The 72,089-nt window shown below is 39.9% G+C and overlaps 5 protein-coding genes across 6 annotated transcripts; all 5 read right to left on the reverse strand.

The window, feature by feature from the left end:
- Positions 1-1,710: 1,710 nt before the first annotated feature.
- On the reverse strand, positions 1,711-16,836 carry LOC117490976 (protein wntless homolog). Its single transcript, XM_034140775.1, has 12 exons — positions 16,713-16,836; positions 15,899-16,162; positions 15,689-15,813; positions 14,740-14,895; positions 14,497-14,633; positions 13,614-13,782; positions 13,428-13,525; positions 13,288-13,351; positions 11,533-11,676; positions 11,365-11,448; positions 11,118-11,283; positions 1,711-1,868 (listed from the first exon to the last, which is right to left on the reverse strand). Exons 1-12 carry the CDS (start codon positions 16,816-16,818, stop codon positions 1,768-1,770), a joined length of 1,614 nt encoding a protein of 537 aa, XP_033996666.1. The 5' UTR covers positions 16,819-16,836; the 3' UTR covers positions 1,711-1,767.
- A 154-nt stretch (positions 16,837-16,990) lies between these two features.
- On the reverse strand, positions 16,991-20,115 carry dr1 (down-regulator of transcription 1). Its single transcript, XM_034140776.1, has 3 exons — positions 19,240-20,115; positions 18,938-19,101; positions 16,991-18,210 (listed from the first exon to the last, which is right to left on the reverse strand). Exons 1-3 carry the CDS (start codon positions 19,457-19,459, stop codon positions 18,064-18,066), a joined length of 531 nt encoding a protein of 176 aa, XP_033996667.1. The 5' UTR covers positions 19,460-20,115; the 3' UTR covers positions 16,991-18,063.
- Positions 20,116-21,144: 1,029 nt separating this feature from the next.
- Positions 21,145-25,971, reverse strand: zgc:109982 (uncharacterized protein LOC553564 homolog). Its single transcript, XM_034140769.1, is given in 7 exon segments — positions 21,145-21,475; positions 21,573-21,756; positions 22,811-22,838; positions 22,841-22,876; positions 22,961-23,140; positions 23,242-23,377; positions 25,852-25,971. Coding segments are annotated over 7 exon segments (921 nt in total). The 3' UTR covers positions 21,145-21,238.
- A 432-nt stretch (positions 25,972-26,403) lies between these two features.
- On the reverse strand, positions 26,404-37,473 carry scinla (scinderin like a). 2 transcript variants are annotated; one of them, XM_034140771.1, is made up of 17 exons: positions 37,368-37,473; positions 35,492-35,684; positions 35,118-35,272; positions 34,421-34,582; positions 34,151-34,300; positions 33,945-34,028; positions 32,868-33,000; positions 32,574-32,662; positions 32,262-32,477; positions 30,725-30,858; positions 29,149-29,239; positions 28,364-28,534; positions 28,096-28,270; positions 27,891-28,006; positions 27,156-27,233; positions 26,991-27,051; positions 26,404-26,910 (listed from the first exon to the last, which is right to left on the reverse strand). In XM_034140771.1, exons 2-17 carry the CDS (start codon positions 35,670-35,672, stop codon positions 26,741-26,743), a joined length of 2,166 nt encoding a protein of 721 aa, XP_033996662.1. In that variant the 5' UTR covers positions 35,673-35,684; positions 37,368-37,473; the 3' UTR covers positions 26,404-26,740. The 2 variants fall into 2 exon arrangements, with proteins under 2 accessions (XP_033996662.1, XP_033996661.1); XM_034140770.1 differs by lacking the exon at positions 35,492-35,684 and having other exon boundaries at positions 37,368-37,455.
- Positions 37,474-53,231: 15,758 nt separating this feature from the next.
- si:ch73-389b16.1 lies at positions 53,232-54,308 on the reverse strand. Its single transcript, XM_034140715.1, has 2 exons — positions 54,180-54,308; positions 53,232-53,499 (listed from the first exon to the last, which is right to left on the reverse strand). Exons 1-2 carry the CDS (start codon positions 54,265-54,267, stop codon positions 53,282-53,284), a joined length of 306 nt encoding a protein of 101 aa, XP_033996606.1. The 5' UTR covers positions 54,268-54,308; the 3' UTR covers positions 53,232-53,281.
- Between the last annotated feature and the right edge of the window lie 17,781 nt (positions 54,309-72,089).

Genomic DNA, 72,089 nt, shown 5'->3' on the forward strand with positions numbered 1-72,089 from the left:
AGATATCATTTTTTTATAATAATGTTTCTTAATGCTCTTAATGTCTTTCATTTTTGTAAAGCACTTTGAATTGCCTTGTGTTGAAAGGTGCTTTATAAATAAACATGCCTTGCCTTGCCTTTTGTAAGCCCACCTGTCACATATGCTGCTTTAAACAGTGCATACAGATAACTCCGTATTTAAAGCTGAAATACTGTATCTTACATATCAAATCACACAGGCGACATGTACAAATTATGAAAATACATAATGTATTTTACACATATTGTACTTGCTTCTTTTTTACATAAGCAATTACTGTCCATCGCTAAAAGCTGATTGGTGTGATCTGTGTGCTGATAGGCTACTCACCTGCCCTTCGTTTCCGGCTGAGTTTATGTTTTTTCGAAGTCCAAACAGGAAAGTAGAACCCGGTTAAATAAATAATGTTCTCTAGCGGTGTGAAATCCAAAGTTTCTCGTCGGAGAAGAGGAGCATGGTCCTGGAGAGAAACACGGAGAGAGCAAGCTGTTGGGGGCGGGGCTCTGCTGCAGCCCGCTGCCGGAGCCCAGCCTGCAGTTCATCTGCACATTACACCCACCTGTTATTTTACTTCATGGGAAACACCTGGTAGGTATGGAAGCATTTGGGGGACTACATTAAAATCATAATGTAATCTGACAAAAGTAATTTCGTTTCTCGCTTACATGTGCATTAATTAGGTGAACATTTAAAATCAATCATGCAATCTGCATTTTGAAAAGTGGGAAAGTCCATAAATGAATTGCATTTTCATTTATTACAAGTTTGATTGTTGTCAACCATAAATTTGGACTTTGAAAACCTCAAATCCTTTTTCATTTTCATTTTGTCAGAAAATGCTCATGCTACTAGTGACAATTCAAATTGCATTGCCCAATTCATGTATTGTAATGTATTTTCAAAAAGCTAAGATAAGATAATATAAGATAAGATACCGATATCCAAAATCGGGAATTTATTTTGTTGCAGCAGCATGTAATACATGTATTGCAAATAATTAGAAATAAAAAAAGAGTATAAAATAAACAATTATACAATATAAACATCTCATAATAAAAGATAAAACAAAATGAAAAGAGTGAAAATATGTAAACTATCTGACACTAAAACACTATTGATGGGCTGAATTACAGCTAGCTAACACAATATAGAAGTTGGATAGTATTTACAATGACAATATTCAATGAAATATAGATGCTACCTTTAGATTGAATTCAGACTGCCAATGCTAAACTTCTTTTATTACAATTTTGTTAATATAAACTAAAGTGAATACAAGCCTCAATATTTTTCAATACTTATTTAGGAACAGTATGTTACCTATACAAATAAAACAAGTATCAATTAACGCTCTCTTAAGACAAATATCAATAGAAATACAAATTAATTTCCAAATACTTTTATTACCCAGACATGTTTAAGCATGTTGTAGTGTTCACAAAGACATTGTTGGGCCCTGAAGTCGTCATCATTTAAATGAGGTTGTATCTTTATTTATTTGTTATATATCTCTAGGAAGTGATATCTCATTCAACTAAAATGTTCACCCCAAGTTTATTTACCCTTAGCATAGTTCGGTTTTGCCCCCAGAGAACAAATGTAATCAGTATCCTGTTAAATCCTGTAAATAGAGTTACAGTGATCCAACCTACCACAGTTCAATCTCCACTTAGTGTACATGCTTCATCTGCTGAAATTGCACTGCTCATGCAAAATTATATTGAAATCAATTGAAGTTCCCTGCAGTTATTCCTGTGCCACCTTCCCTGTGATCCTGTATGTCTCTGTGGGCCCCGGCTCTCCACCGATCAGCTGGGTCTCCTGGCTCTCTGGCTTCTCCAGCAAATCTATATATAGTTAACATAATTAGAGACAAACATTTGAACGTCTGGCATGTCAACCCAGTCTCCTAAAAGTTGTAGGAAACTTCATTCTCGATGATGTTGCGAGGGAAACTCGTTTTTTTCTGGGAAAACAGTTGTCGTTGTAAACGTAAAAAAACATCCAAAAAAACAACAAACCGACTTTGTTACATTTAGTCAAAGATCATGTGTAGTATTAACCCTGCTGTTCGCGGTCAAATTTGAGCGGTCCTGTTTTAACTGCTATTACATTAACACAAAAACCATTAATCATCACCAAATTTCATTTAACACCCTTTCAAACTGTAAATATTGTATCAGACTACTGGTATACATGAAAAACTGCAGTAAATATACAAAGAATAGACACTGAACATGTATTGCGTGTGCCAGGTGTGATCCATGTGGGGGGATGGGCACATAAGAGCGGGAAATGTGTCAAATTGTTCTGTGTGTTTGTGTGTGCCAGGTGTGATTCACATGGGGGGATGGGCACATAAGGGGGGGGAACACATCTTGAGTATGTGTGTGTGTGCGTGTGTGTGTGCGTGTGTGTGTGTGTGTGTGTGTGTGTGTGTGTGTGTGTGTGTGTGTGTGTGTGTGTGTGTGTGTGTGTGTGTGTGTGTGTGTGTGTGTGTGTGTGTGTGTGTGTGTGTGGTGTGTGTGGTGTGTGTGTGTGCGTGGTGTGTGGTGTGTGTTTTATCTGAGCCGGATGGTTACTAATTCCTTTTCTTTACGGCGGTCATTTTTGACCGGGAACACCATGGGTGTTACAAAGTTGACTAAATCATCCAAAATTCAATGAAAGTGGTGATCAGCAATTTTACATGTTCAAATGTCTACTGTGAAGGATATCATAAAGCCTTAATGCAATCGAATGTAAAACTAAAAAGTTATGATTGATGAAAGTAGTCAATCGGTCAGATTTGACCCGAAGACAACAGGAGGGTTAAAATAAGTATGTTTATTTTGTGACTTCATTTGATGACGTAAGTCAGTGGTTCCCAACTTCTTTTGTCTCGTGTCCTTGAGCTGTTATTATTCACCTAAAATATATGTGTTAAACCCTCTGTAAGCGTTACAACTGCTCCTCAGATGAATATCACTTGTATAACTCACCCTTAATACAATTGCTTTTAAACTTGACATTTACACATTTTGTCAGTGAAAAAGAATAATATTAAGACTCACTTCTAGCAGTTTCAACATCTTTTGTTAAGACTAAAGCTTTAACCTGTTAAGCACCAAGCCTGTTTTTCATGTTTCAGGCTCGAAAATGACATGCCCAAAACAAATGACTACAACTTAACTTCTAGACCAAGGTACGTTTTAACCGCTTGTTTTTTAGTTCTAATTGAAACTAATAATAAAACAGAAACGGGTCATTTTTTTGTTTTTCAATTTTGCCCCAAAACCAAAAAAACGAAATTCAGCTCGTTTTTTCGTTTTTCTGTTCTTACTGTTAAAACAAGTATACCACTCAATGTTTCGTTTCCATAGGTGGGTGGGTCTCCAGTGCCTCCTTGCTTCTGATTGGCTAGTTTGCCATATGCTTGCGCTGTACTCTTCAAAATAAAGGTTCATACTCTTTGCCTAGACAGTGCAGTGCGTGTTTGCACGAATATACATTGAATATATGGCTACATGCAAAACATACAGAAGACAGTCTGTCCGTGTGTGGGTGCGTATGTGTGTGCGCGTCTGTCGGTCTGTTGGTCTGTCTGTCTGTCTCGCGATCTGTCTATCTGGCTGTCTGTCTTGCACTGTCATGAATCCCTATCTTATAAAGTATGAGTATCTCTCTGTTTGATGTTACTGACACTGCTGAATTGATGCGGCCGTATTTCCCGTTTGCGTGGTCAAGTCAGCATCGAGGTTTTTTTCTTCAAATCTATATTAAAATAGCTTGGAGGTTGAGGATTGATAAATACTATTTAGAGTACTTTTACTGTGTAGGCTACTCTGTCAAACTCCCCTCTTGAGTACAATAATGCATGTTTTCTGCTATCTTTGATGAGAGATAAAATGATGTTCTGCCATCAATTCTTAATGAGAGTGATACTGTTTGACTCAGTATACTAATTTAACTACACCAACAAGTACTTTTTCAGGTATTCTTTTTCAAATTCCCCTCCTTAGTACAAGAATGCATCTTAAATAAAAATGTGTCATTAGACTTATATTGTTATTGTTGGATTGTTGGAGTATTTTAAGAGGATATGGTAGACATGATATCAGCACTACTTCCAGTCAGTACTCCAGCAGCAGCTTGTACCCCTTGGGAAATCTTCAGAGAATATCCTGCATAGCTGGTCTATCCTTCAGCAAAGTGACACACCCTGTCACTCTTGTTGGCCTCTTATGATGATGCTGTCTTAACCTTTAGCAGCCAGCGCCACCATTTGGTAGAGCACATTTTGTGTTTTGATATCTTGTTGAAAAATAAATAAAAAAGTGTAACTCCATCTGAATCAGCCAGCTCTATCGTTTTGGTTGACATGTTATGCACAAAACAACCTCTAGATGTCACTGTGGTTCGAACAGAAAGCCCTTCAGCTAGCTTCCACTGAGAAAGTTGGCATGCTAAAAATCACTCCTGAAGAAATCACTATTTTTTGTCAACTTTTGTAAGGTAACCATATCATTTTTGACATATTTTAGTGTCAGAGCACTTACTGAACAGAATTATATAACTTGATGCACAAAACATTTTTGTAACAAGGGTGTAATTACTTTTTTGAAAATATGCTCAACCAACTGGTCGAATTGGCCTTTTATGGTAAACTAGCAATATGACTTTTTCAGAGTTTCAGAGATGTTTTCCAATAAAATATGGTAAATAAATAGCTAGATTCATGGTAATATTACTAAATCTAGTACTGCCTTATGAGTCTCAGAGTGAAAGAGCGATAATAATTTATATAGCACCTTTCATGCATGAAATGCAGCCCAAAGTTGCACACAGATGAGCAAGTTAGGCCAACACAGGATATAGACATTTGCTGTTAGGCCAGTTGTTTGTTGTTAGGCCAAACTTTTTATAATGAAAAACACTTTCCATGACTTTTTTCCATTTCTTTTTTGTTTTACAATAATAATTTATTATTTTTTATGAATATATCTGGTTGTATATATTGCTCATCTTCCATAAAAGAAAAAAATGTATTTGAGTTTGTGTTTTATTTGAGTTTGATGCATACAAATACTGTACTATATGATGATTGTTGACCAGCTCGACCAGTTGGTAGAGGCTCATAAAAACAAAACTGTGTGGTCAGTAAAAAAAATAAAAATGGTTTGTGGTTATTTGTCCTATTTGATAAAAAAATGCAAAGAAATAATTTGTCCATAGATTTCTTCTTGGTCTGGCAATTAAAGGGTTAAAATATGATTATTTCTCTGCCCCTAGTTCGTTCCTCGCAGATTCTTCAGTCTCATCAGCCTCATCTTTCCATCTGTCCCAGTCAACGCATCAGCCTCCAGCACACATTCAGTGTCTGACTCCATAGAGATATTGTCCTGATGCTGTACAAGGGTGATGCCCCATGATCAAAAAATGACCCCTGTAGAGTCTGAGTGCCACTGACCTCTACATGTCACTTGTTAGTTGCTTTTACCTTAAAGCGACTACACTCAATACTGTAGACAATCCTCACAGGAGCTATTTGGGGTGAAGCCCAGGGACACAACGACATGTTGACTGCAGTGGAGATTGAACCAGTCCCCCCTGATCCAAAGATCAACGCACGATCAGCCACAGCCTCCCTAGCCATATTATGTCTGTCATTAATAACCCCTTATAACAATTTTCTTTCCTTTCTTCGCTTTACTCTTCTCTTGACTGAATTAAAAAGTCCAGTCTTTAAGTAATATTTGAAGTCCTTTTCCTGCACCTTTTTAAGGCTATGTTTGCAATATGTATTCAAAGGTCACTTATTTAAATAAATCAATATCTGAGGTTAGCAAACAGATACTGCCTTTATCTAGAGAGCCAATGACACCCATGAAGAATTGCAAATCTTTTCATCTGCTGTATTAATAAAATTGCCATGTGTTTTCAAATTGAAAATAAGGCACTGTCAGCCCAGAACATTATCAGGGATGCAAACTTGTCAGGCGAAATTCGCCGTTTTGAATCCAAAATAGGTCGTTTGTGTGATTCATGTAGATCTGCAATAAAAATATTTTCGGGGTATGGGGGGGGGTCTGGGACCCGGAATAATCTGCGGCCGCGAGCTGTTATGTGCCATCATGACACGCATGGTGTTCTTTTTTTATATATTATAATGCAGCGCGAGCTGTGTGCTCGAGTCTTCCTGCCTGTCGGCTCTGCTCATGGATGTATAATAAGGCTCTGCCGCTCCGCTATGATGGTCTAGCTTAATTAGCTACATTACCTACGGGTGCGTTCGTTAATATTAACTGTGCGGTCCGGAGTCACTGTGGCACAGACTGGACCGCTGGTGAACCGCTGGTGAACAGCTGTTAGAACGGGCCGTTCAGGTGTTCAGAGCAGAGCTCCCTGTCGGAGCGGCAGAGCGTGATGTGCACTGAAAAGGTTTTCTGTCGCAATATTATCGTTGAGCTAGCTAACTAGCATACATTGTCACTATCTGCTAACGTTAGCTTCAGCCTTAGTTTTATAAACCGAGGTGGTATAAGTATAGATCTTGTACTTGAGTAAAAGTAGAAGCACTCAGATCTTGTACTTGAGTAAAAGTAGAAGTACCAGAGTGTAGGAACAATCCTGCAATCAAAATGTTCCTCAAATAAAAGTACAAAAGTATTATCATCAAAATATAGTTAAAATAGCTACAGTAAAAGTAGAAGTACTCAGATCTTGTACTTGAGTAAAAGTAGAAGTACTCAGGTCTTGTACTTGAGTAAAAGTAGAACTTAATGGATTGATCCATTTCAGAATAATATATATGCAGTGGCGACTGGTCATTAGGGGCAGGTGGGGCACAGCCCCACCTAGTGTCAGCAGAAAGTATTACAAATAATGATTACAAAAAATGCAAAAAATAAATAAAAACATATATAAAATATATTTTAAGATCATGTTTAATCATCTGATTCGTCTGTACATTGCTGTTTTAGTCTGTGTTCTTCTAATTAGTGTGTCTACAGTCACAGTGTGTGCCTATTGAGCTGTTTAGAGCCATGTGGGACAAAACCTGATCATGCCCCTCCCTCTCACTGTGAAGTGAACGGTGACTGTAAAAACTACACTGCGCATGCTCAGAGTATTTTCCTATTTAATGTGTGTGGCAAAAAAATAATGACCATAGGGGCACTGAACTGCCATCCCCACCATACGTCATCTCACATCATTCAGAGCTGATTGGCTGTAAGTAGTGTGCCGCGAAAAGTGTGGTGTGTGAAGAGGAGACGAGAGAGCTGCAGTGACGTGTCCTAAAACCAGGAAGTAAGCTGCGCATGGCTTCCCTCGACAAAAAAGCAATGAGATTTCTCCAGAGGATTTTAGAAAATAGCTCGAAATAAGATCTGTGGGAAACGTACCTGTTAGATAAATGCACGTTTTGTTCAGCCGGATAATATCCACATGTCTACCCTACTTTTATAAATTTGTAATCATAAATCTATCGATTAGATTTATGATAGACTTTTGAAACTACAAGAAGATAAGGAGGACTTTTACAAAAAAGTTATAGAAATTTTTGTCCAGAAGGATAGGCAAATGGACTTCATCTTCAAGTCAAGGTAAGACCGCAATTTTATTGAAAATGGGATCTTACTAAGAGAGAACAATTCAATATTTAAATGATAAAATTACATTTTTTGGGTATCCTTTTGTTGAACTGTCTGTTTAAAATGAATCGAAGAATCAGACAAAAAAAGCTTTTGAAAATAATATTATATTTTGGTTTAGGTCAAAATATAATATTTGTAAACCTGAAGAGTCAGTGCCAGTGCCTCACCAGCCATGAACCTCACTGCACGTCACTGCAGAAGCTTATATATAGACATCTACGTTTTTTGTGCCCCACCACTTTTGTACATATAAAAACGCCACTGTATATATGATATGTTTTATAATGATTGATCATTAAAGTGTTCTCAAAGCTGGTAAAGGTGCAGCTAGTTTGAATGACTTTGTATACTGCAGTGTAGCTTGTGAATTTACTCCAGGTGGAACTAAAGTCTGATTTAACACTTGATTATATTTCACATCATTCATCCAAATCTGTAAAGTAACTAAAGGTATTAAATACATGTAGTGTCAAAGTACACCATTTACCTCTGAACTGTAGAGGAGAAGAAGAACAAAGTAGCAAAACATTGAAATACATAAATAAAGTACAAGTATCTCAAAATTGTACCCAAGTATAGTACTTGTTGAGTTTATGAACTTAGTTACTTTACACCACTGGCTATACAGATAGAAAGACTAAGCCTTGCACAGAGGCATGAAAATACATTTTCAAAATGCTCAACAGTGCTGCCAAAATTATAAACTGACTGCTACACAATTAAAATAAATGCTTTTATACATTTCTATTAGATGTGACTCTTTGGCGTTTCTGTTATTATTAACACTGCTGCTTTAGTTGTTCTGACTGCTAACATCCTCTGTTATTCCTCATTTTAAAGCCGATATTCCGTGGGGTTGGGGGGCTCGGATCCTTGTCACCTTTTTCATACCTGATGAGTTTGCTTCCCTGATTATACAAAATATATATATATTTTAAAAGGGACCCGTAAGGCTTAATCAATGTTATATATATATAGATCTTTATATAATATCAATATTATAATAAACTTCAACCAAAGTCAATTTCAGGAGTGGTGTTTGACACAGTTTACGTTCAATTTCAACTATTCAACCTTTTTAAATAATGTACTTTCATTTAGAAAAGGTTTTTCTGAGAAAAATGTACTAACAAATTGAAAAATACAAGTTTAATAGGACAATGTGGATTTATTTTCTCTCACCTTGTAATTACACAATCAAATAATCTATAATACGGCTTTGGACTTCACTCACCAAACTTCTTTTTTTTTTAATGTTTTGCATTTGTACTATTTTGTAGTCATTTTGGACAAATATCTTTCGAACTAAAAATATCCTATGATTGCATATGGTGTGAATATGTATACCCTGCTCACTCCGTATTATTTTAGGTACAATTTATATTTTAAATGTAATGAAAAAGCCAACTCAATAGTGTGTTAAAAATAGACTTTAGGATATTGTAAAACAAAAAACTGATAATCTATTCTTAACCCTCCTTTATCTTCACATTTGCTTTACACCCTCTATCCTTGGTGGTCATTTTGACCCCAGGAGTTTAAAGCTCAAGAAAATGATCATATTCAAAATTGTTACCAAAATGTACGTTTCAAGTACTTTATGTCTCTTAGTTGACTATCTAAATATCCATTTAAATAAAACACTACTAGCCATTTTCATTACATTAGCAGCACTAAACTTACCCTGTTTTTCACGTGGGGAGCGGGACCAAGATAACTTTCCATTTTTGGAAAGTAATGTTTCTGCTTGTGTTTGACAGACAACAGGAGCATCTGCATGGGGTATTCAGGGTGGACAATTTGATAGAGGATTTCTCTGAAAGTACAAAATAAAAGTATTTTATAGTCTTTGCGCTAGTAGTCTAACTACTGAGTCCAAAATGATCAGTCTTCGAACTTAAAAGTATTTGTATTGCTCGTCACATATAGCAGCAAGACAGGCATTGTTGTACCGGGACTTTGACAGGAGAGTATCAAGAAGTACACAGTAAAAGTATTTCATAGTATTTCGGATAGTTGTAACTACAACTGATTCCAACTTCATCAGTCTTATGAAAAACGTATGGCCAAAAATAATGTTATCGCTCATCAAAGATAGTAGAAGCTTGTCATTTTTGCACTGTGTAAAGGCAAAGAGTTAGAACCTTTATTTTTGAAGAGTACAGCGCAAGCATAGGGCAAACTAGCCAATAATCAGAAGCAAGGAGGCACTGGAGACCCACCCACCTATGGAAACGAAACATTGAGTGGTATACTTGTTTTAACAGTAAGAACAGAAAAACGAAAAAACGAGCTGAATTTCCGTTTTTTGGTTTTGGGGCAAAATTGAAAAACAAAAAAACGACCCGTTTCTGTTTTATTATTAGTTTCAATTAGAACTAAAAAACAAACGGTTAAAACGTACCATGGTCCTTCTAAAAGGGTTATATGAATAATTTCTTTTATCAAAGCAAGGTTACATCTGTGAGTTGGATGTAGAAGTGTCAGAATCAATATAGATGTTTTTTATTTTAAAGAAAATTCAGATTTTACATAGTAAAAAACTGTAAATTATAGTGTCCGTCCAAAAATTCTTTTTTTACTTATAGTGAAAACTACCCTTGGATGATGGGTTAGTAGACTAAAAGCTTTAGGAATCCAAAGTACAACATATAATAAGTACCCTGTATCAAGATTGATGCAAAACAAGTGACGTTTGACCTTTTTAGAGAGGTTTAGCCAAAACCACTCCACCTCTGAGGTGATTTGGGTGAAAATGTTTTTTTTTTCATATCTCTGACCCCCCTTGGTCGATTTTGATGGTTGACACCTCTTTCTGACCGTTAGAGCCAATAGAATCGAAGGGGGAGGCCCCCACACACACTCGTTGTGAAAACAAACGGTGGGGGCTTCCCGCATGCAGGTTTGCACCAGAGTGAAGCGATCTCTCGCTCTGACATTTGGAAACGAAAAAGCAGTTTTATTGCTTATGGATTATAGATTATTATATGTGTTCCCCCCCCCCTTATGTGGCCAATCCCCCCCATGCGAATCACACCTGGCACACACAAATACACACACACAGAACAATTTGACACATTTCCCGCTCTTATGTGCCCATCCCCCCACATGGATCACACCTGGCACACGCAATACATGTTCAGTGTCTATTCTTTGTATATTTACTGCAGTTTTTCATGTATACCAGTAGTCTGATACAATATGTACAGTTTGAAAGGGTGTTAAATGAAATTTGGTGATGATTAATGGTTTTTGTGTTAATGTAATAGCAGTTAAAACAGGACCGGTCAAATTTGACCGCGAACACCAAAGTAAGGGGGGGGGGGGGGGGGGGTGGAAACGAACAACACTGTATTGACACACAGTTTTGTTTATAGGAAAGATAAATAAATGTCTGTGTTTTTATTAAAAATGTTTAATTGAGAACTGGATTTCTAATAAATAATAAATATTACACACCTGTTTGTTGAATGTCTCCTGAATTGTTTCTTTTGTGCTTGTGAGAGGGTGCATAGAGGAAGATGATGGTGAAAACATACAGGTTCCACATGCCGTAGACCCCTGTGAGGAAAGCACTGTGGACCTGCAGAGTGTAGGCCCCCCAGAGCCAGTGCCCATCACTGACCTGGTGAAACACAGAACATTTGGAATCATCGTTAACAGCCAAAACAATAGTTATATTGATCATTTGAGGAGCAGCACTTACTTGATTTAGGATGAAGAAGATAACCGTTATGGCTGCACATGCTAGAGTTACCAGCATCAAAAACTTGAACCTGAAGATCATACCCTGTAAAACCAGCAATAAATGGAAAAACAGCCAACACATGGTTTTATCTATTTGTTTTCAGATATGAAATTGAGCTGGACAGACCTTATATCGCAGTCTCCTAGCCTCGGGCATTGCAGGAAGTTGCTGTATCTTCCCGCCAATGTTCCTGAACACACAACGCACCATGCCACACAAAGAGAGGAAATACAGACAAACAGAAGTCCCTGCCACGAGGATGAAGGTTATCTGTGAGGACAGTCAAGGAAAAGCCTGGGTGACAGAGGGGAACACATTTAACCCACGTTTACCTCAAAGGCTTTTACATTTCAAAATATTTCATTATTTTGGCACAAATGATGGTGTAGGAGTCGGGAGGGCTGATAATTTATTCCGGCAAATTACTCAGACCTACTAATTAACCTAACAGAAGTTATTGAGTCTATGTAAGTTTACTGCTTGGCTCAGATCCACCAACGTCAGCAAGATCTCACCTCTACTAACTCCTGGAGAACCAGGTTCAATTAACTGCTGTTTCAATTCAGACGACCCGCTGAATCTGATCCCGAAGGATATTGATATCAGTAAATGAGGTGTGGCCCTATACTAAGTGTGAGTGTGGCAGTGTGCAATCTTACCTTTTAAGCAGGAGAGGAGAGTGCAGATGTCTTTTAAGTTGTCCCAATCCAAAAGGTGGGATCAGTTTATTTGAAGAAAAATGTGTCCACACTTTTACTGGGTTTCTACCTTCTCTCTTTTCAACAAGATAATCCTACAAAACATATCATGCTGTGATCATGTTCTAATATGCAACCCGAAATTCTACCTAAAGACACCTCCTCCATACCCATATTTGTGGAAACTGGGCATGGCCTCTGATGTACAGAACTGGACATGACCAGACATATGCTATGGCTATGGCATAAGACACACCTACTCTGCAGGACTTGCAAAATATTATTCTCGGCTATGACATAACCGGGGCCTCAGTGTATTTATCCTTAAGTCAGGAGCCCCCTCCCTGTGTACTGCTGTGAGGAAAGAGGGAAGAAACTGTCTCCTCTCTTATCAGTGACACCCATAAACCATTATAAGCCTTACACTCAATTAAACAAACCACTTGTGTTTTGTTTATACTGTAAATATAGAAAATCATAAAATATGAAGCATTTTCATTTTGGGTTATACAAGAATATAATTGATTATATTTGATTATAACTAACTTTCGTTTTAAGTATTCAACCTAATATGGAGATCTCAACAATGGCAAGGGGGTGAGTTTGTTTTTTCCTAATTTAGATAATTCAACCTCAGCTTCGATAATGAGTTTATTATAAAGAGTGCAGCAAAAATACAGACACTATGACCCTTAATGACAAAAACTGAAATAAAACCGATTAGAACCATACATTTAAAACTCAGTACAGAATTTAAATATGCAATTTATTATAATATAATATAATAATAATAATATAAAAGTTAAATTATTTCTACAGTATGATGAGTTCGATGTGCTAAATGTGATAAATCATAATTATCATTACGGTATGTGTTTTTTCCCACCTAAAAAAATGACAGTGAAACTATGTTAAGCTACTAGTATTAAAAGGATTTACATTTTGAAGAAATGAATGAATATTTGGTAGTTAGGGTCAGGATTGATGTTGGTTAGAAGATTTAACTCTGTGAAAGTGGAAAATAATTGTATAATATGGTGGTTTTGTGACGGTGACATTTTTTACGTTAAATGATCAGTCATATATCATCATTAATGATAAATCAGACTAACTTTATTAATGTGAGGCACAGCGGTTAAGATAGTTCTTATAAATATGTGAAGTATAAATAAGAGAAGGATACTGAAATATTCGTCCCGATTTCTGATGCCCAAACACTGTAGAAAGGGTTGTTCAAATGAACCCCCCTTTATATTAAAAAGCACATTAATATTGGAAGAAAGATAATACCAGAACACAAGAGATATTATCCAAATTCATCACCTTTCACTCAGGTCAAATACGAGGAGAATGGATGAGCCGAACATCACCAGCCCGACCTGCCACCAGTACGCCGACAGACGGTTCCTCTGACTCTGGTCCTGCAGAGATTGTCATGAAAGGAAATGTCATGCCTGGCAAGAAAGTATTGAAAACAAGTGCAGCAGAGAAGAAGAAGAAGGGGCTAACCATGAGGTGTTCACCACAGAAGATGATCCAGAAACAGAAGAGAGTGGCGTAGAAGACGCCCTGTTGAGCGTCTTCTAACAGCAGCATCCAGGTCCAATCACAGCCCAGAGACAGCCACTCCACCGGAACATTCAGGATCGTCATGGAGACGCCCAGAGCCAGAATCACCCTGTGCAAGGCAAATGTAATGACTTACATCTGCTCTTTACAACAAGTGACCTTCTGCTGCAGGCAGTGTTGACCTGCTTCTACCTGGCTGATCATGCACTTCAGACATGTTCCTTTCCCATGCTCTCAAAATGCCCCCCAGAACAAAACATACTACTAGACAGCATGTGATGGTTTACCTGTGGTTTTAAATCTGCACAGAGTGACTCAATAGCGTGGCCTGGCTTGCACTCAGAGTTTCAACATTAGAGCACTAGAGCCGTGTTATATCACCCTTTTTCAGTCTGCCATACAATATCTGAAGCGACAGGGGTGGTGTTCAATATAAAACATTTTTGTAACCAATTTACCAATACAATTTAAAATAATTCAATGAAACTCAACTAATTGCTATAATCTATGTGTGTTTTTTTTAATCATGTCTTTTTGGATTTCGTTTTTATATTATTGTAGACATGACTTTTGAAAGTATTTTTGGGGTATTTAATTATATTTTTCCTAGAGACATCTGCTATGATAATTTTACGTTTAACAACATCACTTCTCATAATGTTACTTTTTATTACATTTATTTTTAAGACAGTGTTTTATTTTTACCATAAGGTGTTACTGCGTTAATATTGAAGACGTTTGGGTTGACTGTCCATAATGTTACAATGTAACAGCAGTTAGTTTGATATAAATACATCTAGGCTACTTTGACATTGGCTCATACTTTTCCAGAAGGACTGGAGGTCTCGCCAGGAGGCCGATCCTGTGCCAGTACCAAACGGATGCCACAAATATCCAGGGAGTGAACACCGTCTTCATGCTGATCCACACTTTAGTAAAGCCTCCATTCTGGTGGATGCCCTGAGAGAAGAGGGACATCAAATGTTTGAATGCAACACATGTAAGATTCAAGATTTAACTCAAACTAAACACATAATGTCAGTTTAATTATAAGAACTAAACTCACCACGAGATTGATGTCTTTTATTTCTCCAATTCCAACATTTACTGTGTCATTTACCGGCAAGCGAAGGTTGATCAAGAAATATTTGTGGGCCACACTTCCCAGTTGCATGATTGGTATGGGGTCACAGTGATAAAAGCGTCCTTCGTTTTCATAAGTCTGCAAAACAATATATTCTTACAGGTCACCAGGCAAAAATAATGATTTGCTGGTATTTAAAGGTCTCCTATTATACTATTTTTAGGCATATATTATAGGTCTCAGATATATAAAAAACATGTCTATGAAGTGTTTTGCTCAAAATACCAAACAGATCACCCATTCTAGCCATGACTCATAGCCCTCTATTTCAGCCCTGTTGCTGCCATGATTAAACCCCATATCATGTTCCAAACCACATCAAGGATTATTTCTGAAACGTTATGGAGCTCAAATGCTTTTTCTCTTGCGGGTGAGTTCGAGTGAGTTCCTTTTATATCTGGCTTCTTTACAAATATTTTCTCCAGTACTGAGTGTTAGCAATGCCAATGCTAATGTAAACAAAGATCATATTACGTCCAAAACGTCACGCATTGTTTCTGATACAGCAACGTTTCTGATAGTGCCGTGTGTGTAAAGCCAGCCCACATTTCAGATATTACTTCATATCGGTGGATAATGGATCCGCTCCGTTGTTCCCCCGTTTTTAGAGATTTGGGTACGGAGGAAAAGAGAGAGGGTTGTATTTTCGGACACTTTGTGAGTCTACTGACACACCGGGGACACATATTTATGTATAAAAGACATCAAAAAGTGCATTTTGCATGATAGGAGACCTTTAATATTTGTAACCGTATCACTGATATGAAGAAATCTCTCAGTCGTTGGTCAACCAGAGAGCTTACTATTTTTGGCAGAGTACAAAGTGCATTTTGAATGATAGGAGACCTTTAATGCAGACGTTCAGGTTTACCTTAGGGACTGAAAACGTGCACCTGAGGGGCCTCTGCTCTACTGAGTGACGCGCTGTGGTCCACTCAGATTTCAGATCATCCCTGGGTGCCAGGCCAGCATCAATAGTGATGATGACGTCCTCTTCTATATAGGCAGACAGGGAGACGTCTTCATTCACCACAAGATATGATGGCATGAATCTGTACTATTTTCATTTCTGATAACTTACCAATCTGATTGATCATTTTGAATGCAATGTCAAACTGCAGAACAGCCAGCATGAACTGGAACCAGGGGCTCATCTGGGTGTTGGGGAGGGGTATGTGCACAGCGAAAACGATGTCGTTGGCATCCAGTGTTTTTGCCAGAGGCTCGTCGAAACTATTGACCTGCTGGCAACGGTTCGATCCCCACGGCATGAGCCAGCCATGCACCCTATGGCGATTTATACATTTAGTGGCCAAGTAGCGAATGGCACTGGTGGGACTGGGAGCTATGGGAAAGTGGAATAATATGTCAGAGACTTGCGGACATTTGGTGTTTATTGTACTCATTTAGTCAATTAGCTTTGTCTGTAACTTTCTTCTACTGTACTGTAAATTCACCAAAAGTGTTTAAATGTAACATCTTAGATAACTTGTGATACAAAAGAAAATAATGTAAGAATTTAACCGTGGAAATATCACAGTTGTGATAGCTCTTATTTTATTCCCATTTTGAATCCCACAATGTTATGAATTAAAGTGTGATATCCTGAATTCCCTCAATTGTACAACCGTTGACTAATTTGTCACCAAAACTAAACAAGAATTGTATTTTAAACATGATTTGTCATATATGTACGCAACTTACAGAGCTCAGTTTTCAACAGAGTAAATATTACGGTAATATCTAATAGTTTAAGATTTACATTTTTCCCCTTAAGTACAGACAAAATAAAGCTTTATTTTTTGTATTTTGCCAAAAAAGCCACTTGGGTAACTTTCCAGAAGTACAATTTCTTCTTTCAACATTTAAATAAACAAGCAATAAATCTCACTTACCAATTAATGCCCCAACCATGATGGAAAGAACTTGGAAACCAAGAATAACAAATCCCAAGAAAAACAATTTCTTAGTGCTCATGTTCTCTATTACTGCTCCTGACATTTGAAAGAGTATTTGGTCAAGTGAAGCACGTGCCTGCCGTCCCTGAAGGCTAAGAGCTGCTCTGCTGCTCGTCTACCTGCTCACACACACTGATCCTCTGTGGAGCCAGAGTGAGAGCAGAGAGGGGAGGGGGAGGTTTGATAAGGTTTCGCATGATTAGAACACAAAACAATTGTCTATAAAACGTGATTCCTTTATTGCTTAAAGAATACAACTTTGTAGGATAGGCGAGTGAATGTGTATCACATCAACGTCACTTGTCTTTACACTGAGGATTGACCACAGTCACAATGCAAATGTTTCATACTGCACCCGGAGAGATGGGAAATAACAAATTCAGCCTGGATATCAAAGCATCTTACAGAGTCATATGTTAATAATCCTTAACATTGTTTATACTGACCTGGAGCCAGCAGCGAGAATCACAGTAGCACCTACACCTTTAAAAAACACTACCTCCGGCTGTTAGTCTATCTTTGGTTCTATGAGACAAAAATATACCGTTTCTGAAAGGTGTAGCTATGTAGCAATACTGTGGGTGGTTCAAGGTAGAAAGTAAAGAAACATAACGTTATCTTAATGGCCTAAAAATTAACCAATGACAATTTCATTTCTCTATTTAACCAAAATAAATCCTATATTCACAACCCCTCAAATGAACCTCTTTTGAACCAATGTATCAACAAGGGGGTAAAGAAAACACTTTCTGCCAAGTGACCATCAAACCACATGATAGGAGAAATCCACTGCTCTGAAACCATTCAAAAGCAGTTCTCCTACACCACCAAAAGTGATTAAGTACAACTGATAACATAATCAAGCTATCTGGTGCAGTACCTGAAGGAGAGAAACACTTTTCTGCATTATCACCAAAAATCACTGACATATCCCAGGCAATGTCTGCCTTCTGTTTCCACAACACATCCAGAAATCTACAACGCACAACATAATATCCAGAAATAATTAAACAGAAGAAGGGAAAAAGTAGGGAAGATGAGACTGATTTAACACTTCATTCACAGCCTCTCAGTCCAAATCATCATGGTGTCTGAATGTGTGGCAATCTTGGAATCCCCCTTCATTTTTCTTTTCAGTGTTCATTCCAATGTGCATTATCCATGTTGCACTGATGTACAGCGGCGGTCTGACCCGCCTCACGTCTCTGCCGACGACAGCACTGGGGGGGATTTGGGTGCCGCCGCTGTCCCAGGAAGGAGTTCAGATGTGTAGAACGGCATCCTGGGTTCACATGTCTTCCTCATCGTCTTCATCCTGAGATGACCCGGCCTGCTGGGCGGCGCTGGCGGATGCAGCCGCCATCTGCGCCTGCTGGGCCGCCTGCTGCATCTGGAGCCACTCCTGCTGGGCGAGCTCCGCCTGCTGCTGCCGCGCCTGAGGAGCACAGAGAGGCATGAGACAAGAGGACACTGCTGAGTGATTAGGGGATAACAAAGAATCACAATAGCCGCTTTCACACCAAGTACTTTGCCGTACTTAGTGCCCAGCACTTAGTGCCCCCACGGAACTAAGTACAGATCGCGTTCACACCGGAATAAATTCCCTGAGGGAAGATTACGCAAATGAGCCGCTGACGTCACTTCGTCTTCTTCTGCTTTGGGTTTACTGGCAGGCCGCAAACAACTTCACGGCGTATACTGCCACCCGAAGTCCCCGGCCGGGAGTCCCCGGAGTTGGGGACTGGCTTCAGTAGAAGCTGCTGGGACTCCCAGCAGCTTCTACTGAAGCCTTCAGAGTAAATCGCCAGAACGCCGACACCTCCTCATCAGTCCACCGCTCCCATGTTTTCTTTTGTGTTGCCATAAGTTATTCTCTCTCCGTTGGTGTTCAGTTGTAAATATAGATAAGTGTCTCAATTATGTAAAGACAGCATATGACCACACCTCTTTTACATATGTTTGGCTTTTATCACATACTGTCTTATGCATTTCCTCTTGACTTACACACTAAGATAGTAATCTTACAATATACCACATGTTATCAATGTTACTGCAGGCATTGAAACATATTGCATTAAACCATACACTTATTTCCTACCCCAGATCTACATTGGACCATGCACAATAAAATGGAGATCCACAGCATGGATTTGGAATCCTACCTTGGCAAACAGTTCCTGCTGTTGTCTGAGCAGCTCTTCCTCCGGGATCCCCAGGTTCTCCAGTCGAGAGCTGGCCTTCCTCCTCTTCAGAGCCACAGTTTTACACTCCTGCAGGACGTCCTTCACCTCCGTGATGTATGATGCGAAACCAAGGCTCTCTAGGGCTGTGGTGTGAAAACGAGACGAAACCGAAATGATTACTCTGTGGTTTAAAATGCAAGACAGGGAGACACACACACACCCTCTTGTGTCCATCAATACAGTAGACAGATGTTGATGTGCAGAGACAGAGCAGGACTCACCATTGATAACATGCTCAGGAGAGATGGTCTTCTTGTCGGACTTGTTGCATATTTCATTGGCTTCTGAGGATATGAGGTGTATGAACTCGGTGCAGCAGTTAACCACCAGCTCCCTGGCGTCGTTAGCCACCCGGACGTTAGGGAGAACTTCCTTGATCATCTTGTTGATAGCTGCTCTGGGGATGGTGAGGTCGTCGTCGTTTCCAGAGGAAGAAGCCATCGTGGCAGGCGAAAATAAACACAAACCAGCGAAATTAAAGCTCTTGACTGAAAAGTAAAAACACTAGCAGTCAAATGCAGGTTTCCTTGAGTTTCTGGAGTGTAATGGCCTTGTCAAGGCAACGTCAACATGAATTGAAATGTCATCAAGAAAATAAATCGTTTCCTCAACGTTAGCCGGTTGGCTATCTTGCTAACTAAGCTAAAGAGCGAATTTAACGGGGTGCAGTTTCTGCACAGCTGTTACACGGAATGTGACAGATAATTAAAGGTCCAAGAAACGTTGAAACAAAAATAAAAGAACGCATAAAACGTTAATACTAGGGGAGAAAATGCCTAGCTAGTCTAGCTAGCTAGTAGCTGTGGTCCCTGTCGCAAGAAAGCCGCAACCCAGAAGACAAGCGAAAGCGGAGTCTGAGAGCATGGCTAATGCTAGGCTAACAATGAACTGCCCCGGCCAGGTCTAACTAAATAGTTGACTGGGTAGAGACAACTACTAAAATAAAGTGGCCATAAAACTGCAGGCTACTGTTCCATGCATCGATCTAGTGGGTCAAACATGTCAACCAATCGTAAAGCTTTCAGCAGTTAATTTAACATTTTGTATGCTGGGTAACGTTAGCTTTTTAACCGGATACAACGTCAATGCCGGATACTATTTCTTCTTCGTGAGTATTTGTTGGCGTCTGACAAACCATCCCGGAGGCAAGACTGCCACCGCCTGACGGGAGTGTGGAACAAGGGTTTGTGCAGGGAGATGTTATCTAGATTAGGCCTATTTTAGCTAAACCAGGCTGTTGATAATTTCACAGTTTATCTTGCCTGCTGTTTGCCCTTAGAGTCCTCACAGTAAAGTGTTGAGGTACTTTCCCTTCCTTATTAACAGAATAGTGTGTTTCTCTTGATGTTGTATTTAATGCAATGAAATAGTACTTGTTCTTGTGTTTGCTACAGTGTGTAAATATTTCTTGTTGGATGCTGGTCTATTTTATATAATGACAGTGAAATTTTAATCTCAATACTCCTGCCATACTGAATGTCTCAGCTTAATCCAAGTTTAATGGAATTTGTAGGTGCATAATTGTTTGTTTTGCCAGGTTTGTCCAGAACATCCCCCTGCATTCCAAATATTCCGAAAGGAAACATTACTATAGTAAAGCTATACTTTACTGTCACAATGGTAACTATAATCAGACCAGATAACATAGGAAATAAGTGCAATTAGACTATAGTGGCAATAGTCAAGGATAACTTAATTAGAAGCTTAACAGTCTTTACATTTGTCAATAAAAAAACGACAACTAATTTAATAACTCATGAAAAGCGGTACAGATACATTTGCTGGCCTTTTGATTGAAACAAATTGGAGACGTTGAAGAAAATAAATGAATAATTGTAGAACTCAAATGGCTGTGTGCATGTTTCGAAGTAAGCCAAAAGTAATCACTCAGTAATGGAATTTGTTAATTTCAATGTAATCTGACCCAACCCTGTTTATTTCCTTCTCTTCTGATGGCATTTGTATATTGCCAATTGCTAGATACTGACAAATGATCCATCACTGTTTTTTATATATATATATATATATATATATATTCCTCTCATAGAATGTAAAAACGTTCATGATTGGCTTTCATATTTTATTTGCTCAATATATTCATTGTTTAAGCATTTCACCACAAAGACAACTTGGAGCAAAAAAATAGGCTTCACATTTTATGCTGGAAAATACCTTAATGACTTTATCTCATAAAAAATAATAAAGATGAGACTGTATGGGTTAGTTGCTCTTATCAGTTTCCATGGCAAAGCTCTTTCGACTTCTCCAGCGCAGAAGTTTGAGGAAGTTCAGACTGGCATTGAAGACCTTCTCGTGTTCAAACACCATCTTGTAAAACGTGTCGATTGGGAGGTCACCATTGGGGTCAGCATATTTAAGTGTGGTCATGGGGGTGTAAAGTGTGTTTGTCTGATGATGGAAAGATGGATTCTCCATGGTGATGATCTTGAGAGTATGCTGGGAGGAAGAACACAGAGCAAACATTAAGCAGTCCACACAATGCAGGAATTAATCTCAGAAGCAACAAATGATTAGGTGAAGAATGCTAACGTACCTCTGCTACATCTTCAGCAGTCCGCCCGAGGCTTTCAAAGATTTGATTGTAGTTCTTTAGGTAGATGTTTGTGAACATATCAGCTGTAATTGTGTCAGCCTTGCTGAGGTCAGTCTTCATGCCTTCATCATAGACTTTACGCTCAAACTCTGTTATCACTGGACCTGTCTCTATTAGGGAAATACTGGGAAAAAGAAAAAGAAGAAATGTATGAACATAATCATACCCATCCCAGTAGTAATACTACAGAGGTAATATTACTTTTATTTGGGGATGCATTAATCAAACTTTTTCAGTCCTGAATCCGTAGATACTTCGGCTTAGTGCATTGGCCCACAACCGAGTAGCTTCCTGACCCGATAATAGTGGTAAACTGTATGCCTGGAAGTGACTGGGATAATTCATTTATGTCTAAAGCAACACCGGGCTTAACTTGAAGGGCACATATTCTGCTCATTTTCAGGTTCATATTAGTATTAGTGTCTCTACTGGGACATGTCTCCATGCTTTAATGTTCAAAAAGCTCTTTATATTTCTCATACTGCCTGTGTTGCAGCATCTCTTTTCATCCTCTGTCTGAAACCAGAGCCCTGAGAAACTCCCTCAACACAGGGATTTTAGCTTTTGCAGGCCATTTACATGCACACAAACCTATAGAACACACTACAGAAAGGAAAACCAATAGGGCCTCTTTAAACATTGGTTATCTAACTTTTTAAGATTAGGGTTAGGATTTTTAAATAACAATAAAATGTAAGTGCACCAGGTTGTTGTCTATTAAAGTGACTGTATCCAATTCCAAATCGGCCCATTTGTCAATAATACCCAATCCAGATATTTGCCTTGTATCGGCTCATCTCGATTTTTAATGTAATGTATTTATTTGAATCCACCCTGCACAGCTATTTTATAACCCTCACCCTTAAATATAAGCTTACTGAAGGGTCTGCTGTGTTAGGACTTGCCACACCGGGGTGTGCTGAGGTTTTTTGCAAAGACATACTTGGCATATTTCCTCTGATAAGACAATTGTTGGTCTGGTTGTGTAATATAAGTGTGCAGATATTTCAACATACTGTAGGAAGATGCTGGTTGGCAGGCATTTACATGTTAGTTCTGATCCTTATCCTATCTTCATAAGCACATTTTGGATTGAAGGAGAAACAAGCTGAACATAAAACGAGCAGAATATGCAGTCTGTGTCTTGCAGAAGCAGAGTCAAATAAGTAACATCTTACTTGAGATTGAACCTCAGGGCTTGTACTGGCTTTCACAAAAGCCTTCCACTGCATTGAATAACATTCCTAAAAACAGAGTAAGCCCAGTAAGAAGAGTGTTTTGTTGCTTAAACAAATGCTCTCATGATAAACAGATTTGACCATCCTCACCCTGAATTCCCATGACGCTGCTTATTAACACAATATGGCCTTTTTTCCTCCTCTTCATGTCGGGTAGGATTTCCTTCAGCAGCCGCACAAACCCAAAGAAGTTGGTGTCCATGACAGTCTTCATCTCATCGATGGACTGACACTCGATTGGTCCAATCAGACCCATCCCAGCATTACTGACTGTGACAGAAAACCAATGTGAGTACTGTATAATTGTTATGTTTAAAAAAAATATATGATGCAGTTGCAGAATTTCTATATTTTGTGACCAAAAGGTGCGCTTAGGACGTCCACTCTGCGCTGCGGCAGGCTGTCCACACAGGCTCTGATGGAGTCCCCGTCACACACGTCCAACTGTTTGATGGCCAGGGTCCGGCCCAGAGTCCGGCCTGCTGCCTCCACCATGAGGTTCCTCATGTATTACATTACAGTACAGTCACAGTAAAACATACAGTTATTGCAAGTTTAGAGAAAGCTGGTCTTAAATGTGGACATTTTACCCACAGTGGCGGAGCTGGGGGGTGGCTGGGGGTGGCCGTGGCCACTCCCAGCTGAATCCTGGCCACCCTATTGGTCACCCCAAACACCCTCACCACGGGGGCCCAAACAATTTTAGAACATTAAGAAAAAAATGTTTAAGTAACCTTTCATCATTCATCAAGAATTAACATTAATAGGACGTTATATCGATAATGTAATCACTAAACTTACAATTCATTTAACATATTTTCTTCCAAAAGTTAATTATCCAAAGCCTCTGTACACCCCCTTCTATTTACATGTAATGGTTTGGTCCTGCCTCCAAACGTGGTGCAGCACCCACTTTCTAGCAGAGAGTGAGAGCATGTGAGGAGCAGGGATGCTAGTACTTACGTGTGTAGTATACCATGTCTCAACGACTTACAAAGTCAGGCTTTCAAAAGAGAAAAGAAAGGAGAGAAAGACAAGAGAGAGGGACTAAAGGGCGACAGTAATATATATATATATCAAAACAAAAAGCTAACATCTAATTTCAATTACACATTTCAAATACAGTATTTTTCCACATATTTAAAGGGGACCTATCATGCAAAATGCACTTTTGTACGTCTTTTATACATGAATATGTGTCCCCGGTGTGTCAGGGAACTCACCAAGTGTCAGAAAACACAACCCTCTCTCTTTTCCTCCATACCCAAATCTCTAAAAACGGGGCTGCAACGGATCTGATACAGACTGATACAGACTTGAAAATTCTCTGACGTCAGGAACGAGGAGCTCCACCTATATGGCCAACTCTCCACCTATCAGGGGAATGAGAGGTTGCCGTGGCATGGTAACAGCATGGTAATCCCACTTCTGACAACAACCTTTTTTGGGTAGGCAGTGGCTCAGTCTGTAGGGACTTGGTCTTGGAACCGAAGGGTCGCCGGTTCACGTCCCGATCGTACCAAAAAAATGTGAGCTGGTAGCTGGAGAGGTGCCAGTTCACCTCCAAGGCCACTGCCGAGGTGCCCTTGAGCAAGGCACTTAACTCCTATCTGCATGTGGTTGTGTGTGTGCATGTATATCCTTTGTGTTTGTGCATGTATATCCTCCCCTGTGTGTGTAATGTGTGTAAACACAACAGAGTGGGGAAAGACATTTCCCTGTAAGGGATTAATAAAGTGTTTCTTCTTCTTCTTCTAACAGCATGGTAACATGACGCTCGTGCCTCGCCCCCCTCCTTTGCAGGGGGGCGTGGTCAGCTGCAGCTCATGCAAAGACAGGGCTGGAGGAGAGCAAAATAGAACTAAATGAGGCATGGCTAAAATGCATGATCTGTTTGGTATTTTGAAAAAAAAAACTTCACAGACATGTTTTATATAGGTACAATATATTATTCAAATATAGCATGATAGGTCCACTTTAAGTTATATTTATTTGGATTTATGCATTCGTGTTGAGAATGTTCCATTCAAAAATGTTATTATTAAAAAGGCATGTACACCATAAAAGATGGCTATTGAGATCTATTGTCAGGAAAGTTAGTCTTATATCAAATAGTGAATTCTACTGCAGCAGAATGTTGCACGTCTGCACAGTGTTGTATTTTCACAGCTCAGTGTCAGTAAATATTGTGCGGTTAGTACTGGACTACAAGATAGATGCAAGCCTGTACATGTAGAGTTATTTAAAGCATAAATGAGTCGGTTGGGTTCTGGAGGTGTGGTTACAGCAATTGTGCTTGGTTGGCGTGGCCTGGGCCTGGTGGTGGGGCCCAATGTGATATCTTTTCATGGGATTTCCCTGGCGGCGCCCCTGGTTGTGTGAGTGTATGGCCAGAGGGCAGGACCTATAAACACATTTACTACCCAATAGCATTGTGAGGCTGAACAAAAGGACCTTTTGACTATGTAAATGTAGTCTTTTAAAAAACCAAAACATTTACTGACTTTTTTTGGATAGCTTAAGGTAATGTTGTAAAATTACAACCGGGGGCCTTACAGGGTTAAGGGCTATTGTTTATTGTTATTTACTTAAGATGTTTATTCTTAACCAATCATTTAATTAAAAAACTCTTATTTAAATTATGTGTGTGTGTCTCTGTATTCCTGATGATACACTGAGCTCATAGGGCTGCTGATCACCATAAGCTAAACAGTCTGTATATTGCACTACATTTGTATAATGTAAGCTTCGTTGATACTTTGCCTGCGGGAATACGAAAAAAATAGTTAGATATACTGAATATTATTTGATCTATTCCACCACTTAACCCCAAACAATGTAGAGGTGTGTTGTACAGTAGGTGCCTTAAATAACCCCTTATTTTCTAGTGAGATGTATTTTTATGTTCATATACTGTAATAGTGATTTCAATGCCACCCCAAAATGATCACTGGTTCCATCCTGGCCACCCCACTGAAAATGTCCTGGCTCCGCCACTGTTTACCCATGAACCTTTTCTTCTCATCTTTCTCGATGCGGGCAGCCAAGGCGAGGCCGATCCCGGAGGAGCAACCTGTGATGAGCACCACCTTCTGGGTCATCGTGCCGGTCTGCAGCGAGGAGGAGGATGAAGGAAAACAAAAGACGGGAGGCACTTTTAAACACCGCGGCGCTCCTTAATCCACAGCTCTGCACTGCAAATCAGCAGAAACCCTGAGCACATTACCATGCTGATGCTAGGGAGGATTTAGACTCAACGGAACAACTTGAATGTGACAGTAGATCAACTGTAAGACTTGATAGAAAAAAGCATGTGTTCTTGATTTAATGAAGTAAATGCAGAAAATACATATTTTTCAAATCTTTATTAAAATTCAGAATTTCTTTGAAAGATACGCTGAAAATGGGAAATGTTACCTTTAAATGTACATTCTTTTTGTCACAAACAGAAATGCAATTGTGATTTTTCTCAGCTCATCTCAAATGTAAATGTAAAAGTGTAAAATGTCCATACGGCCACACGGAACCTGGGAGGAATAGTGCATGATGTTTTTTTAATGGATTGTAAACAGTATACATGATCTTAACAGATAGGACAGGATGAAAACAAGCTGCAACAAAAATGACAGAAATGTTCCTAGCAAAGGTTTGATTTAATATATCTTTGATGCAGTGAATGATATAGTAATCTATGCATCAGATATTAAAAGGTTATATCTTTATTGCAGTTAAAACGCCCCTCCAACCACGCAGAACATCCTTTCAAAGCTCACAGCACCTTAAAGGTTGATTATTCTTTCAAGTTTGACGATACATGCGAAGTAGTGAATCTTTGTAAGTATACTGCAGCTATTTCTTAGCTTTTTTCCACTATTGCTTTCTGAGACGTGCTTTAGTGCACTCCAGAGGATCTTTCTCCCACATCTTGGAGTCCCAGGCGAGGAACCAGCCGGTGAAGTAGAGTGGCTCCTCCCCCTGTTTGATGATGCTGATGGGGACTCCTTCTCGGCCAGAGGGATCCGCCTTCACATAGTCTTTAGCTGAAAGAAAAAAGGATTCATCTCTGTACAAATTCTCTTGTTTCCTTTCTATTTATCATCAAGAGCTCTGTTTGTCTTACCAATCGTGGGTGATCCCTTTTTCTCTGTTTCATTGGCTTGTTTTCCAACCCAAACAAAGATCTGGTGGGAGAAAGAACCAAAGAGATTTAGCCAAAAGATAACAAATACAAATGAGACCTGCGAGAAATGACACTGAATTTCTATCAAAAGGGAAGGCAGCATACCTGATTCCAGGTGTCCAGAATCATGACATCATCGGGTAGCATATCAATCTGTGAGTACTCACCGGGCACCTCCTCCGCCTAAATATTGAGAAGTGGGTGTTACAAAGTGGCAGTTTTTCATTGGTAGGAAAATATGTAAAAATAAAAGCACGCACGCGTGTATCTGCCCAAAGTCAATTCACTATCTCGCAATATTAATGAAAGTTAAACATTAGAGTTTCCGCCTGTGTGAGCCATAATGTTTGTTTAGCCATTGTTGATTATTTCAAATGTTATCTTTTTTTTTTACACCACACACCATTGTAATATGTCACTATCTGCAATTGTCACATGGGTGTGGTTTAAGGTATTGAGTCCACCGGAGTTGTGTGCCGGGCTTGTGTGATGCACAAAGAGTGTGATTTGGTTCAGTTTCTTTTAGTTGGTCTTGCTGTAATTGTTTGTTTCGTTTTCTTATTAAGTTGGATGGAACAAGAACCAAACTTAGCCTCTTAAGGGTCTTAATTCAATAGGGATTTTCTCGCTACACCGCCCATAATTTAGATTCTCGCCAAAATGCAATTGGCTTTTCTTTGGCCATGCTACACGTTTCATCCAAATATTATGAAAATCTGGTCAAAGTTTTCAGTTATCCTGCTGACATCAATCAAACAAATCAACAAAGTGACTTTCTTTGCAGAGGTAATAAATAACCTGTCCTTATTGAATGAAACAGAAGATCATTTAGTTGCTCACTATCAGCCTGCCAGTCTTGTTTGAACAGCCGAACAGTCTTGGATGCCTGACCATCTTCTGCAGGGACTTGGAGGTCTGGTACTGCTTCTTCCCACCCAGTGCGGACCAGAAACCATCTGACAACAAGAAGAAAACCACAGTTTTCCACAGGAAATATTTGACACATATACCCTGCAGAGATTAAAGCTCTTTCTTCAGCACTCACTCGGCTCGTTGGTCTCCTCAACCACAGTGGCAGTTCCTCCAAGCATGGTGGCAACATGCCGAGCTGCTCCCATCTCCTCCGGGGCCGCCCCCTTACCCTTCCACAGGAACAGGGAATCAGGCGTCTTCAGCACAAACACATCGTTGGTGTTCAGGGAGGAGGCAGTGGGCTCCACCTGGGTCAGAGAAACACAAAGAGAGGGAGGAAGGTGAGAATCCTTTCAGCCTTAGTTTAACATTTCACATTTAACGTGATGAAAGTAGCTGACCTCAACAGCCCGGGTGGCTTTGGTGGAGCTCAGGCGGATATGGAAGAGTCGCGTGCAGCCAGGCTTGCTCTCGCCACCTTCGCGGGACGTCCCACCCAGGTGGACCACTAGAGGCTTTTCCTTGAACATGCTCACAAGATGAGGGGGTTCCTGGCCCTGAGTGACACGAACCTGCCAAGACCCAGCAGCAGCTTAGCCTTAATAACTACTCATTTACTCAAGTTACTGAAGTACAACACGTAGGAACTTTACTTGAGTATTTTCATTTTGTGCTACTTTATGCTTTTACTCAACTACATTTTTTTGACAAATGTTATACTTTTTACTGTATTTATTTTCATATATTTAGTTGCTAGTTATTTTTCATATTTTTCTTAATAATACAAAATATAATTCAAATGATGCATTATCAAGTATTGCTATAGGTTAAGCAACCTTGACGTAAAAAAATTATTTAAGATAAACCTCACCCTTTCAAGTGCAACATTGAAGTGATGAACACATGAATGCACCAATAATTCTAATAAAAATATGAATATGTTAATTAAAAGGGCCGTTCTGCATAACGAGTACTGGTACTTTTGGAACTTGAAGTATATTTTGATGCTATTACTTTTTGATATTTTGAATTCAGGAATGCTTGTAAGTGAGTATTTTAACACTGCAGTATTGATTTTAGTGAAATAAATAACCTGAGCACTTCTTCCATCTCTGCTTGAATGACAGCAGCAAGTTATTAAATAAGATGATAAGACCATAGATCATTTTCACAGTGAAGATCTTACCTGGGTAGCTGCTCCACCCATGGAATCGTCCAGCTGGACAGTGAGAAAGGCTGAGGCAGCCAGTTCATCCCTAGAGCACTTCAGCCCTTGCCTAAAGACAGCAAAGCCACATATATAAGTTTATTCATAACTCATTCAAGCATTAAGTAAATCAATGCTGATATTCACCGTAAATGCATTTAGCATGTTGTATAGGGACAGGCTTACTCTTTGTTCCCTTTTACTCTCTTTATATGTATTTTTCTATTCTTACTCCATCATACTCTCCACATTATCTTGCTACCATTCATATGCCAGTCAGGCTGCTGCTTTGTGTAAATAGCCTACAACACTTACAAAAGATGGTTATGATAAAGGAATTTGAACTTCTAGAGTAAAAAATCTACTTGGATTCTTCTTGCATTGTTTCTTAAAGGTATAGGTTGGACAATATGTAACTGCACTGAAGACCTCAACTTTTCTCTTAATGTCATGAACATGAACAAAAATAGCTTTAAAGGCCCGGACACACCAAGCTGACACGAAAGAACTGACACAGTCTGTGTTTTGGCCATGTGTCGCACTGGAACACACCGCAAAGACTTCAGGCGACGGCCAAGAAGCACGTACGAACTGCGCATGCATGAGTGGCAATAACTCTCCTTACCAGCAGGCGGCGGTAGTGTGTATTCGTCATTCAAAAGAGGCAACAACCGGAAGACAGACTGCGTGATAACCGAGAGAAGAAGAACATACTGCGCGATATAAACAAACAACAAATCGAACCTGTGTCGAGAGCTGGAGTTAAATGAAATCTCAGATTTGCCTTCTTAATAGTTTGTTTGTGTTGGGGAAATATTTTCCAAGGTCCATAACTTTGACCCAGTGTATCAGTTCATACTGCCCTGACTGAGCACACACACCTGTAACCTTGGCTGCTGTGCTCTCAGTGTTTTGTCTCCATGTTCCTGCTTGTTGGCGCCAGCTGATAGAGGTGTTATGATTCTATCTTGTTATGCACAATGTTGATTATTCTCTCTGAACTAGCTAAATACATGGGTCTAGGGTAGAGTTCTTCAGAATTGACGTGGCAACTCTCCCGTGAAGTCAGACCCTCGTGACTCGTGACTTGTGATGTGAATTCTCCGGCCGAAACTCGTAATAAACCATCAGTGTTTGACATCAAAGCTCCAGCTCTATCCCATGTCTCCTTCCTGAGTCGGTGACTCCCACTGCATTGCTACACAGAAGTTTCCCCCACAGTTTGGGTCCCTCACTTCCGTTTCACTTCTCATGCACTGATTCGCTAGCTGAACAGCCAATCAGAGTGATTTATTTTGCCGACAGCCTTTGGCCGACGGCCGAAAAGGTGTCGGCACGGCTGAAAAGACACGACGGTGCGGGCACACCAATCTGAGTAGGGCGTGTCGACGCTCATCGTCGGCCTGACGCCGATCGACGGCCAAAATCGGCTTGGTGTGTCCGGGCCTTTAGACCTTTATTATGTTAGTGCTCACAAGGTGCACATTCCTGAATAAAGTTGGGTCAGTAGAGGTCTAACAGGTAAATCTGGCCACGCTGAAAAGGTTGCACTCACCACATGTAGATGTTATGCTTCTCTCTGCCTCCGTCTGTGTAGGAGTACAGCACCAGGTAACAGTCTCCTCCAAAGAACTGTCCATATTTGGATGGGTCCACAGGAATTTTATCGCCTCCTTCCACACGCCAAATCTGCACACACCCAACATCGTCACCTCTACATTGTGATATCTAAAGCTGTGTTTTTCAACATTTTTGGGCCACCGCACACCAACAACCAAATAAATTACTAAATGACAGTCTAGCCTAATACAGCATATATATAATGATCATTTAATGACAAGTCTCAATTTGGCTACGAGTTCAACAAGTAGCTAGCTTTGAGCGAGCTCTCTCTTTGTGTTTTTCTCATCAAAGTTACCTGTTTGGACCAATTAAGTGAAATTGGACATGATCTAAAGACATTAATGTAATCAGCTAGACAGGGGTCGGCAACCTTTTTGATATGAAGTGCCATTAAAAAAAAAAACGTTTATCAGCGTGCCGACGATCGTGAATTATCAACGGGGGGGGGGGGGGGGGGGGGGGGGGAGCCTCGCTGCGGGGAAGCAGTGTGTGGACCTGTCAGCGCAACTTACATTAGGGATGCTCCGATCGCCGATCCGATCGAGTGGGCGGGTCCTATGGGGATCTTCCATTTAAAGAAATGTTTAAAACTCAGTTAATGGGGCTCATTCACTGGCGCTTCCACAAACAACAACCAATATAATTATTACATTCAAATGAAGTAGCCTACATTATTCAAGTTTACATTAACTTTGGATAATAACACGGGAGAAATGAGCTGAAGCGCTCTCTTTTCCTCTCTACCCCTCTCTCTCTCTCCTGACAGCCTGTCAGTATCTCATGCAGCTCACTGATCCAGTAATGAGTGACAGTGAAGAATAAATATATTTATAACTAGTTCCAGAGGTAGATCAAATAGCTAAGTGTGTTAGGTCTAACTCTTGTGTGTTTTGCTCCGCTCACCGGTCGGTCACAGCGGGTGGAGCTGCAGGATTTCTGCTTCACACACGTTGCACCGCTATTTTATTGTCATTTTCGGACACCTTAAAATACTGCCAGACTGGTGAAGCGATTTTGGCGAGCTTGTTTTGCCGCACACAGAGAAAAGTGTCCTGTATTTTACGTCTCACGATCGGCCTTTTTAGAGAGCACCGATCGATCGGCAGAGAGTGAGTATCGGCCGATATCGATCGCCACGCAAAAACTGCGGCATTTTTACAGCTCCTTATGGGTAATGCAATTTGTGAAGTGCTTTCCTCTGTGGTGAAATTATCAGCACTGCATTACGGAGGAAAGTGGCAGAAAGTCGCCTGGAGTTAAAGAGAGCGGGGCTGCATTGCGTGCATGGCTTCCTTCTGCAGGTAACGGGGAGACGCGCTCTGGCGGCGGTCTCGTTCAGGATCCGAAAATACAATTTAAATATTTTGCACACTTATTTCACTTATTCCTAGTGTGCCACTGGTTACGGTGCCGCGTGCCAATGGTGGCACATGTGCCAGGGGTTGCCGACCCCTGAGCTAGAGAGATACCTTGACTGTCCCAGAGCCGTCGTCCACCATGCCGTGCTGGGCAGCCATGACTTTGTTGTCGTGAAGTTTGGAGGCGTCGAAGGGGATCTGCTCCACATTGGCAATGCTACCGATGGTGTAGGCCTTACTTGGGCCAGTGGTCTCATCCTTGTCCAACCAGTTGTGGAAGAACTGCTTGAAGAGGGTGCTCTCTCCCCCTGCTGGCATCACTATGATCTGTTCATGTTGGAAATGGACGTTGACCACATTCTTAAACAGGAAGAAAAGATAAGAAGGATAAAACTCTGGTGGGAGATCACATTGCAATATTACCTGAGTTTTTTGGGAGTAATTCTTGTCTTTGATGAATTTTGATGCAGCTTTCATTGATGCCTGGCGCTCATCTTTATTTGCATCAGGACCTGCAGTTTACAAGTACAACTGTTAGACTACAAACTCTGGTCAGATCTATTGATGAGTCATGTTTTCCCAGTTGGAACCACAGAAGGTTAATAACTGATTAATAACTGGTGGCTGTAAGTGAACTGAGCATGGATGAATACATTAAAAAGAGTTTAGCCAAAGAACAAATGGTTGCAAAAATGGATAGATGTCATGGTGGTATACCTTTCCAAACTAATAGTTGATTGTTTCGACCATTGTCCAAGATGTAGCATTCCCCGGGGGAGAGCATATCCTGTTTGAATGGGTTTTTATCTTCAACCAAGGTGGCCTTCATGCTGCCGGCTGCATCAGAAATCTAGAAAGTACGTGTGATTAAAACACCTTCATTTTGTTATCATAAGAATCTTTCTGATACTGTAACTTTTATCAAAAGTAATGAATGGAAAAGCTTAGTATTAACACATCTAACTATGAGGTGAGGCACCTCTGTCTGGATGTATGTACCCTCCCTATCTAGAGGTTTCATAGCAACAAAATAGCTCTGGCCCATAACTTTTATTTTTGTCTCAGTCACAGAAAGAAATCTCTTTTTCAATTTTCCTCTATTTTTGATTATGTCCAAATCAGTTTTTTTGCTAAATTTGGTAAAACATCTCTTGACCAAATCAGGATGTTTTATACAGTTTAGCTACAGCTTGACTTCAACGTTTCCAAATGGTGTTGGTGCGACTTATTATTAACAAAAAAAGACAATTCATGTTCTATATACGTTTTTGTGCATGTAAATGGTCTGCACGGGCTAAAATCCCTGTGTTCCCTACAGAGGGAGCCCCCCCCCCCCAGGGAGCCCCCCCTGCCTGAAATGCGTCCATTGTACTCCTTTGTTTACTTCAGCAACATAGTGACATCACTATGTAACACTCACGCTTCTGTTGGCTAGTGCTCAAACACATTGTACGTGATAGGCTAAGGGGCGGGGCATCTATAAGCGGTTGACCAATCACAACAGACTGGGCTCTGGTTTCAGACAGAGGGTGAAAAGAGGTGCTGCAGCACTTTTTGAACATTAAAGCATGGAGACATGTCCCAGTAGAGACACTACATACTGATATGAACCTGAATATGAGCATAATAGGGCCCCTTTAAGGCTAATGCAATAGCAATTAAAAGGGTATGTCTTTTTCTAAGCTAATGTTCTGGACTTTTGTTCCTCTAAATGTGTATCCTTTTGGTTGATGGCACTTTGTAAGTCGCTTTGGATAACAACAGCTGCTAAATGAAATGTAATGTCATTTTTACCATATAGAGAGACACCATGCTCTGGTTCTCCTTATCATTGATTTCATCACAGCTTGCTGGGAGGTCAGGTTTCGGTCCAAGAACCTACAGCATAAATAAACACACATTTACAAATTGCATTATTGCACTTACATCCTTCCTATCAGCCAAAGCCAGATATTGTCTTAATATAGCTGTTACATTATATAAGTAAAAAAAAAGCTCACTTGAATGACTGCTTCTGGCTCAGAGCCTTCATCAATCATTTCAATCTGAGCACGACAATGTAGCTCATTGTCTCGGATACCAATGGCCATCTCAGTGGTTTTCAGGCGCTCAAACATATTGCACTCACTGCCAGCCCAGTGGTAGATGCACTAGCATTTCACAGAGAGGAGCAGAGGAAAATGAGAGTTATGGTGGAACATTGTAACACCTGAAGCCTCTACTATTTCAGTCAAAGATTCATTGGGTATCCAGTGTGTCTTCTATCTCACCTCTTTCAACTGAATGATGAAGCAGTCTCCACGATTGAAGCTGCTCCACTTCATGGGTACCTCAGAAGCTTTGATTACACGACGACCTTTAACATGTAGCAGACGCTGGGTGTCTACGTCATTGGTCACGATATGGTTGAAGCCTGAAGCCACTCCACCTTTCTTTAATAGGAGCAAAGAAGAATAAAGCATTAGAACTACAACATAAAACTACAGCTGCACGGTATTTTGATTTACATTTTATTTTTTGAAATTCTGGGGAAAAACTCGGTGTCAATCGTCTGATCAAACTCTTTCCCTAACTGTCAAACTATACCTTAAAATATGTCTGGATCCTAACTCATTATTAGATTAGTATTGCAACTCAATATTTCCACATCTTTGATACTAAGTCACTTCTTCTGATGACATCTGCTGGTGTTTTGCATTAGAGGACATGTTTCGGCTCGCCTTGATTGCCAGTTCTAACTCCCTACGGAAAACTTGGGTGAAAACCAGAGGGAGCAGCCAGCCATGGCTCCAAACATTTACCAAAATAGAAATGTGACGAGTTCTACTTCTGATACAAACATGCAACACATCTTTAGCTGCCTTAGGTCATAGCCTTGGATTCATTCGTTTCTGTAGTCCGCTACAAATGAGTGAATTGATCTTTCTTGATTCCTAAAGGACACACTTTTCTTATGTCATGTTTCACCTTGTATGTGATGCCATACTTGAAGTAGCTCAGGAAGCTGTTTGACTCTTGGTTTTGAAACTCAGTGAACTGTATTGGTGCTCCACTCAGGAAGTTGTCCAGTTGTGTCATGAAGATGGCAGCAGCACCTCTCTCATCCTGGGAAGTTTCATCTCCTGTGAGAAAGGAGATACAATTTAAAACATATATTTTATTATTATGGCCTGCCCAGTTATTTACAGATGTATTGCCTAAGTTGAATTGTCTAACTAAGGGAGCTTAGGTAAATAAAGATATTTGGATTCTGATTAAATAAAAAAAGTGAAGGCCAGCAAATTAGGTGAATTCTACAAAAAGCTATTTTTCTTTGAGGTGTCAGCAGATAAGTCTCATACCAAACCACGAGTGCACGTTGTAAGAAGGAGCAGAGGTGGTGTGGAGCAGGATGTAAGAGTCTCCAGTGTAGAAGTTTCCATGGAGCTCAGGAGGGACAGGTGCCAAATCCATCTTCTCAATGCGCCACACCTGCAGGCCGGGCTTCTTCCCTGCGGTGTCGAACTCTTTGTGCTGCAGCATGGTGCTCAGGGCCTGAGCGGGCCACAAGGAATGTAACTAGGAGCTGATTGATTGTATCAGCTCATACAGGGCTGAAAAGATAATCTGATCTCCACTGGCAGACATTTGACCAAAAATGTAAGTATTTTTTTGCAAAACATTGTCCAGTTGTCTGCAAAAACAAGCAATTCAATGACTAGGCATTTAAATAATTTAGTTCTGATCTACTTAATGATGACTATGACGAAGAAAACTATTGAAAACAGGAAGATGATGTTCCTTCCTGTCCCTAAGGCACCCTCTCCTTGAGAAGGAAGACATTGTATCATTACTTTTTAGATATAAACAGGTCACTGTTTTCACCAATATCTTCAGAGGACAGAGTGTCCCCCCAATCAATCATTTTCACTGCATCCATAAAACGTTGTTGCCTGCAGCATGCGTTGCTCAGCCTGTAGTGCAGCTCCAGCAGGGTGCATTAAAGGGTGTGTTTTGTTTACTGTGAGTGGAGAAACAAAACACCTAATACCAGGGAGTATCCTCCTCACTGGTGTGTTGGTGTGTTGATATGAATGCTGAATAAACCCAGTGGAACCAGGGAGTGTCCTCTGCACCCACTGCCAAACTGCAAAGTGTCAGAGTGGTATTCTCGGAAAAAAAGCCACTCCAAAAAACTCAAACCATGTATATTATACTGTGCAGGAGGAACTTATCCCAGGGTTGAGTTAAATATTGGAAGAAATATAATTGATATTGAAAGAGAATATCAGTGGTGGGAAGTGCAACTCTCCTATTATGCTATTTTTAGGCATATATTATGGGTCTCAGATATATAAAAAACATGTCTATGATGTGTTTTGCTCAAAATACCAAACAGATCATGCATTTTAGACATCCCTCATATCTCTCCATTTCAGGCCTGGGTCTAGATTTGGGTATAGAGGAAAAGAGAGAGGGTTTTGTTTTCTGACACTTGTGTCCCTGGTGCAGTTCCCTGCACCGGGGACACATACTGTATGTATGTATAAAAGACATCAAAAAGTGCATTTTGCATGATAGGTCCCCTTTAAGTAAAAGTATAAATACTCTGTTACAAGTAGAAGTCCTGCATTAAACATTTTACTTAAGTGAAAGAATAAAAGTATTTAAGTACCAAATGTACCAAAAGTAAGTACATATTGTGCGTTTTGTCCAATTTTAGAATCATTTATATGAAATGACTTGATTTTTTTTCTTCTGATTAACTGTTAAAAGTGGAGCTACTTTTGATTACTTTATACTGCTGCTATATCTTAACCTATTATTATCATACTTTATTTATTCATTAGAAAAAAGTAAAAAGTAGAATATTTGCTTCTGAATTGCAGTAGAGTATAGTTATATAGGCGCAAACAAAATCTCTAATCTCTCCAGTAAAGTACAAGTACCACAAAATCGTACTTAGGAAGAATACTTGAGTAAATACACAATACACTACAATACACCAACAGAGAATAGAAACACAAAGCATGCACCAGTCATCATCATGAGTAGGCTACATTCAATATAATGGAAAAGTATTTGCTGCAGAAATCTTAAAGCAAAAGGCGAATTTCTTAATGGTAAAATAAAAAAATAAGAAAGTGGCCTTTAAATGCATACGTGCTATCTGCAAAGCTACAGAGAGTTAAAAGCATTCAATAGTTTTGCAGAAAAGTGCAGATTATTTCGCATTACCAGGTGAAGACAGAAGGGAGATGCTGGGTGGAGGCTGACGGAGCTGCTCTCAGGTCTGCGCGAGGCTGTGTGCGCACGCCTCTGTTTTATAGAGCCTGCAGACACATCCGCGTTGTGATGGGGGGGGGGGGGGGCGTGTCCCGACCTCACCCTGTCTGCACGACCTGCAACAATAACACCTTTATTTAACAGCATGGTAACAGCATGGTAACAGCATGGTAACATGACGCTCATGCCTCGCCCCCCTCCTTTGCAGGAGGGCGTGGTCAGCTGCAGCTCATGCAAAGACAGGGCTGGAGGAGAGCAAAATAGAACAAAATTAGGCATGGCTAAAATGCATGATCTGTTTGGTATTTTTTTTTTAAAACTTCACAAACATGTTTTATATAGGTATGGCCCTACAATATATTATTCAAATATAGCATGATAGGTCCACTTTAAGTTATATTTATTTGGATTTATGCATTCGTGTTGAGAATGTTCCATTCAAAAATGTTATTATTAAAAAGGCATGTACACCATAAAAGATGGCTATTGAGATCTATTGTCAGGAATGTTAGTCTTATATCAAATAGTGAATTCTACTGCAGCAGAATGTTGCACGTCTGCACAGTGTTATATTTTCACAGCTCAGTGTCAGTAAATATTGTGCGGTTAGTACTGGACTACAACATAGATGCAAGCCTGTACAGGTAGAGTTATTTATTGCATAAATTAGTCGTTTGGGTTCTGGAGGTGTGGTTACAGCAATTGTGCTTGGTTGGCGTGGCCTGGGCCTGGTGGTGTTGTTCCTATGGTTTTCTATCATGAGCAGTTTATATGGTCAATCTGGCTTGCCATTAAGCATATTAATGATCTGCCCTGTAGATATTAGCTCTTTTCGCAGAGTTTGATAGCTCCTGTGGTGCTGTGACATTCCTCCTGTCTGGTTGGAATCACACTGCAGTTGTTTTAGTGTTTGGAGGCAGGGTGAGCTGCTGGCCTATCAGCTGCTGGAGTGTGTGACTGCTCAGACTCGCATGTGGCAGCTTGACAGAAAGGAAAGGCACAGATCTCTCCTCTGAGCTCCAGCAGGCGCCTCAGGTTAGGGCTGGGTCCATCACACCTATTGTGAGGGCTGAGTCTGCACATTCTGTCTCACTGTGTAGGATTCACACATTCTTATGTGCCAGGGGAACATGCTTACCAATACACACATACAGGCACAAACGCACTTGTTGTAACTTGAGTGGGAATAAAAGCTTCCTTAAATTGCACAACCAGGTAGGGCAGCGAGATTTGCAACATGGGCACATGAGCCTGCCTGCAGATACGGCTCATGAGTTTTGATTTCCTGCAGAATCAGCAGTTCTATACTGTAGGTTGATAAGGAGGAAGATCTTTTGTGGCTGTCTTACGGGTTTCACCTTTCACTACCTGACATCATCAATATTAAGAAAAAGACAGAGCAGAAAAACTTCTTCTGCATCACTTAAAAATAAACTTAGAAAGATATTCGGATAAAAATCAGCAAATTGACTTAAATGAATCTTTTAGGGGGTGGCTCAGAGCAGTGGTGTCACAATAGCCGCTTTCACACCAAGTACTTTGCTGTACATAGTTCCCAGCACTTAGTTCGCAGCATTTAGTTCCCCCATGGAACTAAAGATGATCGCGTTCACACCGGAATAAGTCCCTGGGGGAGGATTACGCAAATGAAGCTGCTGACGTCACTTCTTCTTCTTCTGCTTTGGGTTTACTGGCAGGCCGCAAACAACTTCACGGCGTATACTTTTGGCGAGCCAAAAAAGTTGTGGATGAGTTGGTAAGCTAGCACAGACATGTTTTACTGAACAGAACAGCCTTCACTTTATTATAATATCGCTTAGAAAGTATTCCTGGATTATCTGCAACCATGCATGAAGACCTGTATAAATCCTTCACAAGATTTACTTTTAATGTATACGGGATTTATCCAGGCTATAGAGAAGGAGTGCAATAACCTGACTGAAATACTTTGATGCTGCAAGGGCAAAGGTAGTTTCAGTGTAGAGTTCACCTGGAGAGTGGGGGAGGGGGCTCCGGACTTTATAATATCTCTAATGGCACATTTCCACTACACGGTCGGCCTCGGCCACACTCGGTACGGCTCGGTACGGCTTGGCCTTAACAGGGCCGACTCACTTCATGCTGCGCTTCCATTACAGTTTAGGAACTGGGGTAGTTACTATAGTAACGCAGTGTAGGCGGAGCCGTGACGTCATCTTCAGTGAGAACTCCAGAAACACAACACAGCTGTTAGCTGTTAGCACTCAGAGCTCACAGCTCCTCATATATGTTCAGAAACTAGACAAAAGTTAAACAAGTACACACCACAGACTGCCTGTGTCATGGTGAATACAGTCGCTGCTTTATTTATGTCTGTATAGGCCGTTGCAGAGCCGTATAATAGAAGAGTTACGACATCTCCGTTCACTCCAATGGACCAGTTTTTTTACAGCAATGGCGGATCGTGCAGCCGTCAATAGTTCCCCGGAAGTTAGCTTGCCGCTGACTTCCGGGGAACTTTTGCGACCAGCAACACAGTAGAGTTGCAGCATAATAGACCGTTTGAGATGGACTTTTAAAGGTAAGAAGACGTTTAAAGATTTATATTGCACATATTATCAGCACATCTGAGTCAAATGAACATGTGTATTAAAGGATGTTAGTGGATTATCCCTAAATCAGTAGATTTAGGGAACGTTTACAGAAAACAGATTAGGCTAGGATACCGGATAAAGTTAGCAACACACGGTAACCATGAACAGCCTATTAATCCGTTCTCCTAATGTTATTTCATCCAACGTTGTGGAATTAGAGAAAAAGGGCTTCTAAACGTGATTTTTTTGTGGGGTGGAGGAATATAATATTAGTTAAATATAACATTGGGGCACGTGTGATTGTAATGAGTGGAGGTGGAGAAATTACGATCTCAATTTTGGAGTAGACCTACAAGCTAGTATAATAAAGTTAACGTTACACAATAATAAGGAAGAGAGCTATTTGTGTGATACATCGCTATTGATATTAATTTAGAGTGCATATTTGAGACTTCCAAACAGTAAACAAAAACGTAATTTATGGGTGAGTGTTTTTAGTGTATTCTGTTGATTATTACCTGTCTGTATTATGTTGCAGCTCAGCTGATTTTGAAATGATGGCAAAGTGAGAGTGAAAACACAAGGTACATTTAATACTACTGTTGTATATAAGTAAGCATACTAAACATGTATTCTATCACTGTATTATATAAGTAATCTTGTTAGTGTATATTAGTAACCTACTGTATGGCAGGTGGAGGGGCAGTGATGTTACAGGTGGAGGACTTACTGGACATGTATACACTCATTACATACTGTACGTAAAATACGACCAAGAATGTGAGACAACTTTATACAAATTCATATCACATCCATTACTGATGCCATTTGTCATACTTTGTTAAACTCACAAATAATAAAGTTCCATAACTTCAGTTGGAAACAAAGACCACACCTTATCTCCCCAAGGCAATTTCCCATCCAATAGGTGTGCTATATAGGTGTGTATAACCCATTCTCCTGTCTGTTTCTCCCTCTTTCAGCACAAGAACCAGAGGGGGATTCAATAGAGCCTGAATACCTGCACTGAGACCCTCACCCTGCACCCTGAGTCTCAACTCAGAGTTTTTCAAGCCTTTCCCTGTTATTTGTATTAAACCAAACATTAAGCTTCCCAATGGTGTGGTCTTCGTTTTGTGGAAAAAGTGCAAATGCAGTGTTTGAATATGATTACCTCACATATTTTGTTGCGGCTGTCTTTTTTGATTGTTAAATTGCTCCTGCTGACTTGAGCTAGCCATTTTTTTCCTCCTCTCTGTGTCAGTGGGGAAGCCGTACATTCTGATTCTTACTCCTTTCTCTGAGCGATTGGAGCATCCCCAGGCAGCACAGCAATCCATGGTGGAGACGATATGCCAGGACAACACGGAGGAAAAGGCACAGACAAACTGCATGACATGCTATTCAATGTTTATTGAATTCCATGTATTTACAATGGATGTTCCTAAAACAACACTTTTAACGTCATAATCATGTTGCTGCTAGTCCATTGATAGTCACCTGTTGGTCTCCTGTCCTTTCTGAAAGTCATAAAGATGACATTAGTCATTTAGATTACTTATGTCCTCAAGTACCATGGGATTACTGAAACCACCATGAATTAAAAAAATGGTAGAAATTAATCTAATCTAAATTTTGAAGCATTCCTCTCCATCCCCTCCCTCTAAATATATCAATAAACATTAGGAAGTGATGCTCCTGACTACCATACCTGTTTAAGAAGATAATATTTGTTTTAAATAATTCAAAGCAATACACAACAGCAACAGGCTCTTTAACCAAGGCAACAGCCTAACATGTATATGTTAACAAGTAAACTAGCTGTTCACACTATTCCTAATATTATCCATAAATATTAGCAGATTCTATTTATTTTTTAAAACATATTGATGTAAATACATACACATATCGGTATGTTGTATAAATATTGCAAATCAAGACCTTTATTCACTACTTATTACCAAAAATCGTAGTTCTATCTCCGGTAATCATGCATTCATATGTCCCGCCACGAACTTCCGGGGAACTATTGACTCTCCCTGAACCACGTGACGATCAAGCATTTTGGACTTCCGCTGTCGTAACTCTTCTATCTATATGGCGCTGGGCCGTTGTTGTGAGTGTGGACGGTCGGAGCATATACTGCGTTAGCTTAGCCAATCTCCACCTAGAAAAACACGCATTTTAAAAGGTTTTTCGCCTGCCGTCTGTCTGCAGACTTGACAAAGCATTAATTCATGGTTTTTACGAACCGGTATCAGTATGTTGTTACTTCGGCATCATTTTGAAACGTGTATTACAATTAAATCACGGTCAAATATGTCCATCTTGTTGTAGTTGTAGCCCCCTTGCAGCGCTCCTCTCTCTAGTTTAGCATACTCAGCCCGACTCAGCCCTGTTTGTTGGCCTCGATAGAACCACAATTTTCTCGGGCCAGAAAAGACGTGAAAAAGTGGCCCCGGGCCGGGCCGGGCCGGAACTAGGCCTAGTGGAAGCGCAACCAAAAACGTGCACGGCACGACACGGCACGCTTAAAGCGAGCTCCGCGCTGTAGTGGAACTGCGCCATAAGACTCTAAGTACTCTTTTAGCAAACACAATTCGGTGAATAGACATACACATAACACTTATTATACACATGTAGTACAGTAACGACACATCTTGAAAACAGAATGTTAAGTTTTACGTATTCTTATATCAATAATAATTGCATCAGTTTATCTGAAAAGCCTGGAACGCCACATGTTAACTACATGAAGTTCATTCAAATCTTGGGATGTGCTTCTCTGTGATGTGAGTACTCTGTGTACCGTACTTTCTGTGTAATCTCGTTGGCTATAGTGGAGCAACATTAACTCTAAGGAAAACCCCGAGGCTGTCATAAGGCTCTTCTCAGTTTGGGCCTGTACACAAAAAAAAAGCCTTAATCGTAAACGGTGAAGATGGGGCTGGTGCATGTATCATACACTAAAGTCCTGAATTAAAACAGAAGAGAGAAAGTAGGATCTAGTTTTTTGTCCAGATTGACACCATTGTGGGTCAACTACGGTGGCCGACAGGTGCAAATGCTCTACAACGTCCCAATATATTGAACAACTAATGGTACGTCTACACAGCAGCGTTAAAAAAATCTTGGAGGTGGGCGTATCTGAAGCTTGGGGATTTTTTGCGAACAACCAATCACATGAATCTCCCGCCCGCGACATACGAAGCAAAAAAGCCCGAAGTAAACTGGATATAAACTCCCCAAAACAGGCGAAAACATACCACTGTCTCTGCCACCTCCCTCCATGCCTGGCTCCTCCGGTTTATATCCCGGTAGGTCTGGTCATAAAGCACCGGGTGATTGATTCGCTACCGCTAATTTCTCCTCCATTTTTTGGAATATGAGGAAATGACCTGCGGTATGTCTCTCCCAGCATACACGCCGTTTGATTGGCTAGAGCTTGAACTGTCAGATTTGCGTACACGGGATTTGATTGGCTGACGCTTCCACCTCAGCCTCAAAAGTTGAACATTGTTCAACTTTGAATCCTGAAAATCCTGAAAATCTCCGCTCGCCTGCCCACAATGCATTTCGGCGAAAAGTGAGGGAAAGTGACGTCACCCCATTCAAAGTGAATGGGCAGAAGCGTTTCAGGATTTTTTTAACGCTGCTGTGTAGACGCACCGTAAGGGTTAATTTGCAGGATTGATTGCTTACTTAGCCCTATATCAGTATATAGCATGAATAATAATCACACATCAGTCATATTTGTTATGAATAATCATTTATCATTTATTAAATAGTAAGTCGCTTTGGATAAAAGCGTCAGCTAAATGCAATTATGAAAGCCTTCACTCAGGATTTTTTTACCAAGTGTTTTTATTGCTCTTGGGGCATTAAAAACAAGATTTTAACTTTAGTTTTTTATATAATATCTGCATTTTCTCTTTTGAAAAACTAAGTCTTAGTTTGGCCACTCATTTTTAATCACACACGTCTCCCCATCCCATTCAAATTATTGCCTGAAAGAGCAGTGTAGCCTACAGAACATGTAAATGGGTGGCATTGCCTATATGCATTTGAAAAGAAATACATGTAGTACCTACCCCCCTCTGAGTGAATACCTGTTGACTTCACATCTTGCACTGTGATCTGCATGCACTTATTAAAACATTTAATTAGGAGCAAAACACACACTTCAAGTCAGATCATCACCCTTAGCTATTTTAATTACCTCTCAAACTACCTAAACTAGTTATAAATGTTTATTTTTACTGTCGGCCGGGTCAGCTGCTGCATGAGACAGACACTGAAAAGTATTATCATCTGAGATTAATCATTATGTTATTAGTATTAAATACATATAAGTATTTTTACAGCTTGTATTTAGAAATACTCTGTTGTAATTATTGATGCATACATGTGTTCATCCATTCAATGTCGCATCTGCTATAATGGAGTTAATGTATGATATTACTTAATAATACAATACACTATATAATATATGATATGATAATTACATTTTAATTTGATTCATTTCTTATTTCATAGTTTCTCATCATTATTATAACAGTTCTGTTTCATATGAGTGTTGAGAGCTGTATCCATAAATCTCTTAATTTTGCCCTCAAAGTGCACCAGATTGATGCATTTAACTTCAATTTAAAGAAAAACATCTTCTGTTGCCAAAGTGCTGTACATATAATAAAAATACCCTACAGTAAAGACGCTTTACAGCAAATACAACAGCACAGTTTGTTCAGAATATCAGTATGAGCAGTGGCGGCCGGTGGTCTTTTTTTTTGGTGGGGCTCTTGACGTACCGTAAGTGACCTACCCGGGGGGTTTCCCCCCGGAATTTTTTTTCGAGAAATGACCCCTTAAATGATGACTTCTGGTGATGTTAGAGGGGGGGGGGAAAGGAGAAATCGAGGCTTAAAAATATGAGAAGACTGATCAATACCTCCATAATCTTCAGTGTGGAAAATATTATTTATCAACCTGAACATCTACTACTTTACCAGGAATTTGTGTTCTCAGAACTGGTCTGTTTTTTTCTTTCTTAAAACTGTTCATGTTTTATGAACCAACACCTTCACCAAGTAGCTTTACAGTGAACTGCATGTGAGATATAAAATTAATAGCATCTTTTCAGTAGCATTAATTATAAATATTTAAGTGGTTCAATACAAGTCACTACAGCATTTCAAACTGAACTGTGAATAAATGCAATTTAAAAAAAATAACCACAGCACAAAATGTCATAAATTGTGTTTTTTCTTTGTTTCTCTGAGGATTATTTACAAACAGGCTTATTTACATATAGCAATAACTCAGAAATGAAAAAGCTACATCGTCTAACACGAACAACCAGTTAGCATAATGATAATATATGTGTTATGTACAATGTAACTGGCAAGGCTAGAGCAAGAAAGAACATAAAGTTTGCAAAAGGTTTAAATAACTTCAAGTATCTGTCTTCAGATTACGTGGAGGTTTTAGTCCGATGGGAAGCAGATTTTAAGCGACACCGAAGATAAACCAAAAATGTGGTGGAGCTGCAAACCGTGTAGTGTTGCTGGGACAGAACAGGAGCTATAACCGTTGGAAAATACATCACAGACAATGCAACAAACGTGGAGACAGAACAATCACTTCTGTGATAAATGCCCACTTATTAATAAACTTCTAACAACCATGGGAAACCTCCTCTCTACATATAAAGTGATATCCAAGCATGGGAAACAAAAGACAGCATTTACCTGTTTGCATCCAGCTAGCCAAGCCTTTCTTGTGTACCAGCTACTTGTGAAGCCTCGTGTATAAATGTTGTCTTTTTCACGAGATTGCTGCGATATATTCAAATCGGGTTGGTCCGGTGCAAGGTCTTTAAGCAACAATTTATCTGCCAAACTTCTCCTTTCGAAAGGATTGGAGATTAGCTCTTGAACAGAATTAGGCCGGGACCGAGGTCCGGAGACTCCACCTGCACACGAAGCCATCCTCATCAACTACTGCGTCAACCGGATACGAGTCACTGTCCAAACTACTCACAGACTGCACTGGGCGCTGACATTGGCGCCCGGTGACCGTCATCTTTGACGACGCTGATTGGCTGAAATTATATTTTCGCGGCATAGTTTACACGTTACAGATAGCAACAGTCAGCTGCTGGTGGCTGCTGCTGCACTGGTTGAAGGCTCCTCTCTTAGCGCCCAGACGAGAGAAGGTGCATGGGCAAGGCCAGGCAGGAAACATGTGACTTATCAGTAACTTTAGACATCGTAACACAATTTTAAACGAGATTTGATTGTAGATTATACATTTTACTGATACCAATTATATAATATTTACCTTGTTCATTAAAAATAAAAATAAAAACATATATATTTTTTTAAACATATTTTTTTTTTTTAATTTTAATTTTAATTATTATTTTTTTTTTTTTTTTTTCAATATGGGAAGAGGTGGGGCGGCGCCCCTAGCGCCCCTATGGACCGGCCGCCACTGAGTATGAGTATGAGCACCCTCTGTCCTTAGACCCTCACATCGTACAAGGAAAAACTTCCAGAGAAAAACCCACATTTCAAAGGGAAAAATGGGAGAAACCTCGGGGAGAGCAACAGAGGAGGGATCCCTCTCCCAGGATGGACAGAAGTGCAATAGATGCCGTGTGTAAATCGAAGAGATAATACATTTTACAGCGTATGTAGACCGCATGACAAATAAAGAAGTGTAATGTAAACATTTACATTATTATTATGATTATTTAATATATAAAGACTATATATTATTGAATTACAAGATTAGATATACTTTATTTGATCTAAAATATTGATGTGTTCAAATGCTCTTCTAAACAAAACTGAAAGTCCATGAAAAGTTGTCTTTCTGTATTTGTGAATGAAGCGCCATCTCCTGGTTAAATCCTGAAATTGAAAATCTGGCAACGCCCTCTTGGAAAATAGTGGGAGGGCTTAACATTCCCAGATACTGGTCTTTGGCAGGTAGCTGGCAGGTAGCTGGCAGGTAGCAAGCAGGAAGCTGTAAACTGGAGTCTGAAATAAGCTGCTACATCTGTATGCCATACAAAAGCAGTTGGTGGTGGGAACAGTATCGGAAAATAACAATTACAGTTTCAACACCAACTTCTTTCTCTTGACACAACATCCCTGCTACTCTGGATAGAACTACCTGTCGCCAGAAATACTTCTCCAGAAGAAATGGTGCTGTGTGTTGTGTTCTATGGATTATTTCTTACCACCACAGATTCAACTTGTTTAACCTCTATTGAAGAAGCAGCAGGTGTCTCAGAGACTGAACAAAAAAACAAAACAGTGTGTTTATGTTTATGTGGACTCTTAGAAAATGTTTAAAATTAAACTTTGACCTTTAATGTTCAGCATGTGCAAAGTGTAGTATGCATCTGCTCAACAAATTGTTAGCAGTATTTATCTGCCTCCATTATTGACATCATACAATCTTAGCATATTTATTTTCTCCCGAGTTTTTGTTCATTGTACATTATCTTTATATTGTGTAATGTATTCTATCACTATGCATCTCTCTCTTCTTCAGATATTTACTGTGTAGTTTTTACTCATGCTTTTACTCATGCCTGTCACTCAGTCAGTGAAGTGAGCAAAAGGCAGAAGTGGACCAAACTTCTGAAACTCTGAGGAGCTTCGGTTAGCAGCTGTGGCGGTTCAGAGTAAGCCGGTTAAACCCCAGCAGAGGGTTGGAGGAGCGCTGGGTTTGACCTGTGGAACGTCACAAAGGTTGAATATCTGGAGGGTAGTGGTGGGAATCCCCTTTACCGGGAGTGTAGACCCCAAAACCTGAAAGAGCTCTAGGGAACAGTAAGCTAAATGCTAACTTCTAACCAATCGGCAGGCGCTAGCAATAGTTACAGCATTTAGACTGTTTTCTCTTTTAATGTAAATGTTGGAGGGATCGAGTAGTCGGTGTATACCAAAATGGCGACAAAAAGACATATCAGAATGGTAAGTGGCTGACACAGCGTAAGTGGTTGTCATGGCTTTTGAATGACCAAATCTAGCATTCCCAGTGTTTATCTGATCTCAGATTTTAAGGAATGTTCATCTCCCCCTTCAGAGGGATGTGTAAACTATTGTGACCATTTTTATACAGATACAAGCCGGAATAGTTAAAGGGGACCTATCATGCAAAATGCACTTTTTGATGTCTTTTATACATAAATATGTGTCCTCGGTGTGTCGGGGAACTTACGCAGCGTCAGAAAATAAAACCCTCTCTCTTTTCCTCCGTACCCAAATCTCTAAAAACGGGGCTACAACGGAGCTGATCCAGATTTGCGTCCGATATGACGTAATATCGGAAATGTAGACTGGCTTTACACCCACGGCCCTATCAGAAACGTTGCTATCAGAAACAATGCCCGACTGTTTTGGACGTAATATGGTCGGTGCATGTTTACATTAGCATCGCTAACACTCAGAGCTAACCTGTACTGCACAGAGCATGTGTGTGAAGAAGCAGGAAATAAAAAGGAACTCACCTTGTGGTATAACCGGCAAGAGAGAAAGCCTTTGAGCTCCATACTGATTCAGAAATAATCCTTGATAATCCATGATATGGCGTTTCATCACAGCAGTATCTGCCGGTAGAATCTCCCGCATGAGCTCAGCCCCCTCCTTTATTTTTGTATCCATTTGAAAAAAAAAAAAAGCTTTATACTCCAAATCAGCACTTTTGAAACAGGAAGTGAAATAGAGGGATATGAGGCATGGCTAGAATGGGTGATCTGTTTGGTATTTTGAGCAAAACACTTCATAGACATGTTTTTTATAGTTTTTTATATATCTGAGACCTATGCTATTGCCTAAAAATAGCATGTTATGGTGACCTTTAAGGTCATACATGAACATAAACTAAACAGATTTGTAAAATGAGGAGCTCTTTAGGAAATTTCCAAATCCAGTGATAACAAGGCAAGGTTCACCACATTCATTGTTATGATGCCTGTGTCTGGATTTATGGTTTTATTTTGTTGCAAAACTGTCGCAAGATGCAATTTTCACAGCTCTGGCAGACATATTTTCTTTCTGCACATACAGTAACCACCATTTTAGCCACCAGTGATTGCATAATCGTACAGTTAATTATGCTGCACAGGCAAACACAGAGCAGAATAACAGGTTAAAATAAGCTGTGATGAGGTTGGTAAGGTTGTCTCTGATTGGCTAACGTGTAGGTGGTGCCACATTACATAAAGGCACCCTTCAGAAAGCGTTATGACCTGATGGCAGGCAGACTAACCTGTTAACTCTCCCTAATACCTTCAGTGAAATGGTACCGCAATGAAAGGTGGATGACAGGCTTCAATTAAACTGTGACAGACCAACAGGTATTCAAACAATAATAACCTCATAAACAGTGGCTCAACGAAGCTGAACATGTAAGGTACGTCAATAAATCACAGTAATAAATCACTGTTGTATTGTTACGTAAGTAATCCGAATGATTTGACAGGGATTGAACCCGCCAAACCTTCTGATCTATAATGTTCAGTACATATACTATAGTATTAAAATAAATCATCCTAGAGATATTACATTATTGTTCAAAAAGGAATGGACAAAAGCTCACGTAAAAACGTATTGCACGTCTGTTTCTGAATTAGGAATAAATTAGATAGATGTCTGTTACTCTGAGCGCTCTCGGGCCCCCTGCAGGGTCTTCTGTTATAAGGATGTCCATGATTGGACGAGGAGCCTGTGAGAGGACGAGTGTTTGTGCCCTGCAGACCCTGTAGGAGAAAGAAGGAGAATTACAGCTAACCTTTATCCCTGATGGACAACATGCAGTTTTTTACTGTTTAAATATTTATTATTTCTTGGTTTTTTTCAGAGGTGGACTAAGTAATCAGATATTTTACCTGATAAAATAGTAACACCAGAATGTAGGAACACTCTGCTACAAGTAAAAGTCCATCGTTCAAAAAGCTTACTTAAGTGAAAGTACATGTTTCAGTATCAAAAGCACTTAAAGTAAAGTATATCATTCTGCAAAACCACTCAATTCAGAAATATATATATATTAGGGCTGTCAAGTTAACGCGTTAATAACGCGTTAACGCAAAAAAAAATTAACGCCACTAATTATTTTAACGCGATTAACGCATGTGTATTTTTTGTCCTCGGCCGCCCCGTAGTTTCAGAGCGCATCGAGTTTAAAATACCATCTACAAGCTGATGCTGACAGCCTCGCTCCTGCCGCCCGCTTGTGGCAGACCACACTTCCACGCTCACCGGCAGGCCCGGACTGGCCATCGGGAGGACCGGGAGGGTGTGTGTATGTGTGGCGCGACTCGCGCGAGCGAGGCACACCTTACGTGTTGTTGTTGTTAGCATCTGGTGCTAGCTAGCTGCGCTAACGGATATAAGGAGCTGTTTCAATGACATTTCGCCGACAACTGCGCCGAGCACTTGACTTTATGCAGGTAGCCAGACAGTGGGACATTGTACGAAAAGTCAGCACACTCAGCACGGATAGTGCGCGCAACATGATTGCAGCGTCCAGGCAGCTCCCGTTCGAGCATATATGCCTTGAGCGGCACATAGCTCCAACGATCCATCACAGTGTCTCCACATTCTCACACACACACACACACACACACACACACACACACACACACACACACACAGTATTGTATTATTGTATGAGAGAGGTTCCAGGTTGAATCGAATATTTGTAATGTTCAGAGGTTGTTGTGTTTAATATTCATGAGAATATTTGTCATTGTTCAAATGATAATAAACAAACATATAAAGCATATTTGTCCACTCATATGTTGATAAGAGTATTAATAACTTGAAAAATATCCCTCTAAGGTACATTTAGAACAGATAAAAAATGTGCGATTAATTTGCGATTAATCGCGATTAACTATGGACAATCATGCGATTAATCGCGATTAAATATTTTAATCGACTGACAGCCCTAATATATATATATAAATTGTGGGATTATCATTTTTTATGCATTAATAAAAGATGGAGGTTTTTAAAAATAGATCTTCTTCTTTGTGACCCCTCAAAGTGAATTTATCCTTCACACACATACAGAGGCAGAGGTTACCTGCTCACTAGGAGTGATACACATTAACACACACTTACACACCGCTGGCTACCGCTTCAGGAGCATCTTGGGTATCAATATCTTGCCCAATGAAACTTCAACAGGAGGACCACTCTACCTCCTCAGCCACATAAAAGGTTTGTTTATACTATTTTGAATTAATAAAAAAACTAAAGATGTCAAAGGTACAATATGTGCTTCTGAATTGTCAAATAAAGTGCATTCAAATTGTACTTAAACACTTTTAAATTGAATGAATACAGAAGGCAGACACACGACACAAAAGTTAATATAATATTAATAATATAACATCAGTCTTTATTTATGTTTGGAGGTGCTTGGTGTCAGCTTTACATAGAGATGAGTGGAGTTATAATTACAGTTAAATGTCTATGTGATGGTCAGCCAATGAGATCGTCCCACAGCCTCGCAGCATGTGACGCTGTGTGAAACCAGTTGTGCTAAATTAGGCGAGACAACATCCCATCCACAGGGAAGAAACAGAGCTTTCAGATGACTGACCGCAGGAAACACACAGCAGGGAGAGAGGAGGAACACTGGAACACTTCTCTGTCCTCTGGAAAGAAATGACAAAAGACATACTGTTGGTATTAAACTAATTTGCTTAATTATTGTTCATCTGATTTAATTATTTTATTTACTGCTAGCAATAAATATATTTATTTTCATGTAATTATTATATTCAACATTTAATATTATTATTATTATTATTATTATTATATTTGTATCTCTAGTTTATTATCTATTTTCTAAATATTGTTTTTTAGTAATTGGTCAACCTTTTTAAATTATTTATGATATTCTATTCCTGTTTTGTGTTAATTTTATGCATATTTTCTCTTATAAAGCACAAATAAATTGGATTACTGTTAATTATAATAATTGTGTTTATTTTAACTGATAAAACCATATAAAGACAAACTTGAATCTGCCAGTCCTACAATGATAATACATCAAAAAATACAATGAGCGAACAATTATTGTAATATTTTCCAAGAAACAATTCATACAACATTAGAGTAATCAGCATCTAAGAATTTAATAACATAACAATTACAAAGTTGGTGAACTTTACAGATTGACATGGCAAAATACAGCTTACATGTTAATATTGGTGAGGAAGAATTCATTAAAACAGGTTTGTGAAGCAATAACACAGAGGGAATTTGCAGAGCTGCAGAGGGAGAGTCATGACCGTAAATCATGGAGATGTTTTCTTTTCATAAACGGCTGAGCAAAGATCAACCCAGAGAAAAACATAGGGCTGCTCAAGATATATCGTTAGAACTTGAACACCACTCCATATGCAATGTGCAAAAAGTTAAAGAATATTAAAGAAAAAGGGAATACTGTATGTATGATTTAATATGGTTTTAAACAGCAGGGATTTAGAATCATCGCTCAGATCGTTTCCACAGGACAGAGAAGCAGGTTCTGGGAAAATCTGACAATGTATGTCAAAAAAAGCTTTAGATTAAGAAGGGGGGAAAAAAGGAAGAAGGAACTCCTTCTACTTCTTACAAAGCCTTTTTGAATTGAGTCTTTGGATGCCAAACACTGCAGTGACGGAGGAGAGAGTGAAGACCAACGCATCAGCTCAAGTTTCTTTCTTCTTACCCTTAGATGCATAAGTGGGTCTTTTTGGACCCGGTGAGGTGGTTTTCTTGAAGTATCTTTGTAATTACATTTTTTTATCATTTCATATTCTAGCTATTCCTCAAAAAACATGTTTTGGATATCATGCCATTCTAATTTTAAATTTGAAAAAATTGTAGTTTTTGTATTAGTACCCCAAGCTTCCATAAGTGGGTCAAAACTGACCCGCATGCATTTTCTATGGAATCCTATGGGAAAACGTTTTTTTTCAAAATGTAAAAGACATTTCTAAAATTATAAATAGTGAAAAATTAAATATAAAATATTTCTAGTGTGAACCAAAATATAATACTAAATATTATACAAGAGATTTTTCTTAACCAAAATGACAAAAATTGCATAAAAACACATATTATTCTAATACGGGTCCTTTTAGACCCACTTATGGAAGAGTGTAGGGTCCAGTCACTCGTGCATCTAAGGGTTAGTGCATGGGTGCGGTCTCGGTGGGTTCCCTGGGGGTCCGATCAGTTGGGGTATTGAAGCTTGAAGTGGTCAGAGCCTGGTGCTTCACCTGAGCCCCGCCGCCAGCTTCTCCATGGCTGCCTTGCGTTCCTCTGCTTTCAGCTGGGAGCGCCGCAGGACGTTCCTCAGCTCCTGCAGGTGGTCCAGCGTGCCCACCAGCTCACCCTTCACTGTTTTCATCTGGCTCTCCAGCAGCTGTGTGTGGTGCAGCGAGCTCCTCCTGTGGCGCCGGCTGGAGCGCACCTTCTCCTCCAGATCCTCCACTGCAACCAAAAAACTGTTACCACAAGTTCACGGAAAAAACGGAAGCTGTGACTCTAATTAAATGTTTTATGTCAACAGATTTCACATACCTGTATTAGGTTAGTTGAAAGCAATAATATGAAAGGTCCCCTATTAGGCTATACTGTTTTTCATCAATGTATTATAGGTCTCAGATATATACAAAACATGTCTCTGAAGTGTTTGGCTCGAAATACAAAACAGATCATGAATTGTAGCATCCCATAATCCCCTCTGTTTCAAAAGTGCTGATTCTCTGTCTGTTACTTTAGATGAAAATAAGGAGCCACTCCCCACGCCCCTCTGAGAGATATTTGGTTAAAAAGAACACAATGGTGCTCTAGGAGAAGATTCAGGTGATAAGATAGGGGGGGTTACCTTGGTTGGTGATTGGCTAATGGTTACACAAGCCAAAACATCGTTATGACATCATAAAGACAGGTTTTTATATCAATGGATCAGGACAAAAAGAGAGAGAATCTTTTTTCCTGAAACTTTCAGAATCTCTTTACACAGAGGGGGACACATGTTTATAAAAGACATGACAAGTGGATTTTGCATAATAGGTGACCTTTAAAGTCAACGTTTCAGCTTTATCAGTGCACCAGATAGAGATTTCAACACACAGGAGCATTTAGTAGGATGTGTCAGTGGTACAGACCCATGTTCTCCTGTAAGTCCATGCTGTCTGAGCAGGATTCTGTCTTCCTGTCCAGCAGGTCCTTGGTCTGCTGCAGCATCTTCTCCATCTTGACCAGTTCAGCAGCCTTAGTGTCGCTGTCCCGGCGAATTTTCAATAACTCCCTCTGCCTCGGAGTCAACTCACTGTGAACATTACTCATGTTGAAGGTAAAAACTCTGAACCTGTAAGTAAAACCAACGCAAGGCCACCTGCGACACAAGAGCCAACAAGAGTCAGTGAGCTCGCAACACCAGGAGGACGCCTCTGACCTTTCAACATCCAATAATATTCCACTCTGAGACAAACGCTTTCTCTTCTGAAATGCTGGTTTGTTTGCAAATAGACAGCCGGGGACTTTTGGCTTTTTATAGCTTCTTCTAACCTCAGCACATGTTTGAAAGTTCTCTGTAAACAGTGGATTCTCAGTACACACCATTACAATTGGCAAGTCATAAGACTGGCTTCACAAAGCCCTCCAGGAAAATTGATCATTTTTACACTTACTCGCAGGTCATAAAGTTCCTAAAGGCAGAAGATAGCAAGCGTGACCATTTGCAGGATTTAAAACAAAAGAAACCGTCTTTATTTAAACATGCGTGTTAAAAGAATACATAACAGGAGCTAAACAAAACTGTAAGCTATTCTCAAATTTATATTGGTGTTAACGTTTAGCATCTACAACAAAAACAATTCTGGACAGAGCAAAACATCTAATATCAAATACTAACAAGAGACAAAGAATGCTTTGTATTACTATTCATCATGTACCAAGAAACATATCAACCCTGTAATTGTGTTGCATTCATCATTTGTGGAAGAGCAGTCAGTATGTACTGTTTGTCAGTGACCTATACTTAAAGAGTAACTTGAAGAATATGGAGCTCTGAGCAAATGATCTTCACCAAAGTCAGACTTATTCCCACATGTCATGCAAGCATTCATTCTTAGAAAAAAGAACATTTCATTGCGTATCATTTGTACTTCTCTAGCAGTGAAGATCTCCTGCCCCTCCAAACAAATCTTATTTGTTAAGATAAATGTTTTATTTAAAAGTTTTTTTTTAAGGAGGCACCACAGAGCCAAGGGCAGGCCGAGCAGACCGCCTCCTCCCGCCGCAGGCAGGATCAAACTCTCGGTCCGGCAGCTTGTGAGACCCGCGTGCCGACGTGTCCACAGAGGCTTACTGACCGGAAGGACTTATTTTCTGCATATCGAGCAGATCAGCTTGGATGGTGCCCCTCTAAGAAATATAATAAATAAACAGCAGTCAAAATGTGGACACACACACACACACACACACACACACACACACAACACACATACACATACACATACACATACACACACACACACACACACACACACACACACACACACATACACATACACACACACACACACACACACACACACACACACACACACACACATACATACACATACACATACACATACACATACACATACACATACACATACACACACACACACACACACACCACACACACACATACACATACACATACACACACACACACACACACACATACACATACACATACACATACACACACACACACACACACACACACATACACATACACATACACACACACACACACACACACACACATAAATGTTCATTGAGGAAAACAGTATCAGTGTCTTATTTTATATTCATCACATGTGAATGCTGAACTTGCCGGACCATATACTGTAGTTGAAAGTACACAATGAAACACTGGCTTGCTTGTATCAAATCAATACATCCCATACATCATTGGAACAGTAAGAATCTCAGCTACAACACTAACTCCAGTAAACACAGCCTACATGGCAAGCATTTTTATAATATACAGTAATGTACAGTAAACACTATCTTTGTTTGTTTGTTGCCTTTATTTAACCAGGTTAAAAAATCCCATTGAGATCAACGATCTCTTTTTCAAGGGAGACCTGCAGTACATTGGTTACACATAAAAACAACAGAAAACAAAAAGGACATCACAACATAATTACAGGGGTAAAATTAGCAACCTATTCACAGTGACAGGTATCTAATAAAATGTCATCCAGCCGTGCTTTAAAATGATGCAAGGGAATCAAAATGCTCAGTTTCAATGTTTTTTGCATAGTGTTCCAAGCTAGAGGAGCAGCACACATAAAAGCTTTAGTACCTAAAACAGTCCTAGCACTTGGCACATGTAATAAGAACACATCCTGGGATCTCAGGCAATAGCTACTTGCCACTCTCTGTGAGATCAAAGAGCATATATAAGTCGGTAGTTTACCCAGCATGGCTTTATATATGAATATGTACCAATGACTGAGCCTCCGAACAGTAAGTGAAGGCAGACCTGCCTTGGCATACAGGGTACAGTGATGAGTAAGTGCTTTACAGTTAGTAACAAATCTCAGAGCACTGTGATAGGCGGCATCTAACCTTTCCAGGCAATGGGCAGGTGCATTCATATATATCAAATCACCATAGTCTAGCACAGGTAAAAAGGTCACAGTGACTAGCCTTTTCCTGGCCTCAAAAGAGAAACAGGACTTGTTTCTGAAAAAGAAACCTAGTCTAACCCTCAGCTTTTAAAGCAGATTAATGACCTGAAGTTTAAAAGTAAGACAATCATCAAGCCAGATACCAAGGTATTTGTAACAGGTAACCACTTTGAGTACTTGTCCTTGCATAGTAACAATATCCAAAGCAGTCTCTTGAGTCTTTTTAGCTTTAGAAAAGAGCATTACCTTGGTTTTCTCAACATTTAAAAGAAGCTTAAGCTCAGCGAGCTGAGTCTGAATAATGTTAAAAACAGCCTGTAATTTAACAACCGCCTCCTTAATCGAGGGACCTGCACAGTACATAACGGTATCATCCGCATAAAAATGCAAAGTAGCTTCATCCACATTTTCACCTAAACTATTGATGTAGATGGAGAATAAAAGTGGACCTAAAACAAAACCTTGAGGAACACCATTTGCAATGTTTAACCACTCAGAAGACAGCCCATCAAAGTGAACACATTGGGACCTTTCAGAGAGGTAGTTCACAAACCACCCCACTGCATGGCTGGATATGCCAATACTGTGTAGCCTCTGCTTTAAGATGCGATGATCGACGGTATCAAACGCTTTGGAAAGGTCAATAAATAGAGCTGCACAACTCTGCTTATTATCTAAAATACTTGTAATGTCATTCACCACTTTCATTGTCGCAGTGATGGTGCTATGTTGCTTTCTGAAGCCTGACTGATGTTTAGACAGGATATTATTTTTACATAAAAACTCCTTTACTTGTTCACTCACTAGGCTTTCAAGAACCTTAGCCAGAACTGAGAATTTCGAGATTGGCCTATAGTTATTTAAAATAGTTGCCTCCCCTCCTTTTAGTAGTGGCAGGACATACGCTGACTTCCATACTTTTGGAATTGCATTTGTGCTGAGGGAGAGGTTAAAAAGAGAAGTAAGAGGTGGAGCAATAAAATCTGCAGCCATCTTTAAAAAGAAAGGTTCCACGTTGTCCGGGCCAGCCGGTTTCTTAGGATCTAACTTAGATAATGCTTCATGAACAACATTTACAGTAAAAGGAGTAAAACTGAAAGGGTTTTCCAGACCACATTGTTCAGAGTCACAGACTGTGGTGTTCACAGAAGCAGAGTTAGTCACAGAATCAAACAGAGAGCCACAGGACACAAAATGCTTATTAAAGCAATTTAACATAGTAGCCCTGTCCGATATAGAGCCAGATGCTGTGGTAATGCACGGAGGTAGCTCATTTCGGATCTCACCGGCGGATATCGATTTTATGGCTTTCCAAAATTTCCTAGGATTATTTAGGTTTTCTGTAGTAACTGACAAATAGTACTTCGACTTAGCACTTTTGACATGTGAAGTGAAGCTATTCCTTAGCTGCCTAAAACGCAGCCATTGATTGAGCCTGATTTCCTAGCCTTTGCCCAGGCCTTGTTTCTCTCATGCAGGAGACTGGACAGTTCAGCAGAAAACCAAGGGTTGTCTCGTCCCTTTACTCTAAATGTACGTAGGGGTGCATGTCTATCTATAATTTCCATAAAACCAAGATAAAAATAAGACCATGCAGTTTATACATCAGCACACAGATCGATTTTTCCCCAATCAAACCCAAACAGATCATGAACAAAACCCTGCTCCACAAAATGTTTTATGTCTCTCTTAATGATAATACGAGGTTTAACCTTTTGGACCTTAGTGTCCCTAATTGTGGCTACAACACAGTGGTCACTCACATCATTTGCAAATACTCCCACAGATGAGTATTTATAGGGAACATTAGTTAGAATGAGATTAATTAGGGAGGATTTATTAGGGGACTTAATGTTAGGGCGAGTAGGACTGTCAACAATCTGAGTAACATTTAAAGAGATACAAAGGTTTTTAAAATCCTCTGATACTGCAGTTAACCAGTCCCAGTTAAAATCACCAAGTAGCACTATTTCCTTATAGTCTAGTTGCGATAAAAGTTTAGCTAGTGAAGACAAGGAGTCCTTGACAGCTGAGGGGGGTCTGTAACAGCCCACCACCATGACCTGTTGACCCTTTGCCACTTCTATATTTAAGGCTAAAAATTCGAATTGCTTACCGATAGATTTGGAAACCAATGTGGTTACACTGAACTTATTCTTAACATAAATGGCAACTCCACCACCTTTATTAGGCCGGTCGGTACGATACACATTATAACCATTTAAGGATATGTCAGAGGCCAAAATAGTTTTATTTAGCCATGGTTCTGATAACACAATGACATCAGTGTCAGTCGAGCTTGCCCAAATGCGGACAAAATCTAGTTTACCTAACAGACTGCGCACATTCAAGTGGATGAAACCCAACCCAGACCTAGCTTTAAAATCAGCAGGAGTAGCGATCTGACTACTACTACTGGGCGGACCAGGGTTAGGTTGTACATTTCCTGACAGTAATAACAACAACAAAACCATTGAAGTCAATGGAGAAAATCTTCAGACTTGAACAATCTTCATGCGACTTCAACTGCTAACTGTTCCTTCATACTTTCACTCAGAAACCTAAAAAACCCAAAGGGAAAATCGACTAAAACGTTGAAAGATGAAGATATTAAATCCATCGCCGAAGTGGTGAGGACCTTGCTACGTGAGGAGCTAGATGCTAGCCTCGATCGAGTAGCCAACAAAATTGATGCTATGCACTCAGAGCTAGCAACTGTAACTACAAGGATTACTTCAGCTGAAGGAGAGCTGGATGCTTTGAAAAATAGCACTAAGAAAGATTCTACCGTCCTTTCCACCGTTCAAGAAAAGATGCTGGCTTTCGAACAGAAGATAACGGATCTTGAGGACCATAATAGGAGGTGCAACATTCGGGTTTATGGTCTACGCGAGGACGCGGAGGGTGATGCCCCGGTGCAGTTTCTGGAACGCATGATACCCACTTGGTTCCCCGCTCTGAAGCAAGTTAAACCTGAAATAGAGCGTGTCCACAGAATCTTCCGTGGCGGTCCCCCTACGGAGGGAGAACGACCCCGGGCTTTTATCTTCTGCTGTCTACGCTTCTCCACACGCCAAGCTATCCTCCGTGAGGCGAGGAAACACCCCCCTTCAATCGGCAACAGAGCTCTCCGCTTCGCTGCTGACTTCAGCGATTATACAGCTAAACGCCGAAGAGCATTCTCACGGGCTATGGCTTTGGCACGGGAAAAGGGAACTGATGCTTTCCTGATTTACCCTACAACTCTCAAGATTAAAATGGGTTACTCCACTCATCTCTTCGCTTCAGCCGTGGATGCGGAGCGGTTTTTGGAGAAGCGTCCTTCTCCTGGTCGCCTCGTTGACGTTGCTCCGGCGGAGCTGGGAGAGCAACAAGCTGCACCGATGACCATTTCACCGGATCATAGCGACCCTCATGTTGGCAATGAGTAACAGGTTTGCACATCAAGATCGCCCAAGCCCTGTGTAAACTGACTACTGTTTTGTGACTATCCATGGAAGCTATATGCGCAGTGGCGTTTTTATATGTACAAAAGTGGTTGGGCACAAAAAACTTAGATGTCTATATAAGCTTCTGCAGTGAGGTGCAGTGAGGTTCATGGCTGGTGAGGCACTGGCACTGACTCTTCAGGTTTACAAATATTATATTTTGACCTATTCTAAAGCTTTTTTAGTCTGATGCTTCGATTACTTTTAAACAGACAGTTCAACAAAAGGATACCCAAAGAATGTAATTTTATCATTTAAATATTGAATTGTTCTCTCTTAGTAAGATCCCATTTTCAATAAAATTGTGGTCTTACAAAACAAGTGATGAATGGACTTCATCACTTGAAGATGAAGTCCATTTGCCTATCCTTCTGGACAAAAATCTCTATTACTTTTTTGTAAAAGTCCTCCTTATCTTCTTGTAGTTTCAAAAGTCGAATCAAAATCAAATCAAAAGTCGAATTCAAAAGTTCGAAAATTATAAAAGTAGGGTAGACATGTGGATATTATCCGGCTGAACAAAACGTGCATTTATCTAACAGGTACGTTTCCCACAGATCTTATTTCGAGCTATTTTCTAAAATCCTATGGAGAAATCTCATTGCTTTTTTGTCGAGGAAAGCCATGCGCAGCTTACTTCCGGGTTTTAGGACGCGTCACTGCACCTCTCTCGTCTCCTCTTCACACACCACACTTTTCGCGGCACACGTACTTACAGCCAATCAGCTCTGAATTATGTGAGATGACGTATGGTGGGGATGGCAGCTCAGTGCCCCTATGGTCATTATTTATTTGCCACACACATTAAATAGGAAAATACTCTGAGCATGCGCAGTGTAGTTTTTACAGTCACCATTCACTTAGACAGTGAGAGGGAGGGGCATGATCGGGTTTTGTCCCACATGGCTCTAAACAGCTCAATAGGCACACACTGTAGACACTAATTAGAAGAACACAGACTAAAACAGCAATGTACAGATGAATCAGATGATTAAACATGATCTTAAAATATATTTTATAGATATATATATTTTTTTTTGCATTTCTTTGTAATCATTATTTTTAATACTTTCTGCTGACACTAGGTGGGGCTATGCCCCTAATGACCAGTCACCACTGTATATGCGGCTAGCTGTATTAGCGCTGTTAGCACACCCGGCTTCACATGTTTTATAATGAACCTCGACACACGAAGCAGGCTATTCTGGGCCTGTAGCAATACTGTGTTGACTACAGATGGAGCAGCTTATTTCAGACTCCAGCTTACTGCTTCCTGCCTACTACCTGCCAGCTACCTGCCTAAGACCTGCCAAAGACCAGTATCTGGGAATGTTAAGCCCTCCCACTATTTTCCAAGAGGGCGTTGCCAGATTTTCAATTTCAGGATTTAACCAGGAGTTGGCGCTTCCTTCACAAAAACAGGAAGACAACTTTCATGGACTTTCAGTTTTGTTTAGAAGAGCATTTGAACACATCAATATTTTAGATCAAATAAAGTATATCTAATCTTGTAATTCAATAATATATAGTCTTTATATATTAAATAACTATGGCCAAACTAAGACTTAGTTTTTCAAAAGAGAAAATGCTGATATTATATAAAAAACTAAAGTTAAAATCTTGTTTTTAATGCCCCAAGAGCAATAAAAACACTTGGTAAAAAAATACAAGCTGTAAAAATACTTATATATATTTATTACTAATAACATAATGATTAATTTCAGATGATAATACTTTTCAGTGTCTGTCTCATGCAGCAGCTGACCCGGCCGACAGTAAAAATAAACATTTATAACTAGTTTAGGTTGTTTGAGAGGTAATTAAAATAGCTAAGGGTGATGATCTGACTTGAAGTGTGTGTTTTTGCTCCTAATTAAATGTGTACAAGATGTGAAGTCAACAGGTATTCACTCAGAGGGGGGTACTGTAGCTACTATTTATTTTCAAATGCATACAGTATAGGCTCAGTCAAGAATTTGAATGGGATGGGGAGACGTGTGTGATTAAAAATGAGTGTCCAAACTATGGCCAAACTAAGACTTAGTTTTTCAAAAGAGAAAATGCAGATATTATATAAAAAACTAAAGTTAAAATCTTGTTTTTAATGCCCCAAGAGCAATAAAAACATTTGGTAAAAAAATCCTGAGTGAGGCTTTCATAAATTGCATTTAGCTGACGCTTTTATCCAAAGCGACTTACTATTTAATAAATGATAAATGATTATTCATAACAAATATGAGTGATGTGTGATTATTATTCATGCTATGTACTGATATAGGGCTAAGTAAGCAATCAATCCTGCAAATTAACCCTTAGTTGTTCAATATATTTATTCAGACAATGTGAGTAGAAATACAGAAATTCTGCTCCCACCTAAGGCCAACGTTGCAATATTACAACATTTCCCTAAAAACTTACCAAAACGTAAACATTTTTCAAACTCTTTCATTTCTGCTCCAGAGGCCAGGGGTTAAATTGGGATTTGATATGTGGGGGGGCTCTGTTAGAAGGTGCGACGGGGGGGGGGGGGGGGCTCTGTTAGACGCTCGTGAATTGTCAACGGTGGGGGGGGGGGTGTTGTCGGCCGTAAGCGAACCGGGCCATTGGCGTCCGGCCGTTCTGTGATTCTCCAGAACTCACAGCTGGCCAGCGGCCCACCGGGATAAGTCCCGATTCTCCCGACGGCCAATGCGTGCCTCCCCTGACTGCACGTTGCTGACACACACCGCTGCAAACTCTCTGCACGGAGGAGCCGCGGAGGAAGAGACACATGTTCACTAAGCCGAAAAAACTATATCCGGTCACAGTGATCTGCTATTTTAAAGTAAATTCAACACATATCGACCCTAAATATAGCATATATTAAGAACGAGAAAGTGTTAACATCGTTTTTTGTAAACATATGACAAATGTGCGAGCGTGATGACATCAGAGCATCGTCCTATGGGCTTAGCCCCGGACAGCCCCGGCCCAATTTAACCCCTGCCAGAGGCTATACAACAACATCTGAAAGGTCAAAAAAACAAACAGGGCTAGACAGCCATTTGTAGCATATGGGAGAATGGTGATGTGAACTCAACACGTAGTCACTCAGAGGGGGGGTACTAATTCTTTTCAAATGCGCATAGGCAATGCTATCTATTTACATGTACTGTAGGCTCTTTCAGTCAAGAATTTGAATTTGAATGGGATGGGGAGACGCTCTGCCAACACTGACCCAATCTTCTGCTCCTTACAACCCACTCACTGCCTGTGTTTTAACATTCGTACATTTCTGAATGAGGCCTAACATTCCGAGGTTATTCTGTATTTTCTGAGTTCTTGGTCATTTTCCACGGGGGCGTTGGGAGATGGCACATCAGCATAAATACAGCGCTGTGACACCACACCTCAGCAGGAGCCGAGGTAGCGTGCAAACCATAGGCGGCTACCCTGAGTTAGGAATTTCATGCTTAGTCACACTGCAGATGGCCGTTTCCAATTTAAAATCAGATTGTATCACGCTGCAGCATGCACTTCTTGATTCCAAACAGTAAGAAAACCAAAGCAATGCTTTTTGCTCCCAAGTCAGCGTCCTCCTCTTGCCTCTCCATTGACACCCTTGATGGCGTTTCTGTTGAGTTTGTTGATACCTACAAATATCTGGGCTTTTGGTTGGACAGTAATCTGAACTTTAAACACTATATTGAAGTTTTAACAAAGAAATTGAAATTCACTCTTGGCTTCCTTTACAGACTTAAATGTTGTTTTTCAATTTCATCCCGTAAAAGGTTGGTCTCTGGCTTATTCCTGTCCCAGCTGGACTACGGTGATACAATCTATAGATTTGCCTGTCCCACTGTTTTGGCCAAACTTGACCCACTTTACCATGCTGCACTGCGTTATATATCAAATGCACCCTATGGTCCTCACTTACTATGCGTAGGATGCAGCATTGGTTTTTATTAATGTATAAAGCCATTTTAGGTAAGCTTCCACTGTACATATGTATCAGATTTGCCCCAGTTTGTGACTCTTACAACCTCAGATCCAGTGCCTGGATACGGTTCCAGGTACCTGCTGTGCGGACTGAGGCTGGAAAAAGGAGTCTTTCTTATTATGGTCCTTGGTCTTGGAATGACCTTCAATCACGCCTAAAACTGATGGCACTTGTCTCTAAATCATGTTTTAAATTGAAGTTGTCTGAAGTCCTCACCAGGAAAATATTCCTAAAACGTCCAAATAGTCACAGCAGGGATTTGCCACTGTGCCACTACAGTTGATCTGTGTGTCTACAAAGAAAGCTTTTCATTTGCTAGATGCTGATGTAGCTATTTGGATTACTTTTGAAGATGCAGTTGGGAATATTTCCTCAACCCTGCTTTGTTATTTTCAGAAAAGTGAAACTTAAATAGGCCTATAAAATGATAGAATTTAAAAGAGTCTTGAAAAAGCATGGTGATGGCAATAAATGCATTAATGAATCCCCAAAATCTACAGAATACATTTAATTTAAGGGGAGCAGTTACTGAGAAGTATATAATGAGAACTGCTACCAATGGTGGCCTATTTAGTTTATTAAGAAATACATATTTTTAGCTTATTTCAGACTCCAGCTTTCATACATTTCCCGCCTAAGGATAATATTCCCACAGTGCAGCATAATGTACAGTATCACACTATTACAAATTCAAAGTAAATGACTGTGGGTAATACAGCAATTTACTGCCTAGATTACAGATTTTGTTTACAGTGTATGTTGCATGTTTTAAATGTATTGTATTTACTTGTTTTAAAATGAAATGTGTTTTAGATTGACTTTTAAAATCTAACTAACTACAGATGAAAAATAGCCTCTTGGCTAACTCTAAGAAGAAAGGGTAGACATATCTGTACTTAGTGCCAAGTAGCTAAGCAGGTATTCACTCAGAGGGGGGTAGGTACTAAATGCCACCCATTTACATGTAGGCAAACAAAGTCAAAAATCAACATACAGTAGGGGGGTGGGGGATGGTGAACGGTATGGTCAATGTTTGTAAACACAATCCCCAAGATGTGTCCTTATCAAACCAAAATAGAAAATGCAGATATTACACTCAGACATCTGAAAAGTCTATGTTAAAAAGCCTCAGGCACCTTAATTCATGTAATAAAAACATCTCAGGTCAGTAACACTGAAAGCTAAATGTGCAATACCATGTTCAGCTATGTTACTATTTATAATGTTATTGTTGTTACAACAGAAGACGTTTTTCTTTATATTGAAGTTAAATGCATCAATCTGGTGCACTTTGAGGTCAAAATTAAGAGATTTATGGATACCGCTGGAAAAAGCTGCAGTACATATGCCGAGCCTGTACGTAGCGCTGTAACTTCCTCCACAAAAGCAGCCTTCTGTTTATTCAACGTGGTGGGGGGCCGAGGGAACCGGGCAGAGTTTTTCGCCGGTCAACGTGTGTGAAAGTTTAAATCTTCCTTATTGAGCTTTAAAACAAATGAATAACAACTATATATAATAATAAAATAAACACCGGCTGTTGTTATGCCTGCTGTAACGTTAAACTACTCCGTTCTCCGTTTGTAATTATGCCGTTACAAGCTTCATAATTGTATTTATCATCTAAATTTGCCAAAACAAGTTTAATATTCTGAAAGCCAAGACTTTGTTTATTTGAAATCAGATGAAAACAAACTGTAACGGACCCTGCCGTGTTATCTATGATTACTATATGCCTTACTGTACATTCATAATTTCAGCCGGAGGGAGGGGGGCGGCGCTGCGGAAGAGCAGATTGCAAGTGAGAGGTGCCTGTCATCTTCCCTTTACAAGCTTCACAAATGTATTTATCGTGTGATTTTGGAAATAAAAGTTTCATATTCTGAAAGCCAAGACTTTGTTTATATATTATACGTGGGTAGCTATGACGTCAGAAGGAGTTACCGTAAATGAGAGCTGCCGTAAAAGTGTTTCTAGGATTTCTAAACGAATTATTACAGCTGTTATAAAGCATTAAATAAAAAGTCATGAAAGAGATAAGGAGGAGAAAAGGTTTAAGGAAGTAAGCAATGAATAAAAAATGTCTAAATCCTCTGTTTCACGCGATGTTGAACATTGAAGACAGAGGACGGCGGTCCCCCAATCTACACAGCGGGAGAAAGAAGATCATAAAGCAGATCGGAGGAGACATCACGATCTTCCCACATTAGTGCAATTCACCTATACTTAACCCCAAATAAAAGAACCCAATAAAAACAGTTGTTAAATAATAGTGAAGTCACGTTGTAATAATAACTCATCTCTCGGTTTGAGTGTTCTTTTTCTGCTTTGCCAAAAGCCACTGTGTCAAGTGTCTAGTGACTATTTCTCTTTGCGGATGTCAATTTAAATCAATACATACAACTATTTTTTAAATCAATAAAAACATTTTCTAAATCCATAAAAGCATTTCAATTAAGATTGGGAGTCATGTCGTTACTTTGTTGAGAATGTGGTCATGTAATAAGCGGGATAATTTGCAGCGACTTGGTCATTGTGGGGAAAAATAACACCCAGGGATCCTGATCATTTCAATGAAGTTGAATACAGAATATTCATATTTGTCAGTGATTTCATGTCAATTCGGCGAACATAAACATAAATGATCGTGGTGAAGATGATGATTAAATTAGGATTAAAAATCGGGAGAGCCGGCTGCATTTCCTCTCGTTCGTTTTTTTTCGACTAAACAACATTATTTTGTTAAATAACAACATGGTGATGTTTGTAAATGATTACATGTCTTATTTAGCACAGACTATGATCCTATCCGTGACATATGGATCTTAACAAAGATCCGCTATACAGTAGTACCAGACATACTGTACATCCAGCTTACTGTATCGAAGTTGATTTCACATGAGCTCCAGTGTGGAACCCCACTGCACCCCCTGGTGGATCAATGATCCATTGCAGCTGGCTTCACAATAATTACATTTATTTATCACGGGGGCGGTATCAAGTCAGACTGGGGGCCGGCTCTTCATCACGAACCTTTCACGGGCCGATCACGGACCGTGCACGAGCCAACCACGACCCTCGCGTTTCAAACTGTCCTAAATAAGACGCTCCATCTGTATGTGTGGCTAGCTATGTTAGCTCCGTTAATAGGCCGGCTTAATCTATCTACAAGGGATCCTTTTTTCTCTCTCTGTTCTTTTGGGACTGTAGCTTTGGCACACTTACTTGTTAAATGCAGTTATCTCTATTAGCTCTGTCGGTAACGTTACGCCCGGTTAACGGGCAGCTACTGCATAAGTACACTTGATCGTAATCTCAGTTATATCTGCTACATTTATTTTTGATATGTTCTTGAAGTTAAGTTACTGTCGGTCTGCTAGGTGAGTTACTACATTAATCATTTAATGATTCAAAGATCCCTGGCTGTACATTTACATAGTTTTTTATGAGCATGTATGGATATGTATATTTGAGGATGTATAGATTTAATTTCATTATTTTGATATACGCACTATTATTAGATGTTATACACATCTTTAGCAGGTTTTGCTATCCATGTTAAATTTGTGAGACCTGCTAATTAGATTTTATAGCTTCCCACTAGCACATTTGTCGGGATGATGTTAACATGGCATGTTGTTGGGCTCAATTCTGTATAGCCCTTGGTTCTTATTCTGGTTGCGGACTGTTTGGTTATTTTTGTGGGAGGGCCGGTTGGGGGTGTAATGGCCTCTCCTTTTTTTTATATGTGTGTGTTCAAAAGACCTCATGAAAGACGACACACGAAGTGAGGATACCCGGCCCGGAGGAAGCCCGAGGTCCCCAGAAGGAGCCAGGCCCAGAAGGAGGACTCGTCGGCGAGCGTCTGGTGGCCGGGCTTGCCACGGAGCCCGGCCGGCCCTGGCTTTGGGGACGTGGAACGTCACCTCTCTGGGGGGGAAGGAGCCGGAGCTTGTGCGGGAGGTGGAGCGTTACCAGTTGGATCTGGTGGGGCTCACCTCTACGCACAGCGTCGGCTCTGGAACCTTACTTCTGGATAGGGGTTACGATACGATACGATACGATGCGATATTACTTTATTTGTCAGATCAGGTCTGAAATTTGACTTGCGTCACAGCAGCTCCATGTCCAACATCAACAGACAAATATCCAGACACAAATACATGAAACACAAACAACAAATGTCGGAGTGGCAGTGTTCTATTGGCCTGAAATCCCAAAATGTGCATGTTTTAATTATTTATTCAAGTTTGGTTTTAATCAACATATATCTAAGGTGTGATTTTATAAGGATCATTGCATGGTTTTTTACTTGTGCTGTGTGGTTTTTAATGGAGTGATTATTGCATGATTTTACCTGTGAATCTTGTTTGTTTATTTCTTGGGATTGACATTTATTGGCATTATTGAAACCGGCTGCGTCTGACTGGACAAACCCCCCCATGGCGCATGATTGGCCGATAGTGAACGGTATTTTGCTTTTAAGCAATCAGACACAGCTGAGCAGGGGGAGAAAAAGAAAGGAAGAGGTTCAAGAGAGGACGAACGAGGAAACGGAAGAACGGAGAAACGAAGGAAGAGAAAGGGAAGCAGAAACCAGGAAGCAGAGCAAGCGGACCGGGGGAGACTATGGAACTTGATACAACGCTCGAAGACAGCTAAGTAAAGGGAAGTCACCCGGCAAACCCAGCTGTTTGCCTGTGCGGAGTTATTGTTGTTGGGTGTCTGTGTCCGCGCCACTGAGGGCTCTCTCTCTCTCTCTCTCCCCCCGCCGCATCAGTGTTGCAGAGTGGAGGAGTGACGAGAGGCGGAGCCTAGGAGAGACGCCGAGGAGAACGAGGCAGCGAGCCCTGACGGATTGGCTCGGTGACAAGCTCCTCCCCCATATGGAATATTACTGGACTCTGCCATTGACAGTTCTCTACAGACAATAATTCTGCTTGGTCTTGATTCCAACCAGTTTTACCTGGGAGTGTTATTTTAGCTATTTTAACTAGTACAGTATTACCTTTTATTATTACCTTGTTGTTTTTATACATTTTTATAGATAGATCTATGTTAATACTTAAAATGTAATTTATTGATTATAATAAATTATCTAAAATCTGTCCTGTGGTCCTCTATTCTTTGACGGTGGAAATTAGTTGCTGGTATATAAAAAAGGAACCTCACACTATCGTGTGACATGTATTGGCGTTGTCGGCAGGATACCAGCTCCACTGTTAAAGAATGGACGAGGCCCAGGATAGACCTACAGATGGAGCCTCTTATTTTGGACCCCAGCATACAGCTTCCTGCCTACTGCCAGCCAGTTACCTGCCTAAGACCTGCCAAAGACCAGTATTCAGGAATGTTAGGCCCTCCCACTATTCTCCAATTTCAGGGTTTAACCAGGAGATGGCGCTATATATTAAATAACTATGGCCAAACTAAGACTTAGTTTTTCACAAGAGACAATGCAGATATTATATAAAAAACTAAAGTTAAAATCTTGTTTTTAATGCCCCAAGAGCAATAACATCTTGTCACAAGCTTTTTGGAAGAAAAAGACTTCAAGAGACCTGTAGTTGACTAATTACAGGCCTCAATAAAGTTCTGCCATTGGTTGTGAAAAACAACGGTGGACATAGTGGAAAGTGAAATTGAGATTGTCAAATTTAATAAAAATACAAAATAATGTATCTGTGTACGTGTTTTACTATATGTGATCTGCATGCACTTATCAAACATCTAATTAAAGAATGGGGAGGAGCAAAAAACACACACTTCAAGTCAGATCATCACCCTTAGCTATTTCAATTACCTCTCAAACAACCTAAACTAGTTATAAATGTTTATTTTAAATAAAGTCTTTATGACTCGGAATATGAATAATATGGGACCGTTACAATTTGTTTTCATCTGATTTCAAATAAACAAGGTCTTGGCTTTCAGAATATTAAACTTGTTTCGGCAAATTTAGATGATAAATACAACTATGAAGCCGACCCCCCTCTGAGTGAATACCTGTTAACTTAATTGTTAACACAATAAAAATGATAACAAGAAAAGTTCATGTTTTATCAAGATGATGGGTTTCCCTAACGCTCAGAGTCGCAACGACTAATTACAGGCCTCAATAAAGTTCTGCCATTGGTTGTGAAAAACAACGGTGGACATAGTGGAAAGTGAAATTGACATTGTCGAATTTAATAAAAATACAAAATAATGTATCTGTGTACGTGTTTTATGTGATCTGCATGCACTTATCAAACATCTAATTAAAGAATGGTAGCTGTACCTCTCAAACAACCTAAACTAGTTATAAATGTTTATTTTAAATAAAGTCTTTATGACTCGGAATATGAATAAAATGGGTCCGTTACAGTTTGTTTTCATCTGATTTCAAATAAACAAAGTCTTGGCTTTCAGAATATTAAACTTGTTTCGGCAAATTTAGATGATAAACTTTAAACGTTCACACACGTTGACCGGCGAAAAACTCTGCCCGGTTCACCGACCCCCCCTCTGAGTGAATACCCAAGATATCTTGGTTTGATTTGGAGAAGGCTTTTAAAGTATACTAACTCTAACTCTATTGTATACTAACTCTTCCCATCAAGAATATGAATAGAACTTAGATAGATCACTTTACATTTCTGCGAATGAATAGCTTAGCTACTTGGCACTAAGAGTACAGATATGTCTACCCTTTCTTTTCAGAGTGTAATATCTGCATTTTCTCTTTTGGTTTGAATAGGGAGAAGGGCAATGGTTATCGATGGTGCTTTTAATGCCTATTGTATACGAACTGTGTGATTTATATTGCTTTTCAAATGCATATAAGCCCCCCATTTACACTGCACTTCCCCGTCAAGAAAATGAATAGCACTTAGTTAGATCACTTTACAGATCAGGTTGGACCAGCCCTGTCGCTACTCTCTGCATTTCCTACTGCAGATAAAAAAAAAGCTACAAATATGTATTTCTTAATAAACTAAATAGGCCACCATTGGTAGCAGTTCTCATTATATACTTCTCAGTAACTGCTCCCCTTAAATTAAATGTATTAACTAAGATAACTTAAGATAAATGTAAACGTTCACCATCCCCCACCCGCCCACTGTTTGTTGCTTTTTGACATTGTAAATGGGTAACTACCCCCCTCTGAGTGAATACCTGTTGTACCTGTCCGGGCTAAGCCCATAGGACGATGCTCTGATGTCATCACCCTCGCACATTGGTCATATGTTTACAAAAAACGATTGTTAACACTTTCTCGTCTTAATATATGCTATATTTAGGGTCGATATGTGTTGAATTTACTTTAAAATAGCAGATCACTGTGATTCACTTCTCCGCGGCTCCTCCGTGCAGAGAGGCCCCCGTTGACAATTCACGAGCGTCTAACTCTCTCCCCCCTTCCCCGTTGCACCTTCTAACAGAACCCCCCCCCCCCATATCTGGATTTGGCCCACAGACCTATGAGAGTAGCAAAATACAGTGAGTCCTAAACACAAGTAGTCAGGGTTCATTTATAACGCTTATTTTGATTTATTTTTCTCCAAATGATGCTGTATGTTTCACTTTCTGAAAGCGTTAGAATCGCACATGAAAAATATTTGAAAGCTGCCAGCTGCCCTCGGCCATGTCTTTGGCGGTGTGATCCAAGCTTCGGGTACCACAGTGGATAAAGTTAGTAATACATTATAGGCTACTGATCAAATGTCAATACATTACATAAGTCTTATTCTCATTCATACTTAATTTATTTCTTCTTCTGTCAGTATGAACACAAAAAACTAACCGGTATTACATTTCATTCTAAAGTTTACGGTCTAAAAAGGTATTTAAAACAGATAATTTGTCGTTGCTTTTGGCATAAGCAGACAGAGGAAACATAACGTTCTCAGTAAGATTCACGAGCGTCTAACTCTCTCC

Source organism: Trematomus bernacchii, unplaced genomic scaffold (assembly GCF_902827165.1).
Source record: "Trematomus bernacchii unplaced genomic scaffold, fTreBer1.1, whole genome shotgun sequence".
NCBI lineage: Eukaryota > Metazoa > Chordata > Actinopteri > Perciformes > Nototheniidae > Trematomus > Trematomus bernacchii.

Excerpts from the sequence above, each read along its gene's own strand:
- LOC117490976 (XM_034140775.1), bottom strand. The coding sequence starts at position 16,818 with ATGTCAGGAGCAGTAATAGAGAACATGAGCACTAAGAAATTGTTTTTC. Across the intron at positions 16,163-16,712 it reads CATGGTTGGGGCATTAATTG|CTCCCAGTCCCACCAGTGCC; the intron begins GTAAGTGAGATT and ends ACTTTCCCATAG. Across the intron at positions 13,783-14,496 it reads CCTCCAGTCCTTCTGGAAAA|GGTGATTCTGGCTCTGGGCG; the intron begins GTATGAGCCAAT and ends TGCCTTGCACAG.
- dr1 (XM_034140776.1), bottom strand. The coding sequence starts at position 19,459 with ATGGCTTCTTCCTCTGGAAACGACGACGACCTCACCATCCCCAGAGCA. Across the intron at positions 19,102-19,239 it reads TCCTGAGCATGTTATCAATG|CCCTAGAGAGCCTTGGTTTC; the intron begins GTGAGTCCTGCT and ends TTCACACCACAG. Across the intron at positions 18,211-18,937 it reads AGCAGGAACTGTTTGCCAAG|GCGCGGCAGCAGCAGGCGGA; the intron begins GTAGGATTCCAA and ends TGTGCTCCTCAG.
- scinla (XM_034140771.1), bottom strand. The coding sequence starts at position 35,672 with ATGCTGCAGCACAAAGAGTTCGACACCGCAGGGAAGAAGCCCGGCCTG. Across the intron at positions 30,859-32,261 it reads ACGGCTCTGGGACAGTCAAG|ATTTGGCGTGTGGAAGGAGG; the intron begins GTATCTCTCTAG and ends GGGTGTGTGCAG. Across the intron at positions 28,007-28,095 it reads TGAGGAGACCAACGAGCCGA|ATGGTTTCTGGTCCGCACTG; the intron begins GTGAGTGCTGAA and ends TCTTGTTGTCAG.
- si:ch73-389b16.1 (XM_034140715.1), bottom strand. The coding sequence starts at position 54,267 with ATGGAGAAGATGCTGCAGCAGACCAAGGACCTGCTGGACAGGAAGACA. Across the intron at positions 53,500-54,179 it reads GGACTTACAGGAGAACATGG|TGGAGGATCTGGAGGAGAAG; the intron begins GTCTGTACCACT and ends TTTTGGTTGCAG.